The sequence below is a fragment of the Diadema antillarum genome, unplaced genomic scaffold (genome assembly GCF_040938485.1).
Source record: "Diadema antillarum isolate AM-2024a unplaced genomic scaffold, OU_Dant_1.0 seq00002036_RagTag, whole genome shotgun sequence".
NCBI lineage: Eukaryota > Metazoa > Echinodermata > Echinoidea > Diadematoida > Diadematidae > Diadema > Diadema antillarum.
Window position 1 is genome coordinate 326284 of NW_027272688.1, and position 64205 is coordinate 390488.

General features: G+C 37.1%; 1 protein-coding gene across 1 annotated transcript; it reads right to left on the reverse strand.

Moving 5' to 3' along the window:
* Positions 1 to 19006: 19006 nt before the first annotated feature.
* Positions 19007 to 60279, reverse strand: LOC139713705 (tyrosine-protein kinase JAK2-like). Its single transcript, XM_071625410.1, has 4 exons — positions 60220 to 60279; positions 20376 to 21438; positions 19432 to 19543; positions 19007 to 19101 (listed from the first exon to the last, which is right to left on the reverse strand). Exons 2-4 carry the CDS (start codon positions 21198 to 21200, stop codon positions 19007 to 19009), a joined length of 1032 nt encoding a protein of 343 aa, XP_071481511.1. The 5' UTR covers positions 21201 to 21438; positions 60220 to 60279.
* Positions 60280 to 64205: the final 3926 nt, after the last annotated feature.

The window sequence follows — 64205 nt, forward strand, 5'->3', positions numbered from 1 at the left end:
TCAAACAATGCACTGCGAAAGCTATGAAAGCTGTCGTTGCGACCACTGCAAAAACTCTCGCAAAGTATCACGAAATCTCGTCAGTCTTAAGGGCACCAACTGCGCAAACGTGATTCTGAATAAAATTGTTGTTCGTGCCTTATTATCGCACGCGCTGCAGACTGACTGTTGTGGATGTTTGTTTACAGGTGTGCATAGGTTCCATAGCATTGAATGCTATCTACAACAGTAGCATTCCACTGGCTTTGATGTTCCATGGTCCGAGCTGCGCTTCCAAGAATTTGGATATAAATGGAGACCAAAGAAGAGGTTCTAGATTCTAAAAATATTGAGCTGCATTTTTTAAGGATATCTTGACATCCTGTATGGAACTTGGTTGCAATACGCCAGAGAAAAAAACATCCAAACTGTTTTCAATTCTACTTGACTGTTAATACCTACATGGCCTGAAAAAAAAAAGAGAAGGAAAACAGTGCTCATGAAAATTTAGAGGAAGTATTACCCTTTTGACATAGTGAGTGCTAAAAAGTAAGAAAAAAACAAAACAAATGCTCCTGTTCCCACTTGCCATGGTTAATTCTGGACTACCAAAGCCCCATCAATATTCATGACCATTCATCCAAGCAGTATTGTTTACAAATTACAGCTTGATATCATCCTGATCAGGTTGTGGTATTGAATATTCATGATGACAGTCTTGCCTGGGATTGGTGGCAGCACAACCTGTTTTTGTTGACTTCCTCAGTTTAGCCAACACCATTTGTTTTCAAGTGTTCTCACTGGCATTTTTAGCATCGCTATTTGGTGCAATGCACCTCAATTTGGTGCTCTGCAACCCTGTCAATTTGTGGTGCTAGATAGTTCTCTACTATCCGAGCGAAAGAGAATTGAGAATTAAAAATATGTACACTGTGTGTATCAAATGCATTAATAGGATGCCAAGGAAGAGATCCAAACTGCCTTGTCTGACATTATATCCTCTATTTTATCATTTGCCTCATTTTCACACCATCCTCTCTACAAAAAATCAAGTGAAAATACATTGTATTCACTCTTGAAGGAGTGAATACAAAGAACAGTGAATTTAGAGTGAAATTGGAGTGAATTTTGAGTGAAAATGTTCATTTTCACTCATTTTGGAGTGACGTCAGGGATCACTCGAAAATTTTGGAGTGATCCCTGACGTCACTCTAAAACGAATAAAAATGAACATTTTCACTCAAAATTCACTCCAATTTCACTCTTACTTCACTATTTTCTGTATTCACTCCTTCAAGAGTGAAAATTTTCACTCAATTTTTTTAGAGAGTCCATGTAACTGTTAACGGGATCATATAGTTTTGGTTGAGACTTAACTTCAGGTTTTTATCATATTTGGTGAGATAGTGAGAAACCTCTTATGAAATATGAAAGAGCATGTAATTCCAAGAGGGATTCAACGTTTATTTGATGAAAATTGGTTTTGAAATGGCCAAGATATCCAAAACAGAGCGATCCTAATAAAGTGTGGGACCCCCCCCCCCCCCCCTTTTATTACGATGGTTTCGTTTTACTTTGTTTTTGGATGTTTCAGCTATTCCAAACCCGATTTTTATCAAATAAACTTTGACTTCCTCTTAAAATGGTATGCTCTGTACTGTTTCATAAGTGTTTTCTTGGTATCTCGCAAAAAGTTAAAGCCCAATTTTCATCTCCACCAATACTGTACCATCCCTTTAAACTCAAGAAAAGCCTAACAAGCACAGAGAAACTTTTGCACAAATTCATGGAACTGGGGAGCAATACTGATGGTAAAAAGAATGTACATGTATATAGCACTTGTACACTGTACATGAGGATTTGCCATTAGACTACAATATGTATTTTACCTTGTCTTATTTTCTTCTTTTTTTCGGGAAACAGCAACAATTAAGAAGAGCAACACTAAGCATTGACTTTCACTAATTGCCACTAAATATGATGACAATTTTTGAGAATACAAGTGTACATGTGTATAACAATGCAGAATGGTGTTAATACTACAAATCAGCTACAGTTTGCAAGATCTGTATGTGACAAAACAAAATCACATTTGAAGGATATTGTATGAATGACATAATTTCTCTGAACTTGCCCTTTAGAGAATACTCATAAAACCTGTCCCATTCCTTTGTCTAGGAACTGGAATGAGGATTACAAAGAACTTATTAAATAGACTGTATGAAAGTTCACATTCATTCAAGCAATCCCAGTTTTCTGGTTTATGGGAGGAAATAAACAGCAACAACAGGGAAAACCATGCAGTCTTTCAAACACATTTTTAATCTCCATATCATTCCCCTTAAAAAAAAAAAAAAAAAAAAAAAAAGATGTATTCGTGGAAATCAAAGCCATGGTATAGGCCTACACAAAATGGTCAGATATTACGAACATTTACATACACTCTACCTTTGTTAGATTCTATAAATCAACATGAATACGATCTCCTTTTATATTTGTCATCTCCTCCCATCCATCCCCCCCCCCCCCCCCATCGAAACAAGCAATTAATCAACATCGGAAAATAGCATTCAACACAGTAAAGCTTTTTGTAGTATGTCTGTCCCCGCATTCACATTGGTCCCCGCGATGCGGGGAAAGTCCCGAGCTGTGGGACTTTCTCCTCCAAAACCATAATGTGAACACTCACTGGGACTTGTCCCCACCCCCCCCCCCCCCCCCCCCCATCCCCGCCAAGCAAGTCGGGTACGGGACAAGATTTGGAGGGGAGAGTGACCTTGGGGCGAAATTGATAGCGTCCAGCTGTGGTTATCAAATGTGCGCATGCGCTATGCCTGGCAGAGCTCGCCCCAAGCCCCAATTGCCCCCACAGCTCAGGGACAGATGAGATACCAATGTGAACGGTCAGTCCGAAAAAAGATAAGATCTCTTGTGGCTGTCCCCGCGTCGTGGGGACCAATGTGAACGCGGGGTGTGTTGAATGCTATTTTCCCATTTTGCAGAGTTACCAAGCACTTTTTCATTAATCAATCAACAAATTGAAATGGCATCTATAGGTTTATATCACAGCCATTCATAATATACAACCCGAGGTCATACAACCCGAGGTCATACATATTGTACAATCTAAAAGGGCACATTCAAAGGGCATTTCCACGAAAATTTGACGGGGGGAAATTACAGTTGCACCTGTATATTCTTTGTGTTTTGCATCATTTGACAACTCATGACTGTGGTGTGAGTCATCTCACATACATGGTACATGGTTACCATATGTCTAATAATTGACTCCAAATCATCAATTAGTGTCTGAACTGTCCGCTGTAAAGACAGTCTAGCGCTCGCCACAATCGGCGGGTTACGCCGTGCATCCAAGGCTATTCAGTGTCAGACTGTGCGATTGCTCATGCGTATCAACTCTGCCATTAAATTCACTCAAATCCAGCATTTTATGTGAAGTACAGCCACACACAATGAGTAATGTATCATCTTTTCGGTCTTTTTGTACACTTCATAACCAACTACAATGTACTGTAGCTGCCTACATTAATGGCATACAAAGACTGCCTCAATGCCAAATCCAGATTGTTAGACTGTGCTAAATGCTATCATGTAGGCCTACACTTTTGTACCTGCCACACAGCACTTTTACTCAATAGGCCTATCATATTCAAAACTATTCAAAATCCTGTATGCTTGGTGATGCTTCCAAAGCACAATCACTGCATATCAATTTACATGGTAATGGTATGAGTGTAACAGTTGATGTTAGTTGTACAGTAGTAGATGTACAAATGTATGCAACAGCACAAACAAGTGGAAAAAGAAATATCCATTTTTTTTTTTATTATTCACAAGAAGACTGTTCATAATATCTTAAATCTCAAAATGGAGCTAATCTTACAGCAAAATATTGCCTTTAATACACTGTACATTGTATCCGATGAATGCTATTGCCTCTGTATGGTTAATACAATTGCACATAAATGTAGAGCCTACAATGTATAATTATGAAAGAAATCAAAGCAAAATCACATAAACTTTTTACTTGCTTGAAACTTCCAAGCCCTTGACAGGGTTTCAAATGGATTTGTTTATAAATAAAATCAATTCAAATCCTTCCATCCCACTCAAGCTCCTTTCTGTACATTTCTACATATATTCTTCCAAGCTTCAAGATTCAATCAAGTGTCAACTTTTTAATAGTAGGCTATTTCACAACTTTTCCTTAAAATCATTTCAGTACCTACTTCCTTTACAAATATGCAAACAAACTGATAGCACCTTCTGGTGAGTATATAACACAGTGTAGTATCTCCAAGGTTATTTCCCCAGTGTGAATCGGCCTTGCTACTATATGGCAACTCTCTAGCATAGGCTAGCAAAGGCAAAGGAACATCACAAAACCTCTGCAAACAACAAATACAGTACACTTGGGGAAACTCTGGCCATAGGACAGAAAGCTTCCACTTCTATTCAATATGGATTTGTGATATTAAGAGACCTGTACTGAAAACATGCAATTGCAATTTATGGTCATTGTACAGCAATGAGTAACGTAGTGTTGCTACCAAATGTACATTATGTACGATGTAGTTAGTCGCATAGCAATGCTGGGGTCCATTGCATCTTCTTTTTGAATGATTTTTTTCCACAACAGTATAGGTCCTACAACTTGTACAGGGCTGCCAACACTGGAAACAAGGAAAAGTAGAAATTACGCGGTGTGTAATATATGTCCCCACCGGAAGTAGCATTTAGTAGCAAAATGTACAATATAGGTAAAAAATCAAGGTCAAAGGTCAAAGAAGTCAAGGTCAAAATTCTGTGTAGAAGTTTTGAAGCCCTCACCTAGTGCCATCACATAAAGCAAACAGAATCGAAATCGGGTTAGAAATGGCGAAGGAGTAGCATTTTTAGGTCACACCACATTTCAGAATGAACAAGGAAAAGTAGAAATTACGCGGTGCGTAATCTGTCCCCGCCGTTAGTAGCATTTAGTAGCAAAATGTACAATATAGGTCAAAAGATCAAGGTCAAAGGTCAAAGAAGTCAAAGGTCAAAATTCTGTGTAGAAGTTTTGAAGCCCTCACCTAGTGCCATCACATAAAGCAAACAGAATCGAAATCGGGTTAGAAATGGCGAAGGAGTAGCATTTTTAGGTCACACCACATTTCAGAATGAACAAGGAAAAGTAGAAATTACGCGGTGCGTAATCTGTCCCCGCCGGAAGTAGCATTTAGTAGCAAAATGTACAATATAGGTCAAAAGATCAAGGTCAAAGGTCAAAGAAGTCAAAGGTCAAAACTCTGTGTAGAAGTTTTGAAGCCCTCACCTAGTGCCATCACATAAAGCAAATGGAATCGAAATCGGGTTAGAAATGGCGAAGGAGTAGCATTTTGTAGCCAATGTACAATATAGGTCAAAAAATCAAGGTCAGAGGTCAAAGAAGTCAAAGGTCAAAATTCTGTGTAGGTCAATAGCACAATCAGGGTATGCAATTGTGTAACAGGACAAAAATGAAAAAACTTGGTGAAAATGCTTTTTTTGTTGTTTGTTGTAGCTGAGTGTTCAAATTTTCATTTCATGTAAAGAAAGAGTCATTAAACTGCGCATAAATTAGCATTTAAATTAGGGGTGTCGAATTACATTGAAATGAGTAATATATTGGAAAAATTCATTAAAAAAAAAGGAGAATGTTTTTTTCATCTGATATTGCTGTTAGATATTCCTGATAAATATCCCTTTCATTCACCACCAGCACATAGCCATGACATATCACAAAATATGAATAAATTTCATATTTTCACTTCTCAAAATGGATGATCAATTTTGTAGGCATTATTTTGAATTCAAATAAAACCACTTTTACATATTTTATCATATTTCACTTTTGCCAAAGAGTGAAGAGGCGAAACTTTCAGGAATAGGTAACAGACATATAGTGGCCATTATTACAAATTTTTATGAAATTAGGGCTCGTACTTTGGAAGATATGATATTTTTCATCAAAAAATTATCTGTACAGTTTGACCTTGAATGTGCACACACCGTTTGGATCAATTCTCATATTTGTAAACACAGATAGAAGAATGAATGTGAGATTTATGATGACTTGAGTTGATATCCAAGCTGTGACACTCAAACAATGACATATTAAGCCAAAATACTATGTTTTTGCTTATGATATCTTTAGAAATTGAACAATCATTGAAATATGAACACTGAACACTTATCATATGACCTTCATGCAGTATAACATGGGCATGTATCGCACTTTTTTATGCTCAGCAATTTGTAAAAATATAAAATAATAAGTTCCTATTGCTCAAATTTGCTAAAATTTTCACACAATAGATTTCTACATATATGTACAATTCATGGTTAAAAATACAAGGATATTCAATAAGGGGAAAAGATTCCTTAAAGTAGTCAAATTAGGATATACCTCACTGAAAATACTGAAAAACGGCTGCTCTTATTTTACTCAGCATTTGAAAATGGCTCAAAACTCAAAAGTGGCTGAACATTTGGCAAACAGCGCACCATATTGTAGTGTGTCTTCAGTACTTTCAGGAAAAGCAGAAAAATAAGCTGTTTCTCCATGTATAGCTGTACAGCATGGGTTAAAAGGTCACAATGTCACAAAAATAAGCCAGCATTACACTCCTACCAGGATGGGACTTCAGACCTCATAACTTTCTCCAGGTGAAAGAACCACTATTTTTTACTGCATGCAAGCAATGCCAGGAAAAAATCCATTAATTTGATACCAAACACATAGGGGTAGACTTAAAATATGGACCTCAAATCTTGATTTTACGTAAGTTGTAAAACGCTTTTTTTGACGCATTACGTGGGTTTTGGGGGACTTTTTGGTAATTAATCTTTAATAATTAACAGTAAATGAGAAGAAATTAGCTATTGTCTTACCACATGTGATTACTGATGTCTTAGCATGCTGCATGTGAATTTTTAAGTCAGTTGGTGCATTCTTTTAGAAGTTACAATTTTTTAGAGTGAGAAAGTCATGACTGCATACCCTGATTGTGCTTATCACCTGTAGAAGTTTTGAAGCCCTCACATAGTGCCATCACATAAAGCAAACTGAAGTGAAATTGGGTTAGAAATGGCAAAGAAGTAGCATTTTGTAGCAAAATGTACAGTACAGGTCAAAAATCAAGGTCAAAGGTCAAAGAAGTCAAAGGTCAAAATTCTGTGTAGAAGTTTTGAAGCCCTCACCTAGTGCCATCACATAAAGCAAACAGAATCGAAATCGGGTTAGAAATGGCGAAGGAGTAGTATTTTGTAGCAAAATGTACAATATAGGTAAAAAGATCAAGGTCAAAGGTCAAAGAAGTCAAAGGTCAAAATTCTGTGTAGAAGTTTTGAAGCCCTCACCTAGTGCCATCACATAAAGCAAATGGAATCGAAATCGGGTTAGAAATGGCAAAGGAGTAGCATTTTGTAGCAAAATGTACAGTACAGGTCAAAAATCAAGGTCAAAGAAGTCAAAGGTCAAAATTCTGTGTAGAAGTTTTGAAGCCCTCACCTAGTGCCATCACATAAAGCAAACGGAATCGAAATCTGGTTAGAAATGGCGAAGGAGTAGCATTTTGTAGCCAATGTACAATATAGGTCAAAAATCAAGGTCAAAGGTCAAAGAAGTCAAAGGTCAAAATTCTGTGTAGAAGTTTTGAAGCCCTCACCTAGTGCCATCACACAAAGAAAACGGAATCGAAATCGGGTTAGAAATGGCGAAGAAGTAGCATTTTGAAGCAAAATGTACAATATAGGTCAAATGTCAAGGTCAAAGGTCACAACTGAAATTCTGTGTAGAAGTTTCAAAGCTCCCATGTAGTGCTATCATATAAAGCAAACAGAATCAAAATTGGCTCATAAATGACAGAGAAGTAGCAAATTGAACATTTTGATCACACACGGACGCACAGACGGACGGACGGACAGACGGACACACGGACACACACACGTACGGAGCCCGTTTCATAGTCCCCTGCTCGAACTCGTTCGGCGGGGACAACTAGTTGAGAGTGAGACTCCCATAGGCCAATGCTATAATTTAGGAGTCAAAATGAGTGAGATCAATAGAAATGCATGCAAATGAAAAAAAGTTTTAGCGTGAGAAAGGACCAAAATGAGCGAGTCTCACGCTCAATGCATGAGAGTTGGCAGCCCTGCTTGTAATACAGTACGCGCAATAAGAAACGCCTCCGTCAATTTCGTTTTCCAACGAAAGTTCGTTATCGATCCAGTAGCAACGAAATCTGGACGAAATTTGGACGAACTTTCGTTATCGATCCAGTAGCAACGATTCTGACGCTTTGTGGACGCTTTGTGGACGCATTTCACGCATGACCGCCCGCTCAATTCCGTTCGGCAAATGCGTTGCTCGTTCGGAAAATGCGTGTTCGGAGCTCGGCAGTTTCGTCCAAATTTCGTTAGAAGCGTCCGTGATCCAAGGCGCACATGGAATACACGTGTGTGTAGTGGCCACATCCACTAGCCAGCCGGCAAGAATCACACTGCAAGACTCAGCAAGTAGCACAGCGGTCGGAATGAGAACTGTAGACAGGTGTGGAATTCACCTGATACACATGATAATATTAAAATGGTAATATGTATACATATATCGATGCCGTTTTCATTGAAGCAATTTGTAAAAGTTTTAGTTTCCCTTACCCTAGCTGTAAGTACGGTACCGTTATCACTGCATTTAGTAAGTCACCTGATACATCCATTTCATGCTGCTGGCTGCATGTAACCGTATTAACCAGGGAAAGTGCACGTGGTGATGGGAAAGGCGAGTGCGCCGTGTGTGCGTCGCCATTGCTATGGCATGGCTCGCTCGCCTGAACCACGTTCTGTGGGCTGAACCAGGCAGGTGAGACTGGCTGAACGAAACAGAGATATGTACGATGTACTAGTACGAGTAGTTCACGTGGTGGTTTTTTTTTTTTTTTTTTTTTTTACAAGCAGAAAATAAACAACTGTTGATCATGAAATAGACTAAATTACCAATCAGAGATCATTCGGGTTCATAGTATTTAAGAGAAATCACGCAATTTTGGCGAGCGGGAACCCACAGGAACCTTATCGTAGAATGCCGACCAAAAAGAAAATGGTTTCACTAAAATTGCGTGTACGTAAAATCCATTTGAGTATTAGAAAGAAAATTAACCCCCAAAAGAGGAAAAAAGAAATTAGAAGGATTTGTTCGCCGTTATTTGGTCATTAAATATATTTTCTTTCTTCAGCAATTGCGCGTTACATTGCCCGTTTTTTTATTGAATCAGAAAAGCAAAAAAAAAATATTTAAAACAAGACAATAAGTTTAATTCTTAGTTTCATATCGTTTATTTCTTTATTGGACAGAGAGATAATTCAGACGGTACGTGGAATTTTCAAAGCGACTAATTCTGACTGATTCTTAGTTTGACTAAGCTCTTTCTTTCTTTCTTTCTTTCTTTCTTTCTTTCTTTCTTTTTTTTTGGGGGGGGGTGAGGGTCATGTTCGTTGTACCCATGCACCCATATAAAGGTTCGTTAGTACGAAAATGAAACGTTCAGATACACGCGACTTCCCTACACGAAATACTAGTATAGATGTTCGTAAATGTGATAGTCAAATTATATTATGATTCATAATCCGAAAATGCACGAATGTTTGTGATTGGGTAGGTGCGTTATTGTCGGATAAGCAAACCTTCGTAGTACTGTAGTATCGAGCCTTTTGTATTCACGGATAAACGAACTTTTGGAATAATGAATTCTATATTAGAGCAAGACAATAAGTTTAATTCTTATATACTTGTAGTATGACATCGTTTATTTCCTAGTTGTGAAGCGGGAAGCGAGAGATAATTCTGAAAAGAAGTATAATATACAGACGGAACGTGAAATATTCAAAGCAGCTAAATGAGATTAAATCTTAAGTTGTTTATTTGTTTGTTAGCTTTCTTGTTTGTTGTTATGCTCAAGTGTTGGTGTAATACTTTTTTTTATTTTTTTTAATTTTTTTATTTATTTATTTATTTTTATTTTTTTTTTAGGGGGGAGGCATTTTTGTAGTACCCACGTAAAGTTCGCTGATGCGAAACTGATAAAATGTTCCGTAACACGCAAATTCCCTACACCTTGCAGACGTTCGTACCTAGTGTGAAAATAAAATCTATTATTATTTTTTTTTGTCATTGTTCGATTAGCAAACCTTCGGAGTGTCAATCCTTTCGTTTTCGGATAAACGAACTTCCTTTACTCACAACACCACTTTCAGAGTAACAAACTAGTCATTATTTCATTCGGGCATTGGGAATAGTTCAGGAAAGAAATATAGAAGGGAGGAAAATCATTAAGGCAAGAATTACGTTGGATTCTTATAGTTTGAAATAATTTATTCATTTCCTTGGTGTTCATTATTCCTAAAAAGAAAACGGGTGCGCTATTCCGATGGTTACGGCGTTATTTCGAATCCGAAACACGCATATTCCTTGTGCCTATCCATGTTTGTTGATTCGAAAATGTAATCATGCTGCGGGTAATTGCTATAGGGCCATATATTGTTTTATTTCTGTCTTTTGTTACATTATTATTATTATTATTATTATTATTATTATTATTATTATCATTATTATCGTCTTTCACTATTATTAACCAATAATTTGATTAACGAGCATTTTGTGGGCTGTTTTTTTTTTGGGGGGGGGGGGCATTGTCCGATTAGCAAACTTTCGGAGTGTCAATCCTTTCGTTTTCGGATGAACGAACTTCCTTACCTCAGAAGAAGAAATCAGAGTAACAAACTAGTCATTATTTTATTCGGGCATTGGGAATACTAGTAGTTCAGGAAAGAAATATAGAAGGGAGGAATCCCAAACACGCATATTCCGTGTGCCTACTCATGTTTGTTGATATGCTGCGGCTAAGGGCCTATAATATTGGAGGTCGTTTCTCATACCTCTCGTTTGGTATACGATTTCTTTCGTTTCATATCACTTCATTTGTTCCCTTTATATTCTGAAATATTTAAAGGTAATTCTTTCAATTGCCTCGCACTGTGTACATATGCATTTTAGTAACGGCGATTTCCCGCTTTGCTGCAGTATTTCGAAGGGTGTTTGATCCCAGCCGCTTCGGTGTGCTCTGTGGTAATGTTTATGTAGTTGTCGGGGAGGTTGTTGATACTTTGTTGTCATTTATTTTCGTACAGGCAGGGGCGGATCCAGGAATTCTGTAATATTTCTGGTGCCACTTCCGGGTTTCACTTCTTTTTTTTTCTTTTCTTTTAACGATAAATAAAGGGGGAGTGCGCCTCATGCGCCCCCTCTGGATCTGCCACTGCTACGTGTTTATCTCGAGTGATGGTGATCGTGTTTCTAAATGTTTATAAGAAAAGGACAAAATTATCGGAGTGATGCCTGATGATGGTGATGATAATCAACGATGCTGATGTAAAAGACGGCTTGCTGTGGATGCTGAGCGTACGTGCCCTTCGTTTATTTAAATGAGTTTTCCCTCTTTTACTCTTCTTTCCCCTCCCAGGAATGATAAAAAAGAAAATACCTACACCTCACAACAAAAGGAACCACGTGTGAACAACCATCATCAAGTTCAACCTAAATGTTCATCATTAGCAAAGAATAAGGGGGAAACACAAGTGACGGAAAATAATAGAAGCGACGAGATTGTCTTCTTGTGTAATGCGGTCTCTTGGGATTGGAAAAACCCCACCCTCTCCCTTTGTGGAAATTTCCACAAAACCAGGTGCGTGCCAGACCCCAGGTGCCAGTCGAAAGAATGCGCGCACTGGTCTATTCTCGATCGAAGAACTCGCTGGTGAGTTGAGTTAAAGGAATCATTGCAAAGATGTTCTGATTCTTTCGCCTTTCTTTAGGCGCATACATCGAACCGTCGATTATTGTGTACTTGATCTAAGTACAATGCATTTATATGTTCCCGAACTGTTAAAAGGAACTGATTAATCACTCAAAAATGCAATCACAGAAATATATGAAATGTCTCATATGCCTAGACAAATTCACTGCCATGTCCTATGTGATGCAGCCACCACCCGATTAAACAGCAAAATTATGACAATTAATTTCACGCTCATCAAAACTGCCTATTACTTTTCATTATATGAATTTTGGTTATCAACATTCGTTCGTGGATTTGTTTGTTTGCATGTTTTGTGTGTATTATTCCTCGATCCTGAAAGACGTAATAATCATTCGCATCGAACGTAAACTGTTTACCGTAACTAAGCCTATGGCGCATTCTATCCATTAAACTTGCAGTAGCACATGGTGCATTCCTTTGAACCATGTGTTTCCCATATCGGCACATCTGCAAACACATGTCAGCGATCATCGTTATGGCGAACTTTCCGATTACAGTCAGGGGAGAAGAAATCGTAATACTGTACATGTACTTACGAAAGTGATTATGCTTAAGATCAAATAAAATGAAGAAGCTTGAAAACAACTTCGCAACACTCAATCAAGTTTTGCATTCTCTCACACAAACTCTCTTGAGAAAATGAAAGCATTCCCCCTCCCATGCTAGATAATGAAGTTTCCATTACTACAGCCCAGCAAGTTTTGGGAGGGTACATGAATGTTTTTAGGATAGAGTCAAAAGGGACCTAAGCTTTCGATCATAGCAGAATCTTCGTCAGAAGCAAAATGGCAAATAGGAAGAAAAAGCAACCACATACATGTAAAGCGACTTCACACAACAAGAACAGTCAGGAACAGGCAAGGGACACGAAACAAAGAAAACAAAAGGAGAGGGTAGGATGTCATGGGCAAGGAGCCCAACAGGTAAAGGGAGGGGGATTAGAGCAGGAGGATGGACAGACAAAAGGCAGGGGAAGGTTAGTAATAGTCGTGAGGGCCAGGGGGCAACCATTGAAGGAAAAGGATGAATATGGAGGCAACATCAAACAAGATAAGGAACAACAGAGAGATAAAGAAAGGTAAAGAGTGAAATAGCAACAGCAAAGGGGGGGGGGTGAGCAAACAGCAAGCCCTAGAAAGGATCTGCACAAGTACCAAGAGGAGGCAACAAAATGAAAGTGAGAGTCAATCAACAAATGCAATTAACCATATCAAAGTATGGTAATAATGATACAGCAATAATGATGATATTGACAAAACAAACTAGAATAATAATCATTAAAGCACATAAAAAAAGGGGGACACAAAGTCCATGGGAGAGAAAACGTATACAGTGTACTTGCAAAGCAAGTATCAATAGGCAAATTAAATACGTTTCAAAGAGCTGGTTCATATGAAATCACCTTTGATTTATGATTTTACAAACAAGAATTTTCATCGCTTTCCTATTTCTTTTATTACTTTAGTAATGTCATGATATTTCATGATGGTATGTGTTCTGTCTTTACATGGCAAGATAGGGTTTTTCTTTTCCATCCAGGGTCAAAGAAGAAAGTGATAGAAAGATAATTGAAAGGATAGAATGAAACACCTACTCAGCAGGCTCTTCATATAACACAAAAGCAATTCATCAGAAATGCAGTACAGTTCTAAATAATTTATCAGTGGAAAAATGAGCAAAGAAAATGGGATTTCGAGTTAAAAAGGAGTAGGAACATCGCAGTTGACAGACTTGGGCTTGATGTGCAAACATATTGTCTAACTTCTGGTTGAGTTTCTTCAGAGACATAAATTTTGGTAGCAGTAAACCAGAGTGAAAAAGGCAAAAGGATACAATTAAATGAAAAAATAAAATGCAGGTCTCTAGACCACTCCAGTGCACGATCGAGCGAGCCAACACTAAAACCGCCCCCCAGGGCCAGGCCATGTCGTCAGTGTCACTCTCGTCTTACAGGCCTACATTGTACATGTGTAGGCTACTCGTTTCGTACTCGTCATCGCCAACGACAACGTCATGATGGTCGGTCACACGAAATAAATTGCATCATCAAAAGAGCTCGTATATCAACACCACTAGATAGTAGAATCATTATTATTATCACTATCATTCCAGTCAATCTCATCCACCGCGAAACCCTCAAAATCCCTCTCAAAACAAACCTGTAAACGATTCAGACATCGCAGACCTAGCTACACATCTGGCACACAAAAATGAAATGGAGGTGGAAAACTACGATGAATACACAAAAACTATCGACGATGGCATTTTACCGTAGCAGAAAATACACAGAGTATCTTGCACCGGAAAAAAAAAAAATGGATGTGGAAAACTACGATGAGGAAAACTAGGTGAAAACCCGATGCGTGAAGACGAACGATGAAGACACTTTACGGTAAAAATACTTACACGGAAACAAACGAGTGGGTACGAGGTCCTCGCACACACGAAGATAATCGACAAATCGTTCAATCGAAAAACTCAACAAACACTCGAACAAAAACTCACCCCAAATTGTTGCAAACAAGGTAATCACTTAATAAAAATGAGAAAACTAAACTCTCAGAAGTATGATTGTACTCTGAAAAGAAAGGGATACAATGATACGAAAGCAAAAGAGAGAAAAATGAGAGAAATGGACGGGAAACCTAGACAACTTCGACGAAGGGAGAGCTAGCGATTCACGATTCGAGCTAACTTTGTATACAGTGTAGCTGTGTGTGTGATGTGTACAGAGGGTTGAAAGCGTTGAAAGGGTTGAAAGCGTCGAAAGCGTTGAAAGCGTCCACAGCTTCGGAAAAGCGTTCGGGGATTTCGTTGAATTCGTTGAATTCGTCCAAAATCCGTCCATGAAGTCTGGACGCAAAAAGCGTTGAAAACATCCCCGACGAAATCAACAACGAAAAAAGCGTTGGGACGAAATTTGGACGCACTTTCGTCGGGCGTTTTCTATTGCGCGTACTGTACTTGCATACAGGGTACATTCAATAATGCAGCATATTGGGTAGTAAATTTACATTCAAGAATGCAGCATATTGGGTAGTAAATGTACATTCAAGAATGCAGCATATTGGGTAGTAAATTTACATTCAGATGCAAACATTTACAAGCAGCATGTTGTTTAGCTGTGAGTCGGTCAGGCCTTTGAATGCACATTCTGACATGGTTTGTTTGTGGCATAAAATGTATTAAAAGTCATCAAAGACTTGCTTCCTTAGAACTCATGTTACTTACATTTACTGTAGGCCTATAGCCTACATGTTATAATATACTGTAACAGAATGACCTGAAAAGGGGAATGTGAGGGGGTGATTAAAGCTTTATACACTTATTGTAAATTATGCAATACCATCAGTGCATCAGTTTAAATGAACAGTATCTCAGTGCATTATATAATATTCAAAGGCTCTCATACACTGTATCTTCAAATAGCTTGAATTCTAATCTCTATGGAATGTCCACATGTTTGTCCTTTCCAATGCTGTGATTAATACACACTGCACATGAATATCACCAAAACAAGACACACAGCAAATAGTGGTACCTTTCTATTGTAGTAAAAAGGGAATCAGCCATCACCATAGAGACCTCTATGGTCATCACATATCAACATACACAATGCAAACACATTCATGCACACATACACACAAATGCACACAACCACTAATACCAACTAAAGTACAGTTCTATCATGGAGATTTGTATGTACAGCTGTACGTAGCTCCATGGTTGTATGCACCATTTAACACACAGGAACACAATGGTGGCTAGACAAAAAAGAGAAAAAGAAAAAAGAAATCTCCCTGTTGTGAGAGTGAAGGTTACCAGGCTACCCTGGATGTCCAGGGGTCCCTGAGCCCTGCCCTGGACGCACCCTGGATAGGAGGGGCCTGAAGACAGCTAAACCTTGGGAGGTGCTATCATGGCCATTTCACTCCAGGAAACAAGTAGCATCCTCACACCTCGCAGAGCCCAATGTTCATGAGGTAGTGATTATCACGTAAAACGTTGGAATGCACTTCTCTCTTCATTGCACACAAGTACAGTGTGCATCCATAGGGGTGAAATACTAAACTTGCGAAGGCAGAATCAGTATTTTACAAATAATGATCAAAAACACAGATCTATCTTAACAAAATGCCACTCACTCTAACTTTTTTTCACTCTTGAGAGAGATAGCCGATTTTTGCAAGCATGCATGCATTGTGCATTGTTAAATAACTATAAATTAATAGTATAAACCCTAATGAAAGGAGCTGCTAAGCATTACAAAGTACATACTGTATACATTTCACATGAACTGGAAAGGCACTGAGATGATAAATTATTAATCCATGAAAGGGAGACCATGCACTACACACTGCAGATAACTTTACACCTTGTTTACACTAGATTGTAGACTCCGGTATGACTATGACAACCAGCCCCGCCTTTGATTCAAGGACATTTGTCAGATGATCAGTCGGTATTAAATATCCTTCATATTTCTAGTCTGACATTGCTGAAACCTAAACCACATGCTGTTTTGTTTGTTTTTTTTTCTGTTTTTGTTATGGCATGCTTTCAAAACAATATTCTCTTCAGGGAAAAGCTTCGTGTTAATATGAATAGAAAAATGAGACAGAGATATATTACATAGAAAAAAAAATATACGAAAGACAAAAACCTGGGGCAATATGACCGCACAGCAAAGGCAAAGTTTGAGATGCTGCTCCTCCTAATATGCAATGAGTCCTACAATAGATAGGCCTACCAGTTCTCTGCCAGAAGTTCTGGGCCCCATCTCAACAACAAGGATAATGATCGCAACCCTTGCTGGAATGGCCGTTGTCATGGTAATGACATGAATCAAGCTTCCTGATTGGCTGTTGCTATGGGAAGTTTGCCATTCCAGCAAGAGTTGCAACATGCTAAAACATCTTTTATGAAATGGGGTGCTGAAGTAACACATACATGGTCCTTACTCTGTTACTTCAGTGAAGTTATATGACTGATCTTGACTACTGAACTTGAGGTAGACCTTCAGCACTTTCTACCAACTCACTATAATTGAACATAACATTGTACACGCACCACCACTATCTACATTGTAATATCCTTTTTAATCCTTGCAATTCCATGGTGGAAGTAACACAATACGTATTTTGATTTTTGGTGACATTGACATTGAATATTGACCTCATATCACATCTATTGTACATGGTATACACAGCACAACCAATATTCAATTTTTCCTCCTCTTAAATTCAGCACAATCAAGACATCAACTACTGGATATGGCAAGCGAAAATATTTGTGTGCTTTTATTTTCAGGCTAGTTTCTGGTTGCACAATATGATAAAAAATTTCAACATCACGAACATTTCCATTTTTACAGCATTGGGTTTCATTCTTTTCTAAAGGCCTCTAGAAGCTTGATGAGCTCATAAAAACTATAAAAACACTTTTCTTCCACTTCCTTTTGTTGTCCAACTTCTTTCGAATATAATAAACAGGACGGAAAAACAAATCATTCATCCTTTTACTTGCAGTTGCTATTCACCAGGAAAAGCTAATGAGCTCTTAATATATACCAAACATCTGGCACATTGCCATAGGAAAGAGCTGGACTGGGGTGGGGTGGGGTGGGGGTGAGGTGGGGGAGGGGGTGAGGTGGGGGGAGGGGGAGGAGAAAGAATGCATGTTGCATTCTCAAGAAATGTTTTCAAGAAATATTTATCACAGAGTTTGGTGCAAAGTGAAACAAAACTACTCCCAACAGTCGCACTGCTGTCACGTTGCGTTTTCCTGTTCCGTCTCCAAGAGCTCCTCAGAATTCCTCCCACGCTTTTTTAAGGAGATCGGTAACAGTACGAAAAACCCATTTTCCCAGTATCACAGCATCCAGAATGTCTGTGGGGTATAAATGTCATCTGGCTACTGAAATACTAAAAATGGCCATTACAAACAGGAGCTCAGTCCTGCATAGCTTGAAACACAAAACAGTTGTACGTTGTAGCTCAAGGATTGCGCAATGTCAAGGCAGGCATGTGCTTCTACAGCATGCCACTGGAGACAAACTGCAGGAGGACGTCCCAGATGTAACATTTAACAATGACAATTTTCTATTCAAATTCACGAAATTCTTTCAACGAGATGCACCGTATGTTTTCATTGCAACTGATTGACAAATTGCCCTACATCAACATAAAGTACCCGCTGCATGCTACGTGTAGAAGGACTACACGTTTGTAGTTCTTAACCAACACTTGCTGTCGGGCAAAAGCTCAGTGGTCTAGTGGACATGATGCCTGTCCGGTGATCAGGAGGTCGTAGGGTCGAATCCTGCTCGAGTACGTACAAGCCCATGATTTTTTTTATCATGGCTGCTATTAAACGCTGATCAATTCAGTGCTTATTTACGTCAATGTATAGGGCAATTTGTCAATCAGTGGCGACAATTTTGTAGTTTCAACATTCCTCATGTACCCACTAAAACTGGACAGCTCCCTCACTCTTCTACAATCATCCACGGACACTGCATAGGATACCATTCTCTCTCTGTTCTATGAGCCTAGACAATGTTGACACAAGTTTTGTCGTTGTTGTTGTTTAATTGCATTTTTTTTTAAAATCCACTTTATACCCACAGTACACAGTACTCGCATATTTGTTGGAGACATTTCCAGAAAGGTGTACATATGATCAAAGATCCAACACTATGTAGGATCTTTGGTACGATTTTCCAGAATCGCAAAACTGGAAGTATACATTGTATGTCCTCAAAGCGATCAATCAGATATATCGGTATCGTGAGGTGATACTGCTTGATATCGGCTATATAAAATGCGATAGGAAGAATTGCTAAATTTACTGGTCTGACATGACTGGTAAAATAATGAAATTAACATTGTCAGGGCCGATTGAAAAAAAAAGAAAGAAAAAAAGTACAGGCCCAGTAAATTTAAGGTTTGGACCAGCAGGAAATATTGGTTAGTGTACAGCCCTGCTGTAGAACTGTAGATATTTCCTCTATCAACTTGAATAAGCATCGGGCAACTAATACCCCTTTCAGCAACCCTCTTGGCCTGGGCCAGGCACGAGCTAAGTTGTAAAATTTGGAGGTTATGAATGGGTCAGGCCAAAGTGGCTCGTGCCAGGCGCAGACTATTTTGGCGCTGCTGCAGCTGAGCACCAGGAGCGAGCACCAGGCACAGGCCCAGGCTCTGGCCTTGTGCCAATCGAAGAGTTTATGAACAGTAGCAGCACCAGGCTCGGGCAAAAATTCCTTGCACGGTCAAAGGTCACAATTACCTGGCCGTGCCTCCTCCAACGGAGCACGTTTAGTTACCATGGTAAGTTATCCCTTACATGGCCAAGTTTGTGAATGGGTCATAGTAATAGTAGCGCTGCTCTGCCATACTGAACGCAAAATTTGGTTACTGCTCTGCGCGGGCCAATTTAGCTCGGGCCAGGAGCTGGCCAAAACTGCACAAGTTACTAAAAGGGGTATCAATGGTATAAAGGGTATCAATGGTATAAAGGGTAAGTATAGTTCTGCCTCTTACCATGGGCGGAGTTGATCGGCGGTTGATTTGGAACAAGGTGCTATCGTTTTCGTTTGAAGGGTAGATGGTGATGTTGATGATGTCCTCAAATTGGAACGAATCTCCCTACATGGAGACACAAGAGGGCAGCAGAAAATATTTTTGAATTAATGTGAACTGAGTGAATGCAGCGATACAATGTATTCAGTAAACACAAACTTGGTGAAAGTTTGAGAAAATCAGAAAATCCATTCAAAACGTATAGATTTGGAAAGTTTTTGCACTGTAACTGCTGGATGAGAAGACTAAAACAGTTTTATGTCACATGCATCAATAGAACAATACCAAGAGAATCCCACAAAATGTCATTTTCTGAAAAAAAGTGTACACATTCCCTCAACTTGCTACTGATGCATGTTCAGGGTAATATTATAACCCCTGCCTTTTCAAATGGCAAGTCAGGTATTCTTTTATTACACAAAAAATTAAAATATGTTGCATTTTCTTTAAATTTTCCTCTCATAATTCTACGCATGTGGCATCACAAGTTGTAAAACAAAATGTGGCAATACCAATACAACCACAATACCAGCAGTAACATAGACACTAATAATTTTAAGATTGATTTAAAATCACAATGAACATTTTATTGTCATGTACAGGTTCATATCAGGAGTAAATGTCCATGTTCACTATCACTGTACAAATTATGTATAATATCTCATCATGAATTGTAATCAGTCTGTGTTAAGAATACATAGGTGAAACGTGCAAGTACTGAATTACATCACAAAACCATCCGCATTTTCTCACACTGAAATGGACAATGTTCAGTCAACTGTTTTGCAATCAACACTATCTCTGTATGGATGCTGAACATTTTCCAAACAAAATATTTTGAGGATAGTGGGAAGATTCTGCCAAAGAGGGAAATAATCTTGCAGATTTTAATCCTTACCGGTACCGCTTTTCCACATTCGATCTTCTGAACTCCTTCGCATCCACCCACTTCATACACATCGCCTTTGGCTGTGGTGAACTGTTCCGTACCCCAGCTTTTCGTCTCTTCGCTCAGCGAAACCAGAAACATGATCTTGAAGGAGAACGCGTCCAGCGTGTCCGTACCAAAGTTTGTCAGGGCGCTGCGCACCTTGCGTCGCAGCTTGCGCTTGTCCCACCACGAGAGACCAGAGTTGAGTGATTTTGGGAGGAAGTGACTGAAGCGCATCCGCCCATTCAAGTTTGCCACATTGATGCCATCCTCTTTGACATGCTGCATGAAGTCGAGCACGATAAGTCCCAGCTTCTCCTCCGTGCTCAGCTCGATCTCGTCGTTGCGGAAGCTGTCGCGGTACTGGCGGAACATGTAGCTCACGACGCTCTCTTCCAGCAGGGAGAAGCCCGACGAGCCGTTGCTGGGGTTGGCCGTCAGCGTATGGAACCTGATGCGGTATACGAGCCTCTGTTCGCTCCCAGAGGCTGGGGCCGCGATGGGTTCTGAGGGGCACAGCCATACCTTCTCTGTGGCATCGTACAGCCCAAAGAGACTACCAGTCAGCCGTGGCACCCCGCAGTGCTGCGCCACCAGGTTGCACACCCGCTCAGCATTCAGTTGATCACTCCATGGTATCTGCAGCGGGAGCTTCTCATCCCCATAGTGCCACACCTCGACGCAGTTGGAGTCCGGCCGCGTCTGCTCCACGTGGCTTCTGGACGACGACGTGCGCGAGGGAAGAAAGGGCATGGTTGTTAACATGCGTCTGATATTTATCTTCTCCGTCATTGAAACAAGTGGATATCTGCACACTGGATGGAGCAAGTTTCACCGCTGGCTGCCCCTCGCAAAAGGCATGGGACGAGAATCCCCAAGATTCCAGACAGGTCTCTCCGGCAGAGAAAACACTGGCAGTGGTCAAATCGGCTTCATCTCACCAAAAGGCTGACGCATCCTCATGGATTCCTACCAAGGAATAGCTGTGTCTGCTACATCTGTCCTGCCATTCAGTCTGACCATGTTACATCTGGAGATACAAATGATTGAATGAACAAAAATAATTGTAATGACAGCTAAAATTGGCACTCTTACTGTCAAGGTCAAGTATAAATGATTAAAAAATGAATTTAGAACCTGCCTCCACACCAATAAAAATTCTGCAATATACGTATAGTAGATTCAAAATTGTATCCCATATTTTTGAAATGCACACATTATGCACATCTACTACACAAGGCCTCAAATCCTAGTTTCCAAAGCAACTACAGTGTACCAGGTATAAAGGACTCCTACAGATAACAAAACAGTGCTGATACACCAGGGTGCAGTGCACACAAATCGGCAACCAGCAATCATTGATACCCTATTAAAAAAAAGATGTTCCATAAAATTTGATGGATAGAAAAAAAAGAGAATATTTGCAGGATGTACAGCTCCACCCACTTTTGTTTGAGGTAAAAATGCTGTCACTTGTGTCTGTGTGTTTGAATTTCTTGGATCATGAATTTCAGTTATTCCTGCAAATGTGGAACAAATTCTGTTTCTAAAGAATAGTTTGCACAACAACCTGTGAATTCTCTGTTCAAAATGTGAAATTCTTCATTCTCGAAAAAAGAGTTGTACAATTTGTGAATCTGATAACCTGAAGTAGTCAATTTAGAGATCTTCACACCTATACAACCCCGGGAAATATGACTGAGACCCTTCAGTTTCAACACATGTTCTACAGTCATGATGCTGTATGAATTTACTTTTAACTAATACACACATTAATACCACACACAACCTGTGATTGTTCCACTGACACGACATATGCTCCTGCAACAATCGGTCCGGTCTCATTTTCTCCAAGGACTTGGGGTTTAATAGAGTTAGGGCTGTGATAGGGTTTTAGGTTTAGTTTGATGTGAGGATTAGGACAGAGACCCCGTTTACAATGAGTGAAAAGGCCGGGCTCGGCCACGGCCGAGCCCGGCCTTCATTTCAGTGTAAACCTGCAAAAGGCCAAATGCGGGGCCAAAATTGGCCGCGCATACTTGCCACGCTTTGGAGGTGGTCATGGCCGCGGCTCGGCTGCGGCCAAGCCTGGCCTTTTCTCAATGTAAACGCAAACTGGGCCAAATGCGGTACCAAATTTAGTCTGGCTTCCAGACCCTCTGCCCGTACTATTTCCCTATTCAGGATATTACCCCCTCAACGTCGAAAACTAGTATAGTTTAAAGGGAACGTAAACCCATAAAGCAATGTGGATAGAGTAAAACCATTAACATCAGTAGAACACATCAGTAAAAGTTTAAGGAAAATCGGACAATCGATGCGAAAGTTATGAATTTTTAAAGCTTTGGTGTTGGAACCGCTGGATGAGGAGACTACTAGAGGTTATGACATATGAGTGGACAACAATATAAAGAAAATATAAAAGGAATTCCACAAAATATCACTTTTCTAGCAAAATAAAAGAGTACTTGACTAACCGCTTTTAGAAAGCAGTGGAAATAAGTGATATATCCGTAACATGTCAGTATGAAGTTGATGGAATGTGTAATTTTCATGAAAAATGAATTTCTATTGAAGTCCCTTTATATTTTCTTTATATTGTAGTCCACTCATACGTCATAACCTCTAGTAGTAGTCTCCTTACCCAGCAGTTCCAACACAAAAACTTCAAAAATTCATAACTTTTACATCGATTGCCCGATTTTCCTCAAACTCTCACTGATGTGTTACTAATGATAAGTACTGATCACTCAATCCACATTGCTCTTTAGGTTTGCGTTCCCTTTAAGGTGGTTTTGTCCTGCAAAGGATTTTTCCTTCGGCAAAGGCCTTTGCCGAACGGCAACTTCGTCGCCACGGAATCCAGTTGGCAAAGGGTCTGGAAACCAGACTACTTGTATACCAAATTGCACTTGTTTACAAGCAGAGCGCCACTGCGAAAAAATATTGAAAGGTTTGAATTAAAAGCCCGGGCCGAGCCCGGCATTGTAAACAGACAAAATTGCGGGGCTCGGCCCCGCAATTGAGGCCGAGCTCGGCCGTGGCTCGGCCACGGCTCGGCCCAGCCCCGCACTGTAAACGGGGTCTAAGGTGTGTGGGTAGAACTGCGTATGTTTGGCTTTAATAGCATGCACATATTTCATGTGAACAATTGTTGCAGGAGCAAATGGCTTGGAACCACTGTTTCAACCGACTGTATAACCCATTAAAGTCTTGTCATAAGTACACTCAGGCAGGTGTCTATGGGAAATGCATTCATAGCAAGATCACCTTGTGCTCAACGAGTAAAAAGTGAGGATGACAGGGCACTTTACATACAACACTGTAATTCCATGTCAACGGAATCAACCCTAGACAAAAAAACTGGGAATACCCAAGGCATTGAAAAAAACAGAAAAAAAATATTATGATCACAATTACTGTACACTGCCAATTAGTACTGTAAAAGTGGATATTTTCACGATACTAATTTTTTTGCGCTGCTGGGTAAGAAGAGCTTTGCATGTTTTTAATTCCATGGAATCAAGACATCGACGTTGTACTGGAACACATGGCAAGCAAAAATATTCACCTACTTTTATTTTAGCGCTAGTTTCTCATTGCGCGAAATAAGCGAAAATGTCAACACCACAAAAATTTCCACTTTAACAGTATTGTTCAATATTTTTTACAGCTACATTACGTTAAAAATTCAAACAGTAGCATACTTGAAGTTTGAACTTGCATTTGGCTACATTTGTAGGTGCCCATTCACTTTTACTGTACACAAACATGCACTTGCATGGAGTTTTCGTTGCCCACTTGGAGGTAAGTCCACATCTACATGTAGGGCCTATAGGTTTGTACTGTACACTGTAGCACCCTGACCATGACTGTACTGTGTACAGACATTGCCCCAACAGTACCACACAAACTGTACCATACTACCAACATTAAATGTGAGTATGTATGTAATGTATCTCATAAGTGGTGTTGTAATTTGTGAAGGTTTAATGGTACCAGACCCCCCCCCCCCCCCAGTTGCCGACAGCAAAAATCACCTGTTGCTCATGTTGCATACAGCAGTGCAGTATCCCCCTCCAAATATCAAAGACAAACAAATGTGCGCATACATTGTAGATGTAGGCCTATACAATACAACTGTAATATCCATTTCCTGATATATACATGTACAGTGTACACGTACTACAGCTGTGCATTTCATCTCAACATTGAATGTACATTTGTTTGCAAGTCAAGGAAGGAAGTTCACTTTAATAAGTTTCCACAATAGTGTTCAGGGTAAGACTGTCTCCATTACAAACAGGACATCAAAATCACTAACAACAGAAAAACAAACAAACAAACAAACAAACAAACAAACAGATGAACCGAAAGCAAACTACAAGTACTTTTGTACAATGAAATGAAACTTAAGAGGATATTATTGCTATCAACAGGCATTTCTATACCGGTAAAAGAAGAAAAAAAGAAAAGAAAAAAGAACTTGCTCTGTCGATGTCCTTGAAAGTGAAAACACAAACATGTTGCTACGATGTAATGTATGTCATAGTTGCTACTAACAGTTACTTGATTCTCATTGAAGCATGTTTGAATAACATTCAGTTTTGACATTACAATCAACCCCTCTTCTCACGGAAAGGTGATGATCTTGTTTCAGACCAACAATCTTCACATTTCTTGGGCACTTCCTTCAAAACCCTATCCCAATGTACCCCGTACCATATCTTCATTTGCCCCTCCTACACCCTTGACCTGATTTCAACTAAATTTGGTGACTTTTCCATAAATATTATTGCAAACACTTTGATCCTAGCCATGTTTGCCGTTGCTGGTTGCCATGGTAACCGTAAACTGACAACTGTGTCTGTCAGATTTTGCATGTTTCTCTGTTCCAATTTAGAAACAATAGGAACCCTACATTGTACCTATGATAATGGGTGAAATGGGGGTTTTCTTGGCTTTAATTTTAATACTGAAGGACCAAAATGTGAAGTAATTATGGTCGTGAATTACCCTGTAATGGTCTTCTTCTTATTTCCTTTATATTTCATGACATAGGCATCAAACAAGAGATGTAATAGAAATAATTGAAAATAGAGCATTTCCAAAGACTATATCCTTTTATTTTGTGTGGCTAATAAGACTAAAAGACTACCCTTTTTATTTTGTGTAACCCTCTAAAGCCCAAAGGCGGAGGGCAGGGGGCACAATGTCTCCCCCCCCCCCCCCTCCTTGGGCTTTAACGGGTTAAAGGAACCGTTTACCATTGGGAGCAGTGATTAAAAAAAAGAAAGAAAAATATTCGAGAGACTTCTGTTCTACCACAACATCAAAACTGGACCTCTTGATGACGCTACAATGTTTGCGCCAAAACAAACACATGTATTTCCCCCTCTGCTCTAAATCTGGAAGGAAGCTTTTCTAGTTCTTCCAAATTGGGCACACTTTTTTGTGAAAGAGAAACTCAACCTCACCACCCACAGCTCATCCGTTTACTATCAACCTGACATTCTTCACACACTTTGCATAATACAGGCTCGTATATATGTATTTGTAATGAATTCTTCCCTGAATTATGCTACATAAATAGGCCAACTATATCCTTCAGTGGTAATAAATAATGGGTCTTTGATAGAAAGGTCCATTTCATAAAAAGGGATGTGAGACCTTCAGAATCTCTACTCTTCCGATGGACATTGCCATTATCATCAATAAGCCAGTTCGGAGATAGCTCATGTGCACATGGGTACAAATGACCTTTCATTTTTCTCAGTTGGTTGGGCACTTCACTCAATTCAAAGCGACATAATGCAACAGTTTGCCCAACATAGCAATTTATGGAACTGGAACCCCGAACTGGCTTATTACCCCCAGCAGTAACTCCTAATTTTTTACCTACCCCAATACATTGTAATTCAACAGCTCCTAGCAGCTTTATCTGTACCTCTCTTGAATACTTGAGACAACAGATGTGTGTGCATGTGTGTATGTGGGGGGGGGGGGGGGGAGGGGGTGTACTGTCTGTTCAAAGAACTTTCTGAACTTTTTTGCGTGTATGCCTGATTCCTTTTTTCAAAAAATTCCACTTTTAAATCCTGTTTCCTGTTTTCATGCAAAGCAGGTCATACAGCTACATTGTAATAGTAATTCATACAAACGGTCGTATATACCGTGATTTATGATGCATTATCTTATAATGTTCTCGATGAACCTTTCTTATTTAAACACCATCATTTATTTTGTGTAAAAATCTTGCACTGAATTCCCTTTTTTTATTGGATGAGTTCTACTTGAATTGAATTGACATGAATACCGGGATAAAATTTCCCCTCTAAAGTTGGCCTTCACAAGCAGAGCAAAATCTCATCAGGGATACAACAATCAATGACAGAAAGGTTCTACAGAGAAATCACGGAGGTCTACAAGGGTATGTTGCACACCACATCAAGTAGGCCCTATTACTTTCTACACAGGCAAAAATCTTTCCATAGAGCAGAAAAGCTTTTCATATTTTTGTTTGCTTGTTTGTTGTTTGTTGTTTTCTTGCTTTTTTGAAGGACATTGTAAATATAATATTAATCTTCAGGAGTCCCCTGAAGAGTTAGGTAAACTTCGGATCTTTGTCTCATAAAGTGAATGATAGAGTTACTTGTACTAGTATCAGGTCAGCACTTTTACTATAATCAATGATTAATAAAATGATGAAGTCAATGTATTTTGAATTTTCAGTTCAAGTTTCTTGCAAAAAAAACAACAACAACAACAGCAACAACAAAAAACAGTACTATTAGCAGCAACCATCGCACCAAAATATGGGCAAGTCCAAGATAAGGTCCCCTCAGAAGGCAAAATTTCATCTTTGCTCAATATTGACATGTTTGGTATCATTTTGAAGCTTATGAGTTGAAGTTTTGATTTATATGGAGGAAAAAATGATATAATGTAAATTTATGCAAATTTCAAGGGCTTCATTTGCATAAATGTGAAATACACCGTTACGTATGGGACATTTATAAAAATTCATATTTATTCAAAGGAAAGCAAATGATATTTGATTAATATGTGGACATAAGAAGTTCATCAAGTAGTTTAACTTGGTATAAAAATTAAGGGATTATGCAAATGATTATGCAAATTAGCTCGTGTCCTATCATGAGATGTCCCATACGTAACAAATTGAGGCCATTTTTTTAGGTTTTCTCTGAAATTTCTAAGGTTATTTGAATGCCCTTTTGGAAAGTTCTAATTTATTGTTTAGAGAAGTTAAATACCATAGAAAGAAGAAAAAATAGTCAAAGAATTTTTTTTTATTAGGGAATTAAATAATGTTACGTATGGGACAAATGCGTTACGTATGGGACATCCTCATACATATTGCATGTGAATGCATGTAGCTAGCTGGGAGGGTCTCTCAGTACACAAATGGTAAATCATCCTGAAGAAAGTATCCCAACTTTGCAGCTACTTTTGAGTTATAGACACTTGAAACAATACATGTACTTTACTGAACAATTTTCAGAAAGGGGGAGGGGGAGATGGCAAAATACACAATGAAAATCAGCATTAAAGGGATGGTATAGTTTTTATAGAAATGGGGATTCAGTTTTCAACATTTTACAAGATGATTGGAAACCAATTATATGAATTATCAAAGAGCATACAAATCTCAGAGTAGAGGAATTCAAAGTTTATTTAATGGAGATCCAATTTGAAATGGCTGAGATATCAAAAAACAAACAAAAACAAAGTAAAATGAAGTGGTCCTAATAATAAATGTGACCCACCTTTTGTTAGGACACCACGTTTCTGGATATCTCAGCCATTTCAAAACAAATTTTTGTCTTGTTAACTTTGAATTCCTCTTAGAATTGTATGCTATTTAAATATTTCATAAAAGAAGTGCTAATTATCTTGTAAAAGTTGAAATCAGAATTCCCATCTGAACCAGAACTATACAGTCCCTTTAAGTACAGACCTCTGATTTAAAGGGTACTGAAACCGAATGTTATACACAAGCAGATTGAAAAATTGCAGTTCAACTACTAGTATATTGGGTAATGTTCACCACTCAATGTAGAGCTCCAGCTACGTTGTAGCTGCATTGTATAACACACATATGGGATGATAATGAAGATGTTACTTCAAATTAGTGTTTTTTGTATCATTTTTTTTAATTGCAAGTGATAAACAAATTGTCCTTATTCAGTTTTCAGTAGTAGCCACGACAAAAATCATGGGTATACATACTGATTGCTAGACAGACATATCATCTACATGATTACTGGGGTTCCATGCAGCAGGTATTGCATCTTTATTAAAATTAATATTTCTTTTGTCAAGTTGTTTTTTATTGAAACTGAATGGCAAACTGTCCTTCATCAATGGAAGTAAACACTTTACTATTCAATTTTTAGTAGTGACTGTCGTGTCCTGATAAAAATACAGGGCATACATACTCAGTTTGGTCATAAAAATATAGAATATGATTAAAGATTATGATTGTAAATATTTGGGGAATATTGTTCCCTTGACAATCTGGATCAGTATTTGAGTAATTTCAACTGATTCTACCACAATAATTATGCAAAAATTTGGTTATTGGTATTTTGCAAAATTATTTTGCAAAATACCTATAAACATGGTTCTCCACACACTAAACGAATGGGGGACAAAGGGCATGCCTACTCAGGTTGGTCATAAAAATATAGAAATATGATTGAATATGATTATGATGGCAAATATTTGGGGAAGGTTGTTTCCTTGACAATCTGGATCAGTATTTGAGTAGTTTCAATTGATTTTACTTCAATAATTACGCAAAATACTCATAAACATGGTTCTCCCCACACTAAACGAATGGGGGACAAAGTGTCCCATACGTAATTGTCCCGTACGTAACACGTCATGTCTGTCTTTAATTAGAACCTGTAATTAGAGCTTTTTGCCTCATGACATGAAACTTACCTCTCATAATCTTGAGTGTTGTGGCTTTCATCACAGTGAGTTACAAGTTGTAGAATAAAATACTTTCAGAGAGTTTTGAGGTTGAAAAAAATGTTCAAAAAAACAAAATTTTTCTGGTCCCATACGTAACGGCACATATTTTCTCTTCTAGAATATAATTGTGAAGGTCATTTTTCTCCATTTTTTACATGATTATACTTCTCCTAGATATCAATCACCATGAAAAAGTTCAATTTGATCAAAGGCCATTAACACTATTTTTTAGGTCATAAAAGTCTCTGAATGTCCCATACGTAACGTGCGCGTTATCTTGGACTTGCCCATATATACATTTAATAAGATCTTCAAGATAACTAGAGAAGCACTCTGAAAGTGCAGACCTCTGCCAAGCCACTCATTTCCACACTGATCTTGTTCTTCCACACAGATCAGTGATTTTCACTCATACATGTGATGCATGCTGAAAGTCGCCCGATTTCCCCAAAGCCTTTTGTTATGTCATCAACTTCCAGCTGCATGGCATGCCTCACCCTAGCAGAAACTAGAGCACGCACTTTAGTGCGGTTATGAAAACCTCAAAAATGCGCAGCTTGAACTCCCAAGTTCATTGACCTACCTACCAAAATATTGAAATTCCTTCATAAAATCCACAGAAATTCCATGATCACTACCAAAATTCAGTCATCAGATACTTGTGCCATTCTCAACCTTTCCTGTAAGTTTCATCCAAATCCGTTCCCTACTTTTTTAGTTATTTTGCACACGGTCAAAGTACAATGTAACAGTAATGAAAACATAACCTCCTCCCTTGGCGGAGGTAATGACACCATGTGGTACGTATCAAGTCGACAATTGACCAATCTACGAAAAGTGTACTTTTGCATGCACTACACACATCATATGAACACACACACACACAATCGTATCTTCCCTAAATCAATGTGGAATGATGGATCTTGAGTATTCTTGCACGTACAGTACAGGTTGAACATATTCAATAAATGGGAAAACCATGCGTCTTTTGCATACAGTGTTTTTTTATTTCATTTTGCCAGACACCATCTACCTTTTGCCATCCTGTTCATTTGATTTCACACATGACTTGTTGTATTTTCAAGGCCTACTCAAACTGGGGGTGTACAAAAATTTGCACTTCGAGCAGGAAACTGACCTGGAAAACACAGCAGCCGGTCAAGATCACTGCCCAGCAGACGACAGACGGGTCAAACACAAACTTTGTGCCTATGTTCAGTAATCACTCAAACAGCACAGAGACTGACCTACAGTAGAGTAACCAAGAAGAAGATAAACTGTAGTACCCCGGTACCTGTAAAATTACCACAGGTTTTCAGAACGGCTACGATCCTGTTGCTGCAGTTTATTTCAAACCCTTTTCAAGCCACAAGTTTTGAATAGTGTGTACAGCATTAGTTACTTTACGGTTTCATTAACGCCAATCCACACTCAAAGTACATATCAAAGGATAAAAGCATAATTTGTGAGCTCCATTCCAATTGTAGGCATACGTTTTATTACAACTGCCTGACAGATTGCCCTGTATTGACATAATAAAACACTGATTGACATAAAAAACACCTATCATTCAGTGTTTCTAGTATTAGCCATGAAAAAAATAAATAAATAAATAATGGGTATACACACAGTACTCATATGTTTTTGTGTTGTTATTATTTGATAGCTAATATAACAAATCAGTGTAAAATGTCAATGTAAGGAAATTAGTCCATTAGTTGCAACAAAAACAAACCCAACGCAAGAATCGTTAATTACTTGTAATTTCACTTCCTTCCATACACGGTGCATGGTATTTTGGAGAGAGGTCATGCTATTGCTATTAAACAAATAAGCATTCAACAATGAGCCAAACCCATCTTCTTCATGTAGGGCCTACACTTATGGTCTCAATAATATAATACTGGTATTTCAGCTGTATGAATATAAAACTCACCTTTAAAAGGGTATGTACAGTTCTGGTTGAAATGAGGATTTAGCTTTCAATGTTTTACGACATATTCAGAAACCACTCTATGAGATGTCAAAGAGCATGCAATTCTAAGGGGTATCAAAAGTTTATTTGATGAAAATTGGTATTGAACTGGCTGAGATATCCAAAAACAGGGTGAAACAAAGAGTATACTACAAGAGCAGAAACAAGAAAACACAATGTACAAGTAGGTTTACATAGCTTTCTTGAAGTCAATCAAAATATTCCGTATGATCACACTCAAGATATTAAACACTTTTGAAGATATCATGTTTTCTACTTTTCTAACACCATTCCAAGAAGAAAAGAAAAAATGGTTTAAACCCACTGCTGCAATGTTTCTAGACTTGTCATCATTGTCATTTATGTTTGCTGTATAACATTTAAATCAAAGAAGAGAAAAAATTTCTTTCGGTCAAACTGATACCTCATGATAACAGCCTACAGAGGCTTGCACATGTAATTGCCCATAGGATCTATTTCTTCAAGTACATTGTACTATGATGTGCACTTTACGCATATATTATGTGCTATACGAAATATACCGGTACCAATGTGTTTTACTGCTCTTGACCATCATATTCCCCTGACACGTGTAATGTTTCAACATTCAACAGGCTGGCAAACAAACATTGATCTTAAATCTGATGACATAAATCATGTGTAATGATCAAAATCCCCTAAATTTCTTCCTATTCTTGTGTTCTGTTTTTCTTGTGTACAAAGTTAATGCCAACAAACAGTATGCCGCCTACACATTAACAAGCATAACATGTCGTGGTTTATAATCTCCTGATACAATGTTTACAACTTAAACAGGTTTGTAAACAAATACTCACCTACTGTACACTATGAAACACAATGTCTGTAAAATCCCCTTTTAAATAGTAGGCCTATACAATGTTTGCAATTTACACACTGTATTTTTCTTTTTCTTCTTCCATTTTGGCTACAAGTTTGCAGTTACAGGCATAATTTACCATAATTTGTAGATGAAACAAAAACCCAGCTTTAGAGTTTCATACCATTGTAGTCTAAAATGTGAGTTAGAGATAAAAACAACCAATGTAAAAATGTTAATCAGTATTAATAACCATTGTTAAGTAATGTTAGAAAACAAAATGTGAACAATACAGTGTATCATATAGTTATTAATAAAATTGTTTCTAGCATTCCATGAAACCATCTGCCTTTATGGTTTCCAGTGAGAAAAATAGTGATATCTCTTTATATCTTACTGTATATCTGGCTTTATTGCAAAATTTTTCGAAAGTACAATTATAAATGTAGGATGCTCTGTGACATACACTTGTAACTGACCTACACGACATGCATCAAATGTAATTTCTCAAACATCTTTTCTTTCTTTTTTTTAAATCACTGCTCCCAATGGTAAACAATACCTTTAGGTCACCGATCTACAAATCTGTGAGCTCACAAGAAGCAGGGGGTCGTTCCACGAGACTAGTGAAGCCGCAAGCTACAGCCAAGACCCAGCAAGAGCCTTGGAAGATCTGTCTGAATGTATGTTACAGACACAACATGGGAAGGCTGGCCCAACTTGAAGATACTTATTTGGGAATCAGCGTACTTACTTGGTAACAACAAATTGTGTGCAGCCTTACCATTGATTGGCCTCCATGTATACGTACACACACAGGCAAAGAATCTTGACTAGAGTTGACTGAGCTACCTGTACCAATGAGCATCGACGCTTTGATTCACTAAGTGTATTTAAGCTATTATTTGAGCGAGGGTCTAATTTTCGCGAATCACTGTTTTCGCAAATCACTGAATTCAACAACATGCGAAAATGTCGCCCATGCGCTGGTGTAATAGTGCCCTTACGACAGCTTTGTGTCAATTTGTGAAAACAATATCTCGCTAAAATGTCTATGATCTCCTCATTCATGAAAATATCTGTACACGAAAATAACAGCTTGTACAGTATGCAATTCACTGAACAATGCTACTCATATGGTTTTTAGATGTACCCCGTTTGGCAATGAATGAATAGGGTCACCTATGAATCCCTACGCTATCGGGTCTTTAACCTGTTGAGGACGAGTCCCGAGTGTACTTGGGCAGGTGTCTATGGGAGATAGTGCGTTAGCCAATATTGTAGATAGCAAAATCAGTCCGTCCTCAACAGGTAATATGATACGCCTTTAACTCACTGTAGACGAGTCCTGAGAATTTTCGGGCTGGTGTCTACGGGAAATGCGTGCAAAATCAGTCCGTCCTCAATGGGTTTAAATGGCCAATCTTTTTGTTTTTTCCAGTATTCGGTAGCAAGAATCACAGAGCGCCAGCCAAAGAAGCTCATGAATGTATGCATATTCCGAACTGACAAATGATGGTCGAATTGAGCGATTTCATTGGTCGCAGCAACTCCAATAACTGAATTATTCAGCAGGAGTAGTGTGCTGCTTAGGCTTTCTCCTTGACAGGAATAATCACAATCACAGATCCTATCACAGATCTCAGTACACTGTACAGACCGTAGGTCCTTGCGCTTTCACAAGCTCTGCTTCAGCTTTTTAGCTACAGTTAGCTTTGTTAATAATAGTCAGTAAATACCAGTAAGAATAATGAAAGCCCCAACAGCTGAAAAAGGTCAAATGAGACCATGTTCAGTTTCTCAAAATAACAAGCGTACCTGTAAAGCAGAATGCAACTTGGTTCCAAGTCAAACACAGGCTGGTAAGCAAACACTTTTTCATGATGATACAGTAATTCAACACAATATGATGTAATGATGTTAAAATCCCCTTCTTTTCCTTAGTTTTTAAAATTCCTTTCATCGTCAGTCAATTCCTTTCACTTTGTAGGCCAATACATGATGCAAAACCTGTCTTGACAGGCAGCTTTTTAAAGGGATGGTACAGTATTGGTGGAGATGAGAATTGGGCTTTTGACTCTTTGCAAGATACCAAGAAAACACTTATGATATAGTACAGAGCATACCATCATAAGAGAAATTCAAAGTTTATTTGATGAAAATCGGGTTTGGAATGACTGAAACATCCAAAAACAAAGTAAAACAAAGCGATCGTAATAAAGTGTGGGTCCCACACTTCATTAGCATCGCTCTTTTTGGGATATCTCAGCCATTTCAAAACCAATTTTCATTAAATAAACATTGAATTCCACATAGAATTACATGCTCTTTCATATTTCATGAAAGGTTTCTCACTATCTCACCAAAAAAATGTTAGAAACCTGAAGTCAGTTCTCAGCCAAAACTATGCAATCCCTTTAATGTAGATAGTGAACATTTCTTGTACAAAGTCCTACATGTTATGTACTTGTACATTGTATTTCATATTCGCATTGACAGTGAAATATTGCGGTACTTATTGTACTTGATGTACCATGGTATTTCACAATGTGAACACAAAGACACCATGAAATACATCACCACATGCTGTGATATTTAGGTTCGTAATTAAAACTTCATATTGTATATGTTCGTGTGAATGGTACTTATGGTACAGTCTCTCTAGCCTGACCAGACGCACTTAGTGTCTTTTCCTGTTGGACAATCAGTGCACTACCGTTAGCATAACTAACATGGTTATAACGAAATTCCAGTTACAATGAAGTAAAAATTCAGGCTGCAAAATTATCCACTCTATGTCTTTTTATTGTTTATAACATAATGGAAGAAAACTGCCGGTCCCATAGCCTTCGTTCTAACACGGGTCTGCTGTATACTTGTACCTTGTACATGCACACACAATGCACAATGCTTACTAGTACTACAAGAAATACAGTTGTACCTTAGTATTTTGTGAAAGAGAATGGTGTGTATACATTGTATAGTGTAGGTTCACAATGTTCAGATAGATGATTCACTCTGGTGTTCAGACTGTGCAAGCTATCTGCACATACGTGAGTTCAGCGATTTGAATGCAACACTGCGTTTCATAGACAAGCAGAGTTCAAAGACCATTTCACCTATGCAACGCAAAAAAAAAAAAAATATTTAAGAGGAATAAATCTTGAAATTGTTAATGTTGAGCTCCACTTGTTCCTTGAGTATGATGGAGATACGTGTAGGCATGCTAACAGTGATCTCTTGAAACAGTATCGTCATCGCATATCAAGTCCGCACAGCAGAGTGAATGGAAGAGATACAAATTATATAGATGTCTGTCTGTTGTGAGGGGCCGACCACATTTGCAGAGACTCCAACCCAAAGCACCTTCTGATCTGGAGATTCTACTGCCTGAAATCCCTAGCAAACAGGAGACTCCAAGTTACTGTGTGCGAAGCGCCAAGTTCCTAGGGACTTTAGTAGGGCTCTAGATGCTCTCTGGTGCTATCTAAGGCTTATTTTTTTTCAACATACTATAGCAATAAGTAAGAAATCCTTTCCAACGGGAGACACAGAGCCAGGGCGGGAGAAATTAAATCTCAAGTGGGAGAACGGGAGATTTTGCAAAAAACAGGTTTTTGGCGGGAGATCTCCCATCGAAAAGGAGAGAGTTGGAGTCTCTGTAAATGGAATGGAAGAGATACAAATTATGTAGATGTCTGTCTGTTGTGAGGGGCCGACCACATTTGACATTCTCAAACCATAAGGTCACCAAACAAAAGGCAGAAGTTTTCTATCTATTGTCGTCATGGTATTTTGCAACACTCATGATAATGGTGCCAGCAAATTATCACGGTATTCAACACTATGATAATTTTAATGTGAATTTACCTAATGATGGCGATGGCTTGACAGATACTGCTTTGAATATCATAGCACTGTTTTAAAAATAGCATGCAAAATCCCGAAACTCAGTGAAAAATAGATATACCGGTATATGTAGAAATTGATGAGTATGAGTAAAACAATTCCACACAAACAGTGACAAACAGCATTAAATGTACAATGTCAGCAGCACTGCTACTGCAGTTGATATCACCCATGCCATCATGCTTGCATACAGAATGATAAACACTGTCATAAATAAACTGACACCACGGTCTGCTGAGTGTTATGGTTCCTAGCTGTAGGAAAAAAATAATAATTATTGTCTGTGGATATTCCTGGCATGACCCAAGGCCAAATAGGCAACACATAAACTTGCAAATTGCCGTGCAATTCAATTGCACGCCCCAAGGACATCTACAAAGGTGTACCAGTATATTCAATGGCCACAATAACAAACTGTCATTGCATGCTGCTGACCACTGCACTAACACTAACAGATCACAGAAGCATCTAAACTGTGTACTGGACATACCGCCACACAACTGTATTACCGTACTGTTGTTTGTGGTAGAGATGTCTCTGCAATGTACATGTCCTATAATGCATGAATCCATTGGAAAAATGGTAAACCCCACGTTACAACTCATCACGACATTACCAAAACTTATCTAGAGTATGTATTTGTGACTAACCTGAAAGTTTTGTGTCATGGTAGCATAAAATGCCTAATACTCTCAAACAGGGCAGTGTTGTATACTCCACACACAAGGTCAAGGATATGTTTCTCGGTGAAAGGCAGTCGCAGAAGGTCCTTACTGGAGTCCCATACACTCCCACTTTCCAGATAATGTCCCAGCAGCACGCGAAAGCAACTTACACAGAGATTATGTAGCACCTCGTAACATGTAGTTTTTCCCCAACTACGAGAGAGTGGTACTAGTAATTTCCCCTGCACACTGCTGAGACGGATACAATACACACATCCCCACATGCAGTGTAATGTGTGCAGTGGGACAGCACAGTATACAGGTCTCTCTGGCTTACAGAATGCATGGAGAGATATATACATGGAGCTTATGGGCATATACTGTATATATATCTCTCCCTGCCTCCCTTGCCTGGCTGAACACACTCACACGAAGAGTCACATACTGTACATCCACACACACACACACACACACACACACACACAGGAGATACACTATTATGTAGAGTGTGTGCACACACTCTACAGGCACACACATACTAGTACACACACCAGAAACACAGCGGTCATGAGAACACACAGTCCTTATACTGGGTATAATGTAAGAGAGGAACAACATGTAAGTGTGTATTTTTGTCTTTTGGTCACAGCTGAGTGATACTGTTGTAGAGAAAGTGTTTATAAAGTTTTGACCTCCCTGGTACTAGATTGTATGATAAATGTAGAATTCTACTCTCACAAAACTTCAATTCTATTCAAAAAGTCCCTTCAGTCAGGCAAAAGAAGTTTAAACATCAAAAATGTTTCAACCAATAATCTCAATTTTTTGTGCACGAGTGTCAAAGAGCTGTGTTTGAATCACATTTCTCTCATCTGAAGATAGATCTCCTGAAATCATGCAAGCATAGTCCTGCGGTATTCCCCAATGATCGAGTTTTGTTTGATTTTGTTTGCCAACTCCCTACTTGAGCTGTTGATAATGAACAACGACTGATAGTAGAGCTCGATCAGTTTGTCTATGAATACCTAAACAAATTACTTTGCTCATGGTGCATGTATTTACCTGTTTTCCTGCCTGTTCCATCCCTGCTTTCGTTCTTGTCCTTGTCATAGTCCTTTTTTTTTCCAGTTGCTTCGCCCGACGTCATGATATAAAAAATTTCAAACATGGAGTCCTTGACGAATCTTGAGGTGCCCTCACCTCCTAGAGTAGTTCACAAATTTTACAAGCTATATGCTTTTATTGTGAATTCCTCTTTTCCAAATAGATTTACAAAATAAGATTGTATTGCTTGATTGTCTATTTATCTAAAAATGAAAGTTGATATTATCATAATATTGTATCCCTCTTTTGTTGAAACTTATGTGATTCAAAGTTCCTTGAAATATTATGTACTCATATAAGCATTAATTGCTTTTCATTACCTTATGTGGAAATAAAATCATTTGAATTTAATTGAATTTAATTTATGCTGGCCTTGCCTTTTTGCACAGCAAGCTATAATCAAGAGTTGCAGTGTTTGATTGACAGGGCCATGGAATTGCATGGTGACAGAGTACTGAACTACACCAAATATTTCATGGGTTTTTATTTTCGTGAATTTCGCGAGTCGGGTTCTATTCGCAAAACTAAAAACATGCGAAAATATTGACTCTGATCCCGATTTGGATGTTACGTACACTTGTACATTTCTCCGTTCAGTACAGGACTCCATATTCGTGAATTTAACCACTTGTGAAATCGTCCGGAATTCCCGATTCGCAAAAATTTAGACTCGCGAAATATATGGTGTATACAGTATTTGCGTGGAATAACGTTTGCAGTTTGTCAAGCTGTCCATGAAGAGACTGATTTCAGTCCAAAATCTGAAGATGGTAACAAATTATGTGCTCATCGAAGTATTGTCTAAAAGTAAAACCCCTCTTTTGTGCTCTGCATTCACACACAGGAGTTTTGCCTTTAAAATGTACCAATACCTTGGATATCAAATTTGTGTACAGCTAGAACACACAAAAACAGCCATAATTCACTTACAAGTGATAACCCATGAAAATACAGATTCCTACATATTTCAATAAATCGGATCATATCTCTATAACAATTTGGCAATGAACAATGTGTATTAAGCATTGGTACTGATGTGTACGCATTCTAGTTAATCCTCGTACCCAGCTATTAAAAAATTTGGACCTTTTCTGAAATGTTGTTGAAATGTTCCAAGTTGGTTATTTAGATGTTTTGTCAAAAAATTATCAGAACATCTTTTTGTGGAAGGTTTTTGACGAATTTAAAATGTTTCAAATGGACCTTATAAAGACATTTTTTAAACGTTAAAAAGACAATTTAACAAGCCTTTCAAAATTTTTAAGGACCTGTGGAAAACCTTTTGGACGTTATAAACATCGGAAAACATTTTAAGAATATTCAAGATGTTCTGTGGACATTCTGTGGACATCCAGAAACCTTTGAAAACCGTCTAGAAAGTTTAAAAAAAAAAAGTTTTAAGAACATCTAAAAAGTCTTATGACCCTTTCCTGAACATTTAGAGAACCTTTCATATCCGTCAACAGCGTCCAGAAAACTTTTTTAGAATGGTCTATGTTTATTTTCTTATGGGGCATAAAAAAAGTATAATTAAGTGATTATACAGGCACAATCTGAGATTTTGGTATTCTAATCCTAATTCTATATAATCCTATCCTAACCTGTTCCTAATGTCCAACCACCTATACCTGTACTACATCCTATTCCCAGTTGATGAATCTGTATCACATTCTCCTATGTACTGGCAAAAACATTGAAGTTTTGATGCATGAAGTCATGGCTACTAAAATCAAATTACATATCTTTAGCCTTTTAACATATGAAAATCTCTCTTCACAAACACTTAATTTGAAATTGTGAATAATTGAATAATAACGTAGGCAGAATTTCTAATACAGAAAGTTTGAAACCGGCATAAATACTTAAGATTTCAATGTCTTTCAATGACGTTCACATTGTACATTTTCTTAATTGAATATTCATAAATATGGATGAATATTCATGATAACGAGACCAATGACGAAGACATAGCGGACCAAATAGAAACGCATTTTAAACGTTCATTGAAGACAAAGTCAACGTAGCAGACCTAATGAAAACACTTTGTGAACATTTGTGACCCGCTACAACAAAATGTTCCTAAAGTCGGGCAAGGTTGATTATTTGAAAATTGCATGACACAATTTCCTAATCTTTCTGCTTTAAATTGATATATAACACATCTTATAGAAGTAATCGGCTGCGGAGATATCGATGTTTAAAAAGAGAGCATGTCAAGACGTCTGGGAAATCACTGTTTCGAGAAAAGCGCCCTAAAAGTATTCCTTGCGACGCAATTACAATCAAGAGACACGCAAGTCAGTATTCACCTCCGGACAATAGAAGGTAAGCCCTAGCAACCCCCGTAATGTTCACTCAAACACAGCGTCGGCGGTCTCCTCACCGACCAATCAGTGGCCAGGATGCCAGGAGAAGCGGCTAGGCACAGCGCATCCCACCCACACGCACCAGTCGACTGGGCAGTGTGCGAGCTTCACGCTTTGGTTAGCGGCAAGCAGCAAACTGACCAATGAGATCACTCTGGTCGTTGTTAGGGGCGGAGTCTATGTGTGGCGCTCAATCCAAATGTTCGAACCAGTTTCTGCTTCGTTGAAACGCCCAAAAAACATGGCCCGGAAAAACGCTATTTTTTGGTCTTTCCTTTCATCATTTTGCTTCAAAATTTCGACAGATGATAGAAGACATGTCACACTCTAATAATATGTCAAATTCAGAAAACTGTAAGTTTTGACCAATTTTGATGCTCTGACTTCAAACTCGATTTTCACGGCTTTGACCGTGCGCGACTTTAGGACCATTTTGTTGTAGCGGGTCACATTTATAAATGAGACATAATAAACGATTTGTAACGTCCATTGACATTTTTTAAACGTTTTCAAAAAAACCTGTGCTTTGCAGTATAAAATTCTAAGTACCAACTTTGATGTAATATACGTTTAAAAATGTCCATTTTATATGAAGACGTATTACATACGGAACCTAAAAAAATGTTCAGGAAACATTCTGAAAAGGTTATTATGCTGGGTATGTTTTTATAAATACTATCAAGATTCCATGTCAATCGCTCTCTCTCTCTACCCCTCTCCCTCTCTTTGCCCCTCTAGTCTCTCTTTCTCTATTTTTTTTTTTAGGGGGGGGGGGTATATTTCTGTCCCAATTTGGATACCTCAACTCCCCCCCCCCAAAAAAAAAAAAACAAAACAAAACAAAAACAAAACAAAAACAAAACAAAAACAAAAAAACGCACAGTCTCCAAACAAACATGTGTACATAGAGGAAGGACAAAATAAGCCACAGTTTTAGTCACTGTCAGAATGCTGCTCCGAGAATCGATCTATCAACGACCTGTGGTGGGCTTTGACTCTTGAATGGTTTCCTCTAATATTCCTCACCAATGTCAGCACAGCTCAAACAAATCATAAAGACACCAAATATAGAGCATCTTTTCCTCCTGATAGCAAATGATAAATATAGGCCTACTGTTTTTAATCTAGATATGAACCACTGGGAAAGGACCTTATTTAGTCCAACACGGTGACAGAGTGTTCTTTGTGAATGTGCACAGTGCACTCTCGTTATAACGAACACTGTTATAATGAAATTCTGGTTACAGAGAAATGAAAATCAAGGTTGCAAAATTATTGGCTCTATATTTTTTTAATTTTTTTTTATTGCTTATTTGTTCAGTTATTCTTAAGGAAATTTCGATATGATGAAAGAAAACAGCCGGTCCTGAGGACTTTGCCATGATGGGAGTCCAGTTATTCTATAGGTGTGTGTGTGTGGTTTATTTTTTTGTTTGTTTTTTGTTTTTGTTCCCTCCCGATCTTGGTGTCATTGCCTAGTTGCCTACAGGTGCTACAGACCTGGTAGCCCACAGGATACCATGGAGTGCAAAGCCTGGTCCAGTTCAGGGGTCTAGGGCAATTACCCCCAGGGCAAATACCCCAGACCCTTCCCCTTCCCCTTAACCCTAATCCTAATCCTAATCCTGAACCCAATCCTAACCTTAACACAAACTCTAACCCTAAACCATCTTTACTCTAACCTTATCACTAACTAGCATCATCAGCTGGGGGGGGGGGGGGGGGGGAGGTAATCGCCCTGATACACCCATTCAGATATAATTATTCGAGAATCCCTGTCAATGAATTTTTGTACAACTTTATTACTGATCTCTCTGAAAATACACACAAAGCAAAAGAATCTCAACTGGAGACAACCGTTAATGATGAGTACATCCGATGCTGCGATATATTTACTAAATGATGTTATTCATGGTTTTCGTACCCTAGTGTGCATCAAATGAACTGGGCCACCCATGGATTCACATGTTACCAGGTCTTATAGTCAATGTGCCTTCCACTCACCACTATCCTTCTAGGGATACCACTGTACACTCAACACACCACATTTGGCAATTCTGTAAAGGTTTGAGGTATGGGATATTTATAAATCATCAAGTTCATAGATTTATGCAATCACCCATTTGGTTTGTTGACTTTCTGTCGGTGATGACCCAGCATTATTCTTGAAACAATCAAGAAATGAACCGACAAACAAATCAGGATAGTGCAGAACCTTTGGGGATCGATGCCAGTTCAATATGATTAATTCAACAAATCAGGATAGTGCAGAACCTTTGGGGATCGATGCCAATTCAATATGATTAATTCAATGTGATCGAGTCGCTCCCAAAGTAACCGTGCTTGAAAAAATGACAAAGTTTGTGAAATTGATGGCAATTTTATAGGAAAGTGCAGAAAGAGAAGGTCATTTTGATTGAAAGAAATTATACAAAAGCAACAGATTACTGAAATTGAGAGGGATATATTATACATGTATTGAATGAATACACATTAAAGGTATTGTTTACCACTAGAAGCTGTGATTTTTAATAAAAATGTCTGAATTATCACATTTGATGCACATGTGTAGGTCAGTATTTTTTTTTGCAATAAAGCTTGAATTATAAAGAGATATCATTATTTTTCTTACTAAACCATTAAAGTGTAGATGGTTTTAGTCAAGAAACAATTACTATAACTATTGTTCATATTTTGTATATACTGTATATTTACCACAGATTATGGTGATAAGCTAAAATCAGGGTATGCAATCATGACTTTCTCACTTTTAAAAATTGTAACTTCTAAAAGAATGCACCAACTGACTTAAAAATTCACATGCAGCATGCTATTAAAAGACATCAGTAATCACATGTGGTAAGACAATAGCTAATTTCTTCTCATTTACTGTTAATTATTAAAGATTAATTACCAAAAAGTCCCCAAAAACCCATGTAATGCGTAAAAAAAAAGCGTTTTACAACTTACGTAAAATCAAGATTTGAGGTCCATATTTTAAGTCTACCCCTATGTGTTTGGTATCAAATTAATGGATTTTTTCCTGGCATTGCTTGCATGCAATAAAAAACAGTGGTTCTTTCAGCTGGAGAAAGTTATGAGGTCTGAAGTCCCGTCCTGGTAGGAGTGTAATGCTGGCTTATTTTTGTGACATTGTGACCTTTTAACCCATGCTGTATATACAGCTATACATGGAGAAACAGCTTATTTTTCTGCTTTTCCTTTAAGTACTGAAGACACACTACAATATGGTGTGCTGTTTGCCAATAAATGTTCAGCCAGATTTGAGTTTTGAGCCATTTTCAGATGCTGAGGAATATAAGTGCAGCCGTTTTTCAGTATTTTCAGTGAGGTATATCCTAATTTGACTACTAAAAAGAATCTTTTTCCCTTAATGAATATACTTGTTTTTTTAGCCATGAATTGTACATATGTAGAAATCTATTGTGTGAAAATTTTAGCAAATTTGAGCAATGAGAACTTATTTTTTTTTTTGTATTTTTACAAATTGCTGAGGAAAAAAAAGACCAATCCACGCCCATGTTATACTGCATGAAGGTCATATGATAAGTGTTCAGTGTTCATATTTCAATGCTCGTTCAATTTCTAAAGATATCATAAGCAAAAACATAGTATTTTGGCTTAATTTATGTCATTGTTTGAGTGTCACAGCTTGGATATCAACTCAAGTCATCATAAATCTCACATTCATTCTTCTATCTGTGTTTACAAATATGAGAATGGATCCAAACACTGTGCGCACATTCAAGGTCAAACTGTACAGATAAGTTTTTGATGAAAAATATCATATCTTCCAAAGTACCTGCCCTAAATTTATAAAACTTTGTAATAATGGCCACTATATGTCTGTTACCTATTCCTGAAAGTTTCACCTCTTCACTCTTTGGCAAAAGTGAAATATGATAAAATATGTAAAAGTGGTTTTATTTGAATTCAAAATAATGCCTACAAAATTGATCATCCATTTCGAGAAGTGGAAATATGACATTTATTCATATTTTGTGATATAGGACTCATGGCTATGTGCTGGTGATGAATGACAGGGATATTTATCAGGAATATCTAACAGCAATATCAGATGGAAAAAACATTCTCCTTTTTTTAATGAATTTTTCCAATATATTAGTCATTTCAATGTAATTCGACACCCCTACTTAAGATGCTAATTTATGTACAGTTTAATGCAAAATTTTGACTCTTTCTTTACATGAAATGAAAATTTGAACACTCAGCTACAACAAACAGCAAAAAAAAAGCATTTTCACCAAGTGTTTTCATTTTTCCCCTGTTACATACACAATTGCATACCCTGATTGTGCTATTGACCTTACAATGTTTTGAATTTCTACATTTGATATTTTCATCACTAACTCACATTTTAGAACTATTATAAAGTGCTAAAGCTGGGTTTTTCTTTCATCTGTAAATGGTAAATAATGCCTTTAAACGATGTACAGTATTGGTAGAGATGAGAATTGGGCTTTTAATATTTTGCGAGATACTAAGAAATTACTTATGAAATAGTACATCTGGTGCATACCATGTGAAGAGGAATTCTAAATTTAGTTGATGGAAATCGGTTTTGGAATGACTGAAACATCCAAAAACAAAGAAAAACAAAGTGATCGTAATTAAAGGTGGGTCCCACATTTAATTAGAATTGCTCTATTTTAGATATCTCAGCCATTTCAAAATCAATTTTCATCAAATAAACATTGAATTCCTCATGGAATTACAAGCTCTTTCATATTTCGTAAGGGGTTTCTCATTATCTCACCAAAAAAAGTTTGAAACCTGAGATTAGGTCTCAACCAAAACTATACGATCCCTTTAATATTGAAGGTCAGTCGAACATCAGTGGGTCATCTGACAAGCTGCATCCCACAGGCACTATACAAGAGCCTGTGTGGTAATGTTCGGTGACACATTTGCTCCTGCGGCAATTGCTCTGAACTTAAATCTTCTCCATGGACTTGAAGGGTAAGGGTTAGGGTTGTGATAGGTTTTTAGGTTTGATTGATGTGAGGATTGGGATTACAGTTAGGGTTATGTTTGTGGGTACAGTTTATGTTTGCATGCTGATATTTTACAGAAGCAAAATTCATGGAACTAATGATGTCACTTTATCACTGAAAGTCCCACACAAAAAAAAAAAAAAAAAAAAATCACTCTAAGATTTGCATGTTTGCTTTATCTCTTTGTTTTTATTTCTCACATTTATTTTTAGTGTCACAAATGTTTGACTAAAAGTGCGTACAGTGTAACTGTTTTGGTTTCAGATTTAAAAAAAAAAATAATAATTCCTCTATTTGAAATATGATTGATTTTTAAAATGGCAATGCATCTAGTTAAGTTAATTTTATTTTTGTATTATTTTTGCCTTTTTGAACTTACAAAAGTGCAGATTTAATGATAATGATATAGACCAGTTTCATCTGGTTTTTCTCTAGATTAAACAGTGAAGATGCACAGTAACATCCAGAGGCACTATTTAATGATGGGAACAGGTACGTACATTTATGCTCAATTTGTGAAGATAGAATTAATTAGCATCTTAGATTGTTCATCCAAAGCGGCTTTCACATGAGGTACTTTTGATGTTATTTTTCATTCCACTTTTTTATTCCACGCACTGTGCATGTGCTATACATTGTCAAACACACTGGCACTCTGTGATACTATCACAAAGTGATATTTTATTCAATGAAAAAAAAAACTGAATACTGACTACTTGTAGATATCTTACTTAGATCTAGAGTTACCGAGTTATAATAATTTCATGGTTGGCAATTTGCAAAAGTTTCCTGTGTGAAAAAGGGGATGGGCTCCAATACGCGAAAGTTTCACGCTACGCATGTTTCTGGTTTTACAGAAACCCACAGGTTGTTGAGTACAGCTACCTGTCGCTGGTTCACCTAACTCATCTTGATACCTGGCATTTTGTCAAGGTGTTGCCAACAGGCAGCCAGGTGATTCAAAGTATGAACAGGCACTTGCTATCTGTATAGCAACGAAAGGAATCTGTTCTAGTGTGTGTTGATCTAGACTCTTTACACGCAAGTTCAGAGGAAGTATGTGGGTGGCACTACATGCCCATTCACAAATCGGTAAGAACTTTCTAGCGGAACCTACAACAATAACAGCTCATACAGTAAACAACTGACCAATATCTGTGTACAGCACAGCTTTATCATGCACTAAGCACAAAATAGGCAGGGTGCGACAAAACATAAACTTCACCATTGTCCACAGTGCTACACTGCTGGACCAGGAATTATTTAGTCAACAAAAATTGCTCCAGCAGGCCGATCTGGTCAGATTGCAAAAATTCATCATCTTCCTCAAAGCACTTGAGAGAGGAAATGTGTCATTCCTGCGGACTACTCGAAATTCATAAATGATTTGGTTTCGTTAGCAGTGTTATTCTTTAGTCACGCATGGCTAAACACCAGTCACGCAAGCACTGGGGTGATATATACTGGAAAGAAAACTCATTAGTAATTGTATGAAAAAACAAACTTGTCCTCAAGAAATTAACAGCCCCGAAACTTGCACTTCCAGTAAATTATCACCCTTGGTCTGGAGGAAGAAATGCACTCTTCTGGGATGGAAACATTGCTGATGGGACATACTGTAATTGTAAACTGCCTTTGGATCAAATACAGTTGTTGTAAGATACAAGATTGTACGTATCATGCAGTGTTTCTGTCAGGAATATGTCTGTCTGTACATCATTTTGTATTTTCATGCACATTCCTAGCTGAATGCTATTAAATACTTCCTTGTTTCCAATATGTGACCTTCATGATACTGATCTTTGCAGAATAACTACAGTGGGGTATTACACACTCTTATTCTACTGAAAATTGCCACTTATAGTGAGTGGTGACTTATTATGTTATATTCTCTATATACAATGTTGTATTGTTGAGACAATCATTCCAGAGGCCATTGTCCTCATCAAGCGCTTGCTTATGACGATGGTCTCCTCAATTTCTGCACAGCAAGAATTGCCTAATTTGTCTTTGAGCAAGAGATAGGACCTACACAGTAACTTATGTTTGTATAAATGTAGCATGCACAAAATAGTTTATTTTCACTTTGAATTGTATCAGGGGAAAGTTGAATATTTGAATTAATCATTTATTGCTTTAATTGTCAGATTCTATTTATACTGTGCTCCATTGGTTTGTTCAATTGACTTTGTACTTCATTTATGTATGAAAAAGAAATTCAGAAATAAAATCAGAATCAGAATCAGAAAATTGCCTGACTTCAGCCAGAAAAAAAAATAGAGGAAAATGCAGATTTCCATATCTTTCATTTTTGGGTCAAGTGAAGCAATATGGTTTCTTATAAAAGGGGAAATCAATTTCAGTGTAGTTGGAAGTCGTCTGAAAAGAAGGAGTATTATTTTTTCACATCACAATCATGATAATGTGATCAAAATTGGAAGAAAAATAAGGAAATTATGATATTTTGAAGTTTTGCTAATTTTGGAGGATTTCAGTTCTTGAACAGTCTTATGCAAATGGTGAAGTGATAATCCCTCACAACTTGCAATGTACAGATGTAGTTGGTACATAAAACTGTGAAATTTCCAGTTTTTCATTCCAATTACACCAGTCTCAAATCTTGACATATCTATTCTTTAAACTGGTAATTATATTCTCAAGAACTAGGAATAAAAGACACACTTAAATAACAGAAACATTGATTTTTTTTTTCTTGTACACGATCAATGGAAAATTGAGAAGTAATGACATCATCAGCTCACCCAATTGCATGTACCCATATCAACTGTAAGAGAACTGCTCTGCAGAAATAAAACATTATGATTTCACAGCTTTTCTAATTTTTATCTGATTTTGACCATATTTTCACTGTTGCATTGTTTGTACTCTTTCTTAATGTCAGATTAACTTATCACTGGACTGGAATTTCTTTTTTAGGTTAAAAAGCTGGACTATAATTTTGCAAAATCTCTTCATAAATGTTTTGTGACCCTGTCTTCTGACAAAAATAGAAAAATTTTTCATCACAATACGAAAGGCTAGGGCAAGCATAATATTTGTTATACTAGCAACACTTCATATACGGTCAAAACTAAACTTTACAGGTGGTCAATTACTCATTCGCAAACGATCATGCAGGGCAATCGGAAATACAAACAAACAAGACTTGGGTTACTGTGACCCGAAAAAGTATCAAACTCCATTAGGGTATTTGATCTACAATATATGGTCATTTTTATGTAGGTGGTACTGGTGAATCATACAAATAAACACTTTATGAGCTGCTGGAAGATGAAGACAAGAGAATATGATAATGTGTCGCCCACTTCCATTACTAATGGCCAAACTTGTTTTGAATCATAGAGCATCATATTTCTTTCCAGGATGTCTGTCCCCCCCCCCCCCCCCTCCAAAAAAAAGGGGGAGGGGGAGAGTGGTTTAAGCTCTTAATAAATTTCCATAAAAATCATTTCATTTATTTATTACCCTTATATTTGCTAAATTCACTTGGTATATGGGTTGTATCACTTCACTGAATGCATAGGAATTAGTAGCCCACCATATAGTGGCAGCATGTACAGAGGCAATAATGAAGAGGAAAACAAATGCAACGAATTATTCATAATATTCTTATTATTATCAATTATTATTTCAAAAATAATGGTAAAGAAAATGATATATGTAATTATTGGCCAATATCAGTTTGCCCGTATTTTCAAAGATATTAGAAAAATTGTTTTATAATACTCTTTAATTTTTTGAATGAATGTAACATTACTTCCGATCACCAATATGGGTTTAGACCAGGGCACTCCACATCTTCAGCTTTATTAGATCTTATTTTCAAAGTTGCAAATTGTTTTGAGACAAGAAAAATAATGTTAGTCTTATTTCTTGACTTTAGCAAGGCCTTTGATACTTTTAATAGATCATTTTATTTTACTAGAAAAAATTTTAAAAATGGAATTAGGGGTGTTTTGTTGGATTGGTGTAAAAGTTACTTATTATGAAGTGATAGAAAACAAAATGTTATCGATGATAATTTTGAATCTCAATTACAAACTACATGTATAAGATATGGAGTGCCCCAGGGATCCATTTTGGGACCCTTATTATTTTTTATTTATATATGAATGATGTTAACAATGTATCCAGTACTTTGCAGTTCATTCAATTTGCTACTGACACAAGGGTCTTTATGTCTGGTAATGGGCTATTCCACGGTTACTCACGTTACACTTGGAGAAACCTTCACTCATTCCTGGAGCTGTAACTCCCTTATTATAGATATGAACCAAACAACTTTTTATCACAACAAAGTATACAGTCTGACTATCCTTTGTATAAAAACAAAACTTGAGAAATTTTGATATGCTCCTGGCAAATCTTTAAAATGTGTCGGTTACTCACGTTACACGATTTGGACATGCATAAAATGAAAAGTCGACAAAAGTGAAAAGTGTCCTCATACCAAGCCTTTATGAAAGTTAATTATATCCATTTCAAAGAAGTACAGTAGGGAGACAAACTTTGTTTATAGTATGAAAAATAACAAACGCATGGTTTTTTCTTGGGGTGCAGATAAGGTGGTTACTCACGTTACGGTTACTCACGTTACATTTTGTCCATGTATGGTCCTCAATATAAATGTCACAAAAAAATTAATAATGTGTGTAGCATTCAAGTTTCTTTTTCTGAAATAATGTGTGTAGGATATCAGAGACCAGTTTATGTTTAAAGATAACATTCTGAGTAGGTTTCCTTTTCTCTTTTACTTTAAAATTGGACAGTATATATGCTATTTATGTATTTACTATACTGTATGAGATCTGGCATGGGCTTTGCAAATGAAAAAACTCGAAAACAAATGCATTCAATTTAATTTCTCGCCTCAGCATCAATTACAAAGTGTAAAAAAGAACAGCAGTAAGTATAAAAAAATAGACAAACATAATTAAATACTCTTCAGATTGGCTATACAATAGAACCTAGACATAGACTCAAAATCCAAATCAAATGTTCACATTGAGCTCTCCTTTCTTGATACTGTCCATGTCATTTAACCTGCATTTTGACTATCCAGCTGATATGTGTTTGTATTGAAAGTTAAAGTGTCCACAGTTATTGTCAATATTGATAGCTGGTGCATCTACGGTAGTTTTTTTCTTTAAACATCTTCTATTTCATGTAAAAGATTACAAGGGTTGGGCCATTTCCAATGCATCCCAACTTGCTCCATTACAGATACAGTGTAAAATATACTTGATATGTAGAACTTTGAAATTACTTCTCCAGGATACATTTTTCTGTCTTACTCCACTGTATACCAGTCTCTAATAGATAGATGGGTTCTCTTGTGCCTCCTCTGACTCTGGTTAAACTTGACTTGCTGCATTTTGAGATCTCGTTAAAATGTATTACATTTAGGGTTGTTATCACATTTAGGGTTAAGGTGTATTACATTTAGGGTCGATATTACATTTAGCGTAGATATTACATTTAGGGGTGATTCACTGGGTACCAGCACTGTCAGAGTTCATGATTCTTATGAATCTCCACCATCCTTGCACAAATTGCACTCATTCATCCAGCGTGCTCACTTACGTGTAGGTTCACTATGTACACAAGAATCTCTAGATCTCTGGGAGCTCATGCAGAATGGGACATGGTGATGATACTTTGTGAAGAGCACTAATTTCTATGATGAAGTTCTTGTGATATTTACTGTACGTATCTTAAAAACAAACATTGTGGGGAAGCTTGTTTGAAAGTTGGACATGATCGAGACAAAGTTCAGTAAATTTTACTTATACTTTCCCACTTTGACATCTGGGAACACCTTGTAGAAAAGAGCATGCGTTTCCAAAATTGACAATGTCATGTACCAAGCTCATATTTATTTATCTCTTTGTTTATTTTTTATGAGGAAAGAGTCACATCAGAGAGGGGTACTCTCATTTCACTTTTAATTAACCAAAAATAACTTCAGAGCTTACCATGAGACTTAAAATTTGCCATCCCACAGTAAATGTTACCTAAATTCATAATTTTTGCTGGTTACTCACGTTACAAAATGGTTACTCACGTTACAAGGTTACTCACGTTACAGTTTTTCTTCATCATTTTTATAAAGATTAGTACTTTGTTGTGATTTTGATAGTCATCACCTTGTCAGAGTTTGTTTGAAGGAAGAGAATTTCAAATACCACCAATTTAATGTGACGAATTTTTCTCTCAGAAAACAAAGTCAGTTTTTTTGGTTACTCACGTTACATCGCCTAAGTGGGTTACAATATTTATTTTTGAACGAGTTCTACAAAATTACTTGAAAAGCTGTTGTGTATTTTAGGTAATTTGAGTCTTCTAAAATTCAGAAATGAATAAACTGGTATGATGTTGCAATAATGAAATGGTAATATGCCATATTCCATTTTTCTCTATTTTTCTTGTATTTTGGTACGGAATAGAAGTCACAACTTTCAACCATTTTTCCCCAAAGTAAACGTATGAAAATTAAATTTTTATTTTTGGTTCCTGAAAATATCATGTATGAAGGACTAAAAATGAAAATAACACAGAAAAATATTGAATTTGAATTTTTAAGCTCATGTCCACCAACCTGTGGAATAGCCCTAATGATCCTCAAAATTTATGTAATCGATTCAATATGGAATTAGAAAAACTAACTCAGTGATTATCTGTTAATAAATTGATTTTGAATATTAAGAAAACAAATTATATGATATTTACCAAAAGATATATAAATGTCAATATTGATGTTAAAATTGGTGAAGAACAGATAAAATGTTACCGCTTTCAGTAACTCATGACTTTTTGGCCCGCTCCTGGTCCAAGCTAAATTAGCCCACGCCAAGCAGTAAAAATTGCGTTCAGTAACTACAGCAGAGCCGTGCTACAAGTGTACTTTTATGATGACCCATTTGTAAACTCGGTCAAGTAAGGGATAATTGTCATGGTAACAGAACACCTCATGGACAGAGCGGAAGTGCATTTTCGCGCAATATTTGATGTGCATGCCGCGCGCTTGTGAGCTGAGCAGCGTAAGCTGTGACCTTTGACCGTGAAAGGAATTCTGGCCTGCACCTGGCGCTGCTATCGTTCATAAACTCTTCAATCAGCGCCAGGCCCGTGCCTGGTCCACACCTGGTGCTAGCTGCAGCAGCGTCAAAATAGTCCGCACATGGCGCGGGCCACTTTGGCCCCCACCCATTCATAAACTCAAAATTTTCGGCTTGGTCCGCTCCTGGTTTGCTCCTGGTCCGAGCCAAGAGGGTTACTGAAAGGGGTATAAGTTTCCTCAACAAAGTTCCTCTGAATAATAGCTGACAATCGATTAACATGGCATGAGCATATTGGTAGTGTCTGTAATAAGGCATCCAAAGGTGTCGGAATATTGAATAGATTATTTTTTTTACCTCAATGTATTTTAAGAATGTTATATAATGCAACAATATTTCCACATTTGAATTATTGTAACACTGCCTGGAGTAATTCAACAGATTATTGTATGAAGATTGTTTTTATCACAAAAGAGAGCTATACAAGTACTTTCCAATTCATTTTTTTTTTTTAGCGCATACCAAGCCTCTTTTTGTCAAATTGAAAATTATGAATATATTTGATTTGAATTATTACAACATTGCAATTTTTATGTTTTTGTGTATTAAAATGAAATTTGTCATATATTTTTTAATTTTCACGTCAATAGTAATATACATGATCATAATACTAGATTAGCAAACAAATTCTATGATATTCCTCAAATAAGAACTGATGTTTCAAAACATTCTATGTTTTTATAAGGGTCCATTTATATGGAACAATTTGAGTGATAGAATAATTTGTAGTTTTTCATTACATATTTTCAAATGCAGATTAAAAGCATCTATGATTGGCAATGTTTAACACCAAAAAAGGAAGTATTAAGGCATAATAATATGTTCGTGTATGATATATGCACGTATGGTTGTATGCACGCGTGCGTCTGTGTGTGTGTGTGTGTGTGTATATGTATGTATGTGTGTGTGTGTGTGTATTAAATCTGAGATTGTGTGTTCTTGATTGCCTGTATGACTGTACTGATTTTATTCCCTTTACATACAAGTTTACTCTGTACATTCATAGCTTTTATGATACTTGATTGATGGGATTCGCTATGCATGACATGTTTGTGTGTACAGTTCTGGTCGAGGTAAGGATTTAGTTTTTAACGTTTTGCGAGATATTAAAAAATCACTCTATGACATATGTCAAAGAGCATGCAATTCTAAGGGGTATCTAAAGTTTATTTGATGAAAATCGGTTTTGAAATGGCTGAGATATCCAAAAACAAGGTGAAACAAAGAGATCCTAATAAAGTTGTGGCCTGTCGCCTTTTATTATTATCACTTTTTTTGATATCTCAGCCATTTGAAAACCAATTTTCATCAAATAAACGTTGAATCCTTTTTAAAATAACATGTATGCCATTTCATATTTCATAAGAGATTTCTCATTATCTCACTTAAGAATACATGTTCAAAGCATGAGTCCCCACCTCAACCAGTACTGTACAGTCCCTTTAAAGCAACTTTGCTTTTGTTACGTATCCCCATCCACTTTCTTGTGACAGCCCTTTGTGATGATTGTAGTAATACGCATGGAGTATGTACAGTATGTAAATATGAGTTGTCACGTAAACGCAGTATTGTAGTATTGTTTGTTGCTATTTTTAATCACAGTCATATTTTGTTTATATTTTGATACCTGATTGTGGAAAATTGACTAAATTGAAAATTGAAAAAAAAAATCATTATTGTTATTATTAGTAGCAGTAGTATAAATATTTATGACTTGAAACAGAACTGTTTGATTGTTGTTTTTAACGAGGAAATAAATAAAACTAGAAATGTCGCTACAGCGACTGGTTATACCCCCGCCAAACAACATTTCATAAGCTTTGGTCAAAACAACATTTCATAAGCTTTGGTCAAAAAACTGAGGAAGTAGTTAAATCCTTGATCTTCTGCCATTAATATGCCGTTACCATGGCAACGTACTTTCGGGTACTGTCAAAAAATGCGTCTTGCACATCTACAACCAAAGGCACACATCTGTACCAAGTTTCATGGAAATTGGGCAAAAACTGAGGAAGTAGTTTGCAACACAAAATTTTCCATCATTTTGGCTCATAATGTGTGAGCTGTTACCATGGCAACATACCTTTTGTCACTGTCAAGAAATGTGTCATGCTGACCTATATCCTAAGACAAACATTCAATATGAATTCCATGAGAATTGGAAGAACACTGATGACGCAGTTTTGCCATGAAGCATTTTGCCCTATATTTTACCAATAACATGCCGTTACCATGGCAACGCACTTTTTGCCACTGCGGAAATATGTGTCTTGCACATTAACATATTCAGATGAACATCTGTACCTAATTTCATAAAAATTGATCAAAAACTGTGGGAGGAGTTCGCAACGCAAGATTTGTACCCATTTTTGCCCATAATATGCCGTTACCATGGCAACGTACTTTTGGGTACTGTCAAAAAATACATCTTGCACATCTACAACCCAAGGCACACATCTGTGCCAAGTTTTATGGGAATCGGTTGAAAACTGAGGAAGTAGTTCGCGACGCAAGATTTGCAACGGACCGACCGCCCGACCGCCCGACCGCCCGACCGACCGTCAGCTGATTCCTATATACCCCCTTCAAACTTCGTTTGGCGGGGGTATAATGAAGTGGAGTAAAATGAAAATATTTCCCTTATCTTCCAGCATTCACTGAACATAAAACTACATATTATTTAGTATAGTCAGGCAGGTGTCTATGGGAAATGCATGCTATAGCAAAATCAGTCCGTCCTCAACGAGTACGCGTTAGTAACCTGTCTAAACACCTGGATCATGACTTGTTGCTACATGTATGCGAAAAATATTTGTGCATCCGGTCATGCACAAAACAGGAAATACATATCCCAGCAGCATCCTGTATATAAAATTGGAAGCAGTCACCAAACACTGCAAAATTATTTAGCAAAGAGACCTTTCCATCAAATGCCTTTAGGGCCATTCTCCGAAAAAGTGTACAATTACCGTTGTAGAAATGACAAAAATTCAACATCAGAGATTTCATTCAATTTTTTATCAGTTCAGAAACTTTAATCCCTTACGAATACATAACAATCAAAGGGCGATTTTTGAGAGCCCATATTTTTTCTAGAAACATTTAAAAACGCAATGTCCTTTTTTGCATGTTCAAACCAAATATCAGATACGTTACCAAAGGTTGTAGCATCATAGAAAACTGTTGATTGTCTGCTTTTTCCTTGCTTTAAAATGGCAATGCTTATAAATGTAAAACTACAAGCAATAAACATATCTACAAACATCATGGAAACATTTTGGAGTCAGCCTGGACCAAATCTGTAATAAAAATGATCATTACTTATAAAGTGAAGGCTAAATAAAAATCAAGAACATAACATATTTCGGCTTAAAATATGTTACCCTAATCTAACTTTTTACCTGCATTTGAGTTACATATTAATCTCATTGGTACATTGTACATTGTATATGAAACTTGCAACTTTCATAAATAGCAAATGCCATTCAGGTAACAACTCTGCCAGGTTAAATGCATTTTGGATCGAAAGAAGAATGGTGTGTGGTAACGTATCTGATGCATCAGACGTTCCAATAGTATACAATTTTAAACCCAACACCAATCATGCCAATATATTCATTTTAACTTGTAAGAACATCACAATATGATTATTTTTGTTAAAACACCGCACTTCTAAATGTTAAGAATGTTCTCGTCATAGATAGAAGATTATACAACTCTTCAATAAAACTTTGAGATGTACGTGAAATATGAGAGCCAAGCAGGCACAAATCCACAATACTTTTCTGATATACAAACATGTAGTTCCGAAATTTTGTTTATGATACACGAAAGACGGTAAGAATGAAATTGGAAAAGATTTATGCAAATGGTACACATGAATTCAATTTTCTTTTGTTCCTGTCTGTAATATTGGACATGTAAAGGTTGCTTTGTACTGACTTTGTGTACCGGTATATGCAATGTCATATTATATGCTTTGGCCGGAAATGAAATAAAAAATGAATGAATGAATGAATAAATTAGTTCTCAAGAACCAATAAACGATGGTTAAGTATCTGACAAAGTATTTATGTTCATTGACAAAATAAACTACCAATTTTACATCAAACCCCAATCACTCAAACATTGTGTGATTCAAAAACCTGAATGCAAAACCTGAATGCAAAACATCAAATCCTATTGTCATTTTCAGAACATAAACCTGCAACGAAGGAGTAGTGCTCTTGACTTTAATCATCATAATAAGCCCATTTTATGTAGATAAGAAGGAAAATTATAATGAACAAAGGTAGACCGTTCATGTAGTTTTGTTATGAAGTTGAAAAAAAAGGTGGGTACCACACTTCAGCCCTTAAAGTCCTTCTACATTATTGTGAAACAAAACACACACCCACACACACACACAAACACAACAAAGCAGAAATAAAATGAATTTGTAACGTATATCTGACGGCCCTTTTTGTAAATGCCACAATTCTATTAAAGGGATAGTACAGTTCGGGTTTAGATGAGTATTTAGGTTTTAACTTTTTGCAAGATAATCAAAATCCACTTATAAAAATATAAGAAATACTTTAGAGCATACAACTCTAAGAAGAACTAAAGTTATCTATTTCATGAAATCGGTTTTGAAATGACTGAGATGTCCAAAATAAACTACAAGAAAGATGTCCAAATAAAAGTAGATGAGCCACCATCAAATTTTGTTAGGACCTCTTTCTTTTACTTTATTTTGGATATATTGGCCATTTCAAAACCGATTTTCATAAAATAAACTGTCAATTCCTCTTAGAACTATGTCCTCTTAGCAAGTCATTATAGAACACGTTGTCAACCGGTTAAATCCGTGCACAAAAGCGTGCCACGGTTAGCCTTGCTGCACGATACATTTTATTGGTAACGTACTGTATCTGACATGTTAAATGGTAACGTATCTGATGTGCCGTTACCGTTCTCACACTAACTACAAAAATATTCATTTTCTCCAACAATTTCTGTTGTGTGATTAATCATTACCTTAAGTATTCAAAAGTATCTGAGCTTTGTTTTTATTTACAGCATACTCTTTTCTACAAGAAGCAAAGTTTACGTAATGTATCTGATATCAACTCATCGTAACATTAGGCTTTCACGGCTTAGGATCAGTATATTTTTTTTTTTAAACAAGAGATTCAATGAATAAATCATGGTTCCATGTATGCATTAGGTTGACTTTCTTTAACACATGAAATTACACTGCCATGCGGCATTTCTTTGATCTTCTCTCAAGAGTCTGAAAAAGGGTAACGTATCTGACTGCGATTTGATATTAATAAGAAATATCAAAACATCATAGATTGCTATGTAATATTATTTTTCATTAAGGCACTCCAGGGGCAATGGAATGAGGTACAAAAGATTTTATTTGAATGATATGTCAACGAGTAAGAACTTGTTATATGAGCACTTCCTTGTCTGGCGACATGGGGTTTTTAGGATTACATCAAACTTTGGATTGTATTTCTAATATTATCCCGGATGTCCCAATAACTTTACTGATGCAGGTCTAACCTCTCGGATGAATTTAACTAAAAGAATTGATTTCTGAGGAACAAAATATTAATTTAAAGTGTATGAACATGCTGGCGACACAACAATCAAAGTTTTGCACACTTTGGGGGAGAATGGCCCTTTAAAACAATGTGCAATTAACTAATGAAAAAGAAAAAGAAAAACATTCTATCTTTGTGGATTTGGCATTATTTACTGCATCTCCCCTGCTAAACAACATGCAAAATATTGGCTTCCATGGCACAAATGCATGCAACTTGAACAATTGCTAACTTTTCTTCATAAAAAGGAATAATGCAGTATCTCTATTTTTCATCCCCTCAGTGTGATCCTTAACAAAAACTTAAAAAAAAAAACAAACAAACAAAAATAAATCAGTCACTCATTGAATTGTCTTTGCAAGTCCTACAATATTTCATAAGACATTATGCTAACAAAACATTTGACTGCACATCCAGTACTCTGGCATAGTTTTTTTTTTTTTTTTTTTTTTTTTTTTTTTTTTTTTTTTTATGTTGATATCATACTGTAAAGGAAAATATTTTTGAGGGCATGAAATATTCGCGAAATGCCTCTGGCATTCAATGGATATAGTGTAGACTATACATTTGTGTGCATCTTAATTTTGCAAACCGTGGCTCTTGCAAAATTTGTGAAATAACAATGCACATGAATATTCCTGGTTTTACAGTCTACCCAGCAAATAGAAGGGGTAACATCACAAGAAAAAGGTAAATGAAGGTGACAGTTTGGCATGACATTTATGATTGTGTGTGAAAAAATGGATGAACAAGCATTTTATGATGGAGACATTGAGAAATCTTCTGACATTTCTCATAATTCACAGCTGATTATTCAAGCTGAATACAACACCTGAGCTAGATACTTGCAAAGTTCCACATTTTTTTTTCTTTTATGTAGAGGAAGTTAATATTTAAAAATAATTAGTAAATCTTGACTTGGTTATCTGCAAAAAATACAAACTATGCAACAAACAGAATGATTCTAATGTAAACTACTGTAGAGAAGTACTGTTGGTTTTCAAACTTAACAAAAATCTGTTTAGAAGTTTACCCAATATGAACACAAACATCCACTTTCAACACTTTCATCCAAAATATGCCTGAAAACTTGCTATGAACAAAAACTTGCAAATCTTTCAAACTGTCCAAAACTTTGCTTGAAAAAACAAATTGTGTTTATCCGATGTTAACAAAAACGTATGAGCTTTCAAGTTTCGAAAAGTTTTGCTTGGAACATAGCCAAGAATGTAAACACAAACTTGTGAGTTTTCAAGCTCCTTGCAGTTTTGTTTCTGTTACTGAAATGTGAAGCCACAATTCTGAACTTTTTCAACCTGCGAAAAGTTATGTTGGCAACTTTTTCGGAAGTATAAATCAACCATGGAGTTTGCAGTGTACAGGTTACTTTCCTGTTTGTTTGTTTTTGTTTGTTGTTTTTGTTGTTTTCCTGCTTTTTTTTACGGGCAAGTCTTCATCGTATTTGCAAGTATGAATTCAAAAGCATGAAATTTTGTGAATTTTTATTCACATACTTGTATTATTGATCATTTCCTGTTGACTTCCATAACTGTTTCCCAAGCATGCATAATCCACCCAATCACATCCTGCTTGAATACACACAGCCAGCTAGGGAGGCTTTAATACAGTTTGTTATTCAGAAGATACGTATTTATCATTCCGAAGTTTGTTACTTCAACAATGAAATAAAGGTTCATTATAAATCTGAAAATGAAAAAAAGAAACTTGTTATTCAGAAGGTTCATTACTATGAAAATGAATATGGTTTGTATTTCCAAAGGTTTCATTAGTATGCACAGCTCTTCATTTCACTTCAATGAATCTCATTTCATTGTAGGATAAAGGAACCTACATGTATTTCATTCAATGAATACACACACAAAAAAAAACCCCACTGGAATAATAAACAGCACCCGGTAGGGATGGGCTAGTACAGTATTAAAAATGAATTTATAAAATGCTGTGAGGCAATAGGGCTACTGTATGTGTAAATCTGCATGTCCAAGGAGTAAACTCAGTATTTTAAAACACTTGAAATCTTGCCTAATTGCAGGTGAGAAGGTTCCAGTACATATTGTATTATCAAATGCGGTGGATGAGAGTGACCACATTGTGGGTTGTGGAAAATTGACCTCTTCCCTTTTGGCCTAAAGCCACATGCTATATAGCCCAACCACTGTCTTACCTCAGAGTGCGCCCCCACAATCATGAAAACATCACCCGTCAGTACACTTGTATGTACTCGGCATCACCATAAATGCAATCGCAAAGTTTATCACAAGACCTGAAAACAAGAACAGAAATATGGTTTATTTTGTACAAACTCTGTATGAAAGACATAATCAATATTTACTGAACTTGCTTGATCTAATTTTATAAACACAAATAAGCACACACACACATACCAGAGACTCCAACTCTCCTGTTTTCGACGGGAGATCTCCCGCCGAAAGCCCACTTTTGCAAAATCTCCCATTCTGCCGCTTGAGATTCAATTTCTCCCGCCCTGGCTCTGTGTCTCCTGTTTGAAATGATTTCTTACTTTAATATCATTGTTTGTTGAAAAAATAAGCCTTATATAGCACGAGAGATCCTCTATAACCGAGCTTCCAAGGCCATTAAGCGGGCCCTGGACCCCGGCCACAAGGAACTTCGCACTTTGCGCTCGTGATGTGCGCTTCACGCACATCAAATTGGAGTCTCCCGTTTGTATAGGGGTTTCAGGCGGGGGAATCTCCCGATCAGAAGGTGTTTGGGGTTGGAGTCTCTGACATACACACATTATATATTTATCAGCATAAATTACAGATTCTAGCCAGAGTGGAACTAATGATTCCCCTTTGTCCACCACCCTCATCCACCTCACATACACTTCCAAAATTGTAATCGCCACAAATGCGAAGTACTGCTGTCATGAGTCAAATTCATTGTAAGATTCTCTTTCTCTCTCTCTCTGTCTACCTTTCTGCCTTGGCCATTCAAAATTTATATTGCCATCAGCTAGCTGCAAACCATCTGAATGTACATTTTGCTGCATTTTGCATGAAGCATGTATACATAATGTACGTACATACAGAAACGGGGAAAAAAAAGAGAACAGTGAGAGATTCATGTACATTGTGGTTGCAGAGTACATGCAGGGGTGGCATATAATAAGGCCTACACTATGTACGTGGCAAATGTTACTGATCCATTCATTTGTACATTCATTTTATCTCGAAAAATATCAACTATGATGCACTAAATATATTGAGATGACACAGTGAAACAAAAACAAAGACAAATAAAAACCACCATCATATTCTACTGAGATGGACAGTCATCTGTACTAAATTCTTAAAAAGAATAATATCAATAATTATAATAATTATAATAATTATAACAATAACAGTGGTGATACTAATAATAATAATAATGATAATAATAATAATAATGATAATAATAATAATAATAATAATAATAACAATAATAATAATAATTTCATATTCATTACATAAAATGGAAAGAAAAAAGATATACCTATATTGTAAATCAAAATAAAGCAGCTGAATATAAAACAGCTCTGACCCGAGCTTCATCAGCAATTGGCATGGAATGGATATAAAACCTTTTTGATTTACAGTGGTAATGCAGTAAGACCCTTTGAGGCCTACAAGTTTCTCAAATAACTTTCAACAAAAGATTCATGATGACGGAAATAAATTGTGTCGAATAAGAATTTTTTTTTCAGGTGTGAGTTTCTTCAATTTGTCTCCCTCTACAAATAAAATTTGTTAAGATCGCAACTGCTGATCTGTACAGATCAGTTGCGATCTACAATTGTAAACAAATTTCATTTGTAGAGGGAGACAAATTGAAGAAACTCACACCTGAACCTTCACCTCTTTGAATAATATATCTTACTTTTAAGAATTTTTAAAATCACTATTCAATTCCCAAGTATCAATGTCTATTCATTTCTAAAGCAGTTTCAGCCAGATAATTTTTGTTGTTGCTGTTGTCTAATAATTAACTCAGCCAAGGGAGGAAGTTATGTTTTCATCGGCGTCTGTTTGTTTGTTTGTTGAAGTCCGTATGCAAAATATCTCAAAAAGTTGTGAACGGATTTCGATGAAACTTTTGAAAAACTGAAAAGGTTGAGAATGACACAAGGAACAGATGATTAAATTTCCAGGAATTTTTATGGATTTTCAGAGGGATTTTTGAGGTTTTGGCAGGTAGGGTCATGGGATTTCAAGCTGTGCATTTTTCGAGTTTGCATACGCACACTAAAGTGTGTGCTCTTGTTTCTGCTAGGATGAGGCGTGCCGGGCAGCTGGAAGATGATGACGTACATTGTAACAATTAAGGCTTCTATATTGGGAAATCTCGCGACTTTCAGCTTGCATACGTAAGGGTAGAAATCACTGATCTCTATGGAAGAACAAGATCGGTGGTGGAAATTAGCTGCTTGGCAGAGGTCTGCACTCTGAGTGTTTCTATATTTATTCAATATTAATATGTAGAGGAAAACCTGGGGGGGGGGGGGCATTTCATGAAGCAGTTTGGTCGGATATTTTTCTGGCAAACTGTTACAAGCTACAGAAATTCTTGTATCTGACTGGTTAAGTGCAAATTTGTCCAGCAACTTTGTCGGACAAAATGCTTCATGAAATGCCTGCCCCCCTGATACGCTGAATACAAGGCTAGGGTCCAAAGGAGCTTGTTTATAATACCAGTCACACTATTGTGTCTGAACTGTCAAAACAAATTGCACTGTTCTTGCTGTCCAAGCTGCTAATTGTCATTATAAATTGAGTTGTCATTGTAAATTATGTTGTCATCTTGCACAAGTTTCATGCCAACAATCTTCTGTTCTGTGACTACAATTGTATAATGTCCTATGTCTAACAATGACTACAAGCTGTATCAGTCATGATACATTGTCTTCAACTTGTAGATTCTCAAAGTAAATATAATCCTATACAGTGTACATCTTTTGGCACAAAATGTGTACAGCAATATGTATTTATTGTCTTTCAATAATACACTGTATTATAGCATCATTGAGTCCATTCCCCCATTACATGTAATTCCTTGCTCCCTGCATTCTTCCCCAAATAACAGACGACACAGGAATCTCTAGAGATGCTATCCCGTCATGCAGGTTTTCAACAGGCGCTGTCTATTTTTTATCACTTGATATCTAGGGTCGCATGCAAAAACTGGCTGCTGATATGGTCCCACTGCCACAGGTACACAGCTCAAGTATAATGGAAAAGGTCACAATAGCAGGTCAAATAGGAGGTCAAAGTTCATGGTGAAATCTGTAGGGGAGCTATGCCAATTGAAGTCAGCATATCTGGCAATGTTTCTCCTTTCATTCCTGGATTATGTTTTGCCTCTATACATATTTTCATCCAGTGTTCTGGCACAGCATGCCTTACTCAAGTTACAATAAGCCTACACCTTCAAGCGCAATTCCATCCCATGTTACAAGTTGACGGCAAGAAGGGAATTATCATGCAGACAAACAAAATGATCGACATCTCATCAAATTAAGAGAGAAAAAAGAGAGAGAGAAAAGAACAACTCATGGTTATTTTAAGTTTCAAATGCATGTTTTCACATATAATAGTATTGGTCCCAATAAAAAACAAAACTTAGTTGGGTGAGATTGTTTATAAATATGACATCTCTTTTGAATAGAGAGTCTATTTTTTGTGTGTGTAAATCAGGACTCCTCAACAATTTCGCGAGTGGTTAAATTCGTGATTGTGGAGTAGGCCTTATACAGTACGTACCTGACCGGTATGCCTGCAGGTCATATTCATGTTGATATCAGAGTTAATATTTTCAAATGTTTTTAAATTCATGCAGAGTACAGTACTGTACCCGATTTGTGACATTTGCACAAAAAAAGAAAGAATCTAATAAAATACTCAACGTATACAGAAGAGTCAGAAACTACTAAATCTTATACTGGTTTGTATTAGTTTAAATAAAATTCTTCAAAAATTCAAACAAATTTGTGGATCATCACCGAAATTTACTCATCTGTTCCTTGTGTCATCATTGACTTTTCCTGCAAGTTTCATCCATGTCCATTCATAACTTTTTTTTAAATCTATTTTGCAAACAGATAAAACTGTCATATTTCAGGTCTGATTGTGACAAAACCTCTACAATTGA

What these genes read in the sequence shown, in the direction of transcription:
- LOC139713705 (XM_071625410.1), bottom strand. Translation starts at nt 21,200, where the DNA reads ATGACGGAGAAGATAAATATCAGACGCATGTTAACAACCATGCCCTTT. An exon ending in AATGTGGAAAAGCGGTACCG is followed by an intron (nt 19,544 to 20,375) that starts GTAAGGATTAAA and finishes GTCTCCATGTAG; the next exon opens with GGAGATTCGTTCCAATTTGA. An exon ending in AACTCCGCCCATGGTAAGAG is followed by an intron (nt 19,102 to 19,431) that starts GCAGAACTATAC and finishes GATTGGCACAAG; the next exon opens with GCCAGAGCCTGGGCCTGTGC.